Source organism: Metopolophium dirhodum, chromosome 6, assembly GCF_019925205.1.
Source record: "Metopolophium dirhodum isolate CAU chromosome 6, ASM1992520v1, whole genome shotgun sequence".
NCBI lineage: Eukaryota > Metazoa > Arthropoda > Insecta > Hemiptera > Aphididae > Metopolophium > Metopolophium dirhodum.
The window spans coordinates 29,385,388-29,452,500 of NC_083565.1; the positions used below are offsets into that span (position 1 = coordinate 29,385,388).

Consider the following 67,113-nt stretch of genomic DNA (forward strand, 5'->3'; position numbering starts at 1 on the left):
AATAGAGGTTCCAATGCCTTACGTTGGAGGTTATTTATTTCGATTGCCTTATGTGCTAAAGAGTTTAGATTTTTTATTTGGTTTAAGTTTGAAAAATTTTGGGGTAATACAGATGGTAGAATGTCTGCTAACAGAGAGATTACACTGACTTTTGGATTATCTGGGATTACGTCTGCTTGTACATTTCTAATGTTTTTATTTAACGGTACGAGTACAGAATTTTCCGTAAAAATTTCACATGACAATGAGGTGGTCAACCTACCCACGCCCGAGATCTCCACGGTATAGCTTTGCAGAGATTCTAAACAGGTAATCGTACATGTGTGTGGTTGTACATAGTACAACCAAGAATTGGTTTTTGACAATCGATTCCAAATGGGTGTGTCTAATGTTACAAATTTAATTTTACAATTTCCTAATGTATTTTGCGAGTTAGACAACCGTGAAATTTCACACAAACTAGATCCCGTTCGGCGGTGTATTGGTTGATCACCCTTACAAAGAGTGTTTAATTCTAGCCTAATACATAGTTCCCATTGACTTAATTCTAATACAAAAAAATTGTTCATTATTATTACTTAAAGCAAGGTAGTCGATTGTCCACTTTGCTGGCTGGCTTTAAATTTTGCTTGGTCCCCTTGTGATGCTCTGCAGTCCCTGGCGAAATGATTCGTCCTGCCACACTTGAAACAGCCCTTATTTGAGTTATTGCTTCTACTGTGGTTTCCTTGTTTAGATGTACCGAGATTAGATTTCCCTGACTGCGGTTGCTGACTTCTGGAAGTCGTCTGCAGACTGAATAATTGTGTCTCCTTTGCCAAGTTTTCTTCTGTTTCCTCTTCCAACGCAAAGGCTAACGCGTCACTTAACTTCTTCGGACCTCGAGCCTTTAATAGTAGCCGATAGGATTCTGGTAACCCACTTATAAAGGCGTTGAGTACCTGATTGTGTAATAGCCTGTCAATATCCGTTCCATTCGAATATTCTCCTGCCTCCATTGTTGCATCGATCAAGTCATGTAATAATTGTTCCATTTTATCATAGTATTCTTGCACTCCTTCATCAGGGCTCTTCCTACACGTGAGTAATTTCATTTGTAGTTGCGGTAATAGCTTTTTCGTTTCTGATATTTCCACAATATTTTTCCGGAACTCCTTGTATGTCGTTATATCCTTGTACCTTAACGACCGCAATGCTCTTCCTGTTAGCTTTACTATTAATCCTTGCACTAGAAGGTCCACCTGTTCCGGATCGATGATCCTGATCCGGATTTGGGTCCTTCCGTAGAATTAGAGGTTTCGTTGTTCATGATTTCTATCTGTTGCTCTGACGGTTTTTGCCTTTTTGTACTTCCTGAATATTTTTGATGCTCTGAATTTGGTTGAGGTTCTGGGTGTTCCGTGTGCTCCTTGTCTTCTCGATGCTTTGGATGTTCTGGACTTTTGACTTTTTGATGTTCTTGATGCTCTGAACTTTTGATTTTCGGTTGCTCTGGATGCTCTGAACTTTTGATTTTCGGTTGCTCTGGATGTTCTGAACTTTTGATTTTCGGTTGCTCTAGATGCTCTGAACTTTTGATTTTCGGTGCTCTGGATGCTCTGAACTTTTGATTTTCGGTTGCTCTGGATGCTCTGAACTTTTGATTTTCGGTTCTGGTTTGAAGCTCTGACGTTCTGCCCGACGTTTGACTACGCAAGAAGTACCTAGCTTCACCTAAAAGTTCGTCTGTTCTTCCTAAGGTGTCTCTTGCCCCTGCGTAATACACTATTCACCCTTGTGAACTTGGCAGCGCAATATTAGCAGACATCGATCCAATCAATCCAACAAATTTGTTGGTGGATTGTTGGACATTGTTGGACAACTTACGACATTTTTTTGAAATTATTTTCACCGTAATAAAAATTTCTAGTTGCGCTGCCATGTTCACGCCAGCAGAGCAACTGTTTGTTGAAACATATTTTTTGTTTTACACTGATTCGTCTCCATTTGTTGGACACTGTTGGACAACATTCAGAATTTGTTGTACGTTATTTTCAGAGTCGTGGAACTTTGTTAGGTATCTTTTCAGTTAGCACTATATTAAATAATTCTTATCAAAATTTCTACTGTAGAATCATAAAAAAAAGTTGTTCATTTTGTGTATTGACGCAGTGTATATGTTACGTTCATTAACATTTAAAATTTAATGGAATTTATTTTCCTGAGAGTGAGAATTTGAACTTTTCGTGCTTAATAGCTTTATAAGCTTTGTCAATTATTGTGTTTTTTTTTATTCATTTATTTTCTATTAAGAAAAGTATTTAAATAACATTTTGAGTACATAATAAAAAATTAAATAAAAGTGAAATATTTATCAACTTTAAATATATTTTAATAAAAAATTCAATATAAGGAAAATATTTTTCAACTTTCAATATTTTATAATAAAACTATTATTATTTTTATGTAACTATATTTTCAAACAATATTGACATATATTACATTAAATATTTTATTTTTTTGTTAATAAAAAAGAATAAAAAATTAACAAAACTTTTTAATAATATATAAAACAATGTTAATTAAAATAAAAAGATCTTTTCATAATATGAATGATGTCATCCATTTTTTGATTTGAAGGAATGTACATTGCAATGATTATCCATAAGAACTTATATGTTTTTCCTTATGCATGCAGTAGCACAAGTTCATCGAATGGACCTACTGGGAAGCTGAATCGCAGTTAACGAGTTGTGTTTGACCAAATTTCTCGTACAGTCGTACACGAATTGTGTCCCGATGATAAAAGTGGGGTACACGAGTTGTGTCCCGATAACACAAATTGTAATCCAACTGTTTTATGAAGTTTAAAAATATGCTATTTCGTTTATTGAAAAAAAAGTTTTTATAAATTCGAGTCGAGAATTTTTTCCATTTCAATGTTGTATAAAATATACCAACATATATTTTATAAGATATTTATAGGTACTGAATAAAATTCGATTCTGTCGATTATTATTATCACGTGGAGATGTGTGCATGGAGCTACAACGATTGTCATTGTACATGTACATGTGTGTCTTGATCATCTACTATATTAAGATAACGAACTATATATTATATACATATAACATAAATTAAATAAATAATTTATATGGGGTCAATGGATAAAGGTGTTAACTAACATTTTTGAAATTGTTCACAAACGCAACTTTTGTAACTAAATATTTGTAAGCCATGGAACTTTTTTGATATTCAATATATGAAATTACTTAGAAGAGTATAAATATGGGTCTAGGGGTCCTTTGTAACATACTATAACTTGGATATTGTACTTCCACCAAGTAACTAAAAAACGTCATTTAACACCTTTATCCATAAAATAATGGTATAAATATGTAATAGGTACTGTGAATAAATGAGTTATAAAGAAAAAATGTTTTTATGATTTATTTTTAATAAAATACATTATTAGTCAAAAAAAAAATATAATATAACTTTTATGTTTAGAACTTAAAACACCAATGAAAAAAAAAAATAATTAACTTTTAACAAATATTAACCAAATCAATATTTATAATATTACTATGAATAATACTTGTACTTAGAAAAAAAGAATATAATAAAATTAAGCTTATAATAGAAAATATTGTTCATAAAACCACTTGAACTCATCAGGAACAAATTGTACTTGTGTTCTTATGTTGTCTAGTTTTTCTTTAGATATATTCCCAGTATTGTCAGTCAGTCTTTCTAAAGTATAGTTGTTAGCATTGTTTGTTTTATCCTTAAGGATATGCACTTTTTTAAATGGAACAGTTTCATCATGTGACTCTTTATATTGGTAGCTACCAAATTTACTTGTTCGTATCCATTTAATACTGTCACGAAAATATACTTTTTCACCATCAATATTTTTTTTTTTTTTTACTAAGCGTAATTTAGATGGCAGTATCTCAATGTTTTGGAAATGGTGTTTCATGTCTAAAATTACAGCATTTTTTTTGCTTGCTTCTGTAATTATTTGTCGATATTGCTCTGGTGTATATATATTTTGGTGCTTTCTGAGTCTTTTTTCGACTCTGCCAAAATCTCGGTCTGAGTCAAGATACGAATGTCCTACTTCTGGAAATTTATGGTCTATTATTTCATATAAACCTTTCAGAATCATATATTAATATAAACATATTATATTAAAGTTTTTGTTTTGTCCAGAACACGAATCAGACCATATGATGAGATGTTTAATCACCTTTATCCATTGACCCCTTCGATTATGATGTGATAATAAATCATTAAAAATTATTATTAACAGTATTCACGTTGATAGTTAAAACATTAAAATTAAAAATACCTACTCATCGTATTATGATGTACACAAATAATATCTGTTTGAAAGACAACTAAAATATAATATAATACTTATTTATTATTATTTATTACTTATTGCTTATGTGATAGGTGACTTCTGTACTTAAAAATACAATATATACTATATCTATGTGTATGCATATTAACTTAACTGAGTTAAAAAAAAAAAAAACTTCCATTTCACCGTATTATTGTCACTCACGCGAAATTCAACGATTATAACGCAATCGGTTTTTTCTCCGTTGTCTGATCGAGTCGGTCGAGATAAAAACAATATTAATATGTATTTATATCCGCACGCAACTAACTAACTGTGTACGATCAAAATAATGTCTATTTTGATTGATATACCATATTATACGGCACCCATAATTTCGTTATGAAATCTTTTTTCGTTGTTGGTTAAGTATAGTGTTTACTGTTTACTCAATAGTCATATTATTATGACGTATATTTGTGTATACACGGTTGATTAATAATAAGAAATTCATCAATAATATCACATTATTTTTTTTTTTTTTGGTCCTGGGGGGGGTTTGACCCCGAACCCCCCCCCCCCCCGTATGTACGCCACTGACAGTTATAATATTGTGGCATAATAAAATTATTTGCCAGATTGGACGAATTCGGCACTCCAGTATCACTGCCTTACTTCTGGAAATTATCTGAGTCATATAAACAATTTTTGAACAATATTTTACGGTTTACCTATATTTCATTTGAAAAAATTTAACGAAATACTTTTATAAACATAAAAAACAAAAAAACCAATGCGCACAAAATACGACGACAAATTATTACGCCATTTCGATAATAATATATTATAACCGTATTAAAAATGCAAATAGAACACTTAAATTGGCACCGAACTTGATACGTTGATGTTTTGATATTTCTCGTCGTTATTACAATGGTCGTGACAACCGTATACTTGTAAAGGCGCAAAGGCCTGAATACGGGACAGTTCGATTAAAGACCGCGGCGCATTTTGTCCCCCCGAAAAATTATATGGTTGCGCCTACCTTCAAACATATCATAGGTCCTTATCATAGGTTCGACAACTCCGAAGGATTTCTCATAATATAGGCGACCACTACGATTTTGGGGGATCCTATGCATTTTAACGTTGACTGTCCCGTTATGATATCTATAGTGTTTGGTTATATTTTTCGACAGGCTGCAGCTATAATAGGCATGTGAAATACTAAAATATAACTTTGGATTTGTATTAAATATTATTTTGTATAAACTATTCGACAATTTATTCGATTAGGTATATCGACGTTCGTACGTTTTACACAATACATAATATTACTATCTACCATCCTTGCACAATGTAAAGTTTATATTATTATACCTATCCTTGCCGTATCCGCCGGTGTTATTTGATGATTTATTAATTATGTAACAGTTTCCGTCGCGTTTAGTGTTTGAAGGTTTAAACACAGACTATATTATGTGGTTTAAATATTTCTTGGAACATAATATAAATATACCTATAATAGTCGTGTAACGTTTATACTGCATGTCTGTAGTCAATGTTCATTATCATTATATACTCTGTATAAACGACCAACGAGTCTTTTGTTATTAGTATTTGGTATATGTTTTAACGATTTGTAGTCGTTAAATCTGTAAGTTGTACCAATTGATGTATACACTGAACAATATAAAAATAATAAGAAACAATAATTTTTTGTGTTCACGTGTTATTATTATAATAATATATTATTATATGAACAAATAAGTAATATCATAAAAAGATGAAAAATTTAGAAAAAAAGTAATATTATTAAAAGGGGAAAAATTTAGAAAAAAAGTAATATTATAAAGAGGAAAAATTTAGAAAAAAAGTAATATTATAAAAAGAGGAAAAATTTAGAAAAAAAGTAATATTATAAAAAGGGGAAAAATTTAGAAAAAAAGTAATATTTATATTTACAAGAAAAAAAGGGGGGCTCAAAGAATTAAATATATAAAATACCGAAGTAACAATAATTGAAAAATGTAACAATAAAATATAAAAAGTAAAAAAAAAAAAAAACGACGGACAGGAGACACAATAAACGAGGAGGGGAGGGGATACGAGATGGCTATTCGGTGCTGATTTGCAAAGTCTACTGGTCACCTCTACAACGTTCTCGCGACCGGTCCCGCGGGTTGACGGGTATCGCGGGCGCGTTTGCTCGGACGCGTGTGACGACCTCGCCCAGCCGGCGAGGCCAGACCGAGTCGGCCGCGGGAACGATGGACGACGCGGCGACGAGCGGCGGCTAGTGACGATTGACGGTGACGACGACTCGTTGGCGACAGACGGGTTTCGGCACCGCTGCCGCCGTAACGAGTCGCCTTCGCCGTCGTAATCGTCGGTACCGTCGTTGCCAGCGACGGTACTTCTACTAGCCGCCGTGTCGTCGTCATCGTCGTCCATCGTTCCACGCGACCGAAACTGCAGCCGGGCGCTCGCCGAGCCGCCAGAGGGTCTCGCGCGTCAACGACGACCGAGCGCACTACGCCCGCGAACCCGTCGCGCCATGGGTGGTCGGAGAACGTGCGCGGGTGACATACCGCCGGGCACCGTCCGTGCTCTTTCTCGTATCCCCTCACCTCCTTTGCGTCGCCGTCATCCTGTCCGTCGTCCTGTCCTGCCCAAGCACGGGGCTATTGACTGGTTCGTCGCCCGCAACAGCACAGTGAGCAGAAAACCCGTTTCACGCGCTTCCATCCAATAGCAAACCGGCTTCGTCTATGAGGAACGCGTTTCGCCGGCTCAAACTTGTCCGACACGGCGTCTTCTAGCGCTGGGTCGTCCAACCAGGAAGGCTCTTCGGAGTTGACGTCATCGCTTCCTTCAATCGCATCTTTCATCGTCGCGTCCTCGGGGACCATCGCAGAGTTATCTTCATTATTTGATAATTCTGCGATGGACACCGCTTCGCAAGACAATGCACTTCTGGCCAAGATGAAAGTCATTGGCCCCACAAATATAATAAGTATACGATCGTATTCTTCGATCACGTCCTCATAATATAAAAAGTTTCCGTATACCATGTTTTCCAAAATAGCTTCAATATTGTCCATCACAATTGCATTTAATGCATCAGCGTTTTGAATATTGGTGCTGAGGGCCATTTTTTTAAAATTATGTGAAATGTATAATTTTTTTTTTGATTTTTTTTTTGCGTTTTTATACCTACGCAAAGGTTAGAAAAATAATATTACAATAAGGATATATCAATGGTACCATAAATTGATAATTAATATATTTATGTAAAGAGAATTAAAATAAATCGACAGTTAATGGTGGCGAAGTATAAACTGATTCAAAATGTGTAATCGGACGTATGAATAAACATCCAACGAATATCTCCATGACAACAAAATAATATAATATTGTTCAAAATTGAAAATATATTATACGGCTAATTTATTTCCAAAGATATTACATAATAATATGTACATTTAAACATTATTCATGTTAACATGAATACTTCTATTGTAGAGGTAATGTAATAATTGGAATACCTTTATTGCTCGTCACAATAATTTGCTTCTAATCACAAAAAATAATTTTCATCCAAATATTTGAAATTAATATTTGAGGATTTAAAATAATGTCATTAGTTTACTCTAATATGGAATTCAAACTCATAATTAATTTATTGACACTCGATCGAGGGCATCGAGTACTATAGTCAGCTTGCAACATAAGCACGCAAGGCAATTTTCAAAATATTTAGATTCATTCTATTTGCATACCACAAACCGTATTCACTATAAATTCACTAGGTAATAATAACATCTAGTAATATTGTATAAAATAATATTATAATTTATAACATATAAAATTAGTTTATGACAAGAATTAGTTCAACCTGCCGTACTACAGAAAGAAAAATAAATTACTTACAGAAATTCCATATAGCCATATAGGTACCAATATACGTATAATAATAGGTATATTAAAATATGTTTAGGCTGACAGATCGTTTGAAAACAATGATTTATAATTAAATTAAAATTTAACACTTCCATTACAACTGAGTTTAATATTATAAAATGACAACAAAATAACTAAAATCGTTATTATTATTATAATAATTATTCTTGGTTACTTGGTAAGTAATTTCGTCCAAATTAGAACATAAAATAACTATAAAAAAAAAAAATTGTGATTTTATATTTTTGAGATTTGTTGGTTACAGAATAACCTACTTACGTGGAAGCTTGTTTTAAATTTTCAATCCTTAGCTATAAAATTTGAAAATTTTATCAATTTTTAGCAACAAAATAATTTTTAAATTTTAAATTTGACAAAATTTGTCAAAAAAATCGAACTTCAAATGCTGGTAAGAAAAAATTGTGCGTATTTTTAATATGTGTCAACTGTTATTGTAACAATATATCAGGAGCATTATATTAAATTTTCACGCTTTTTGGGCCGGTATTGATATTTATATAAAAAAAAACTAAAATTTGAAATTGTCCGTAAAGAGCTCAAAACAAATCAAAATATTTTCAAAATTGTATCAAGTATAGGAATTGACGAAATAAACATATGATATAAATTTCAAGTATCTACAGTTATTTATTTTTGAATTACAGCAAAATAAGAAAATCACTATATGAAAAATCAAGTAAATATCCAATGTTGTAAAAATTTTAACTTTAAACGCTCAAAGTAGAGAACTTTCGAATTACGCTTCCAGTAGAGATTTGTTTTATAAAATTAGAAAAACTTATGAAGAATCTTACATTAAATTTTCAAATCTTAGTTTTAAAAAGAAAAATTTTTATGAATTTCTAACACTCAAATTAATTTGAACATTTTTACGTATTTTGTCGAAATTTAAATGCTTATAAAAAAAATTGTGACAATGGAATTTTAATTTTTTTCAAATTTCATTGTAACAATAATACACTATGGACCTTGCATTAAATTTTCATGATTTTTTACCAAACAAATTCAATTTCATTGAAATTCAAAAAAACTAAAATATTGGAAGCTGAATATGTCTGTTTACAGTTCAAAACCAATTTAAATATTTTAAAATTGTATCGTGTACCTATAGATAATGATAATATATACATTCAGTGAATATGTCATATATCTACAGTAATTTATTTTAGATGTATACCAAAATCCAAAATCGATTTGCTGAAAACCGATTTTGCGTAAAAATTCCCGTTTTTCCCGGTGCTTTGGAAAACTATTGAGAATTTTAAATTTTGACCTCCTCAATGCAACAACAATATTCACTTTCCCATCGAACAAGATACTGAAGTTGAAAATCGAAGCATTATTTGGACTAATTATCAGGTACACAGACACACAAACAAAAAAAAAAACAAAAACACACATCATTGTAAAATCAATACATTCATCGATCCGCTCAGAATCTAAAATGTTTATTTATGTATAATAAACTATAAATTCCAATGTAGTTGACAGTTTAAAAAATATTTGTTGCATAATTAACAGTTATACTTATACACCATACACCGAATATTATTTTATTATATCATTCTAAATGTTAAAAAAAAATTTAAGTACATATATTATTTATGGTGATTGTATAAAAAAAGTATTGATACCCTGTATAAAAATGTTTGTGCATCGCCCGACGCAGTGGTGTAGCCAAGGGGGGCTAAGGGGGCTGTAGCCCCCCAATTTACTGTGTTGACCTTAGAACAGCGTTTCTCAAACTGCAGGTCGTCGGTCAATTTTTGGTGGGTTACGAACAATTTTTTGAATTATACAGATTCCAAGAAATGTATGTTAATTTAATATTAAATATCTATATTGTGTTTTAAAGTTAGCATTGTTTATTATTATTATTATTATTATTATTATTATTGGCGTTTATTACGTTTAAATACTACAACCTCCATTGCATGTATAACCGCTTTGTGGTAACTATAGTATGTGATACGCTCTTCGATCCCATTTACAAAATAATACAATAAATTATCTATATGCGCTGTACACATTCGGAGAGAAACATCTCGCACGCCCGCCAATCGTGTCGTGACGACGAGTGCTCTCTATATCTTAGATAGTCGACGCGTCGTGTCATCACCTGATCACCGTCGCCCCGACGAATTCCTCCGTCGCCACGACAGACGCCGAGCTGCCGAACTGCGACAGTTCCGATCCGTAGTTGGCCGTCTGCGCCGACGCCGTGGCGCTGCTGCGCGTCCGCGTGCTAGTGTTGACGGGCGGTACCAAAGTTGTTGGGCTGGCACGACGACGAGAAGCTCGGGTACTGGTGCGGCTCGGCCGCCCGAGCCTGCAGGAGCAAGTTGAACACCGAACGCTCCCAGCAGAATATGAAGAACACGAACACGCCGCGGAGTGAGTTGATAGCGTCCGTCGCGTACCGGCAGTAAGCGGGCGCCTCGACCGCCCCCGAGATCACTTCGAAAACGAGTGTCCATCAGGCGGAACAGCTTTAAGTACGGCGACAACCTGCGAACACGACAAGATGATGACGACAAATCAATACAAAGCTGAAAGTGGGCGCGCGTTTAATGCGGGCGGGGCTTGGGGAGCTGCTTGAGTACCATTTCCTGGGTTGGAAAAGTTCTGCACCCCGGTGGGTCAACTGACCCTGACCGACATACGAGTGGAGAATATCTTTCGCTAATGGCTGGTGGCCGGTTTCACTTGATATATAGGTATAAATGTATAAAATATGTTTAAAGTCTATGTATATATGTATAGATAATAGCAGCTAGTGAAATAATACTGTACATAATTTTCGAGAATAAAACTACGTCATTGTAAATAGTGAAAATAATTGATCGTCAATATTTGATAGACCAAATATTAATTATCATATTAGGTAATTATATTTCATATTGATATTATTATACATTAATAGCATTTAATATATTTCAATATCACACTTGAATTTTCGACGAGATATAATAATAGTAATACAATATTATACGATTAATTTACTAGTCAGTCAAACACCAACCGTCCACTATGGAGCAAATGATAAGTGAGAACAACAAAATGCTTTTGGTAATTGATGGTGACAAGTTTTGTTTTCATAAATTATTACAGTTTTTTATACTCATTTTTCGTGTTAAATATAATATTATATAAGATATACCTAACTTATCTACTTTTAATATTTTAATAAAAAAATTACTCAATGTGAATTTATAAAAATTGTTTTATTTAAGTGTTTGCCTTATATGAAATATTATTAAAATTATTTGTGTAGTTATTTTTGCTTTTTATTTATATTAGTTGGACCAAACTTGTATGTAATCCGAAAAAAACTGGGGGACACAATTCAGTATTTGGGACACAACTCGTTTACAGCCAGCTGAATAATTGAGATATTTCAAGTTTATAGTATTTTTTTATTTAATTTTTTTGTTTTTTATTTAAAAAAAATATTTAAATATTTTCCTATAATTACATTTTTTATAATATACTCAGAGTTATTTAAATATTTTACTTCTATTTAATTTTTTATTTTATAATCAGTTCTTTAAAAACTGTTTTTTATCTTATAAAAATTAATTAGCACAAAAAACATGTTCCAACAAACATCATTTGCGCTGCTGGCGTGAACATGGCAGCGCAATTAAAAATTTTTTTTACTGTGAAAATAATTTCCAACAAATGTTGTAAGTTGTCCAACAGTGTCCAACAAATGGAGATGAACAAGACTAGCATAAAAAACATGTCCCAACAAACAGTTGCACTGCTGGCGTGAACTTGGCAGCGCAAAATTGAAAATTGGCCCCTTGGCGAAAATGATGTCCAACAAATTTTGTAAGTTTTTCAACAATGTCCAACAATCCACCAACAAATTTGTTGGATTGATTGGATCGATGTCTGCTAATGTTGCACTGCCAAGTTCACAAGGGGACACTATTCGGCTCATACAAGTCCCCACTTGAGGTATCACTACTAGAGAAAATTGTGCCTAATAAATATTGTTGCATATTGAATTGTAGTCGACTGTTGTTGTTTACTCTCGATAACGCTTCTGTAGATAGCGGCACGATGTTGTTGATACTCTGACCCACTGACACGGTGGCGTTGACCTTGCCCTACTCCTGCGGCGGCGTCGCGTACTGCTCCTCGACGATGACACTGTTCAACACGGCGGCGGCGGCGGCGGCGACGACGACGGCGATGACAACCGACCCCTCCTCGCTCGTGTGTACGGGACGCTGACCCACAGCGTATGAACGATTTGCCTTGGCGGCTACGGTGACGCGTATGAATATTATATATGACGCACAACAACGAAACTGCCAGCAGCGCGTATCGAACGAATTAACACTATTTCTTAGATCGTATTTTATATGATCGGGTTGCCTCGACGGCGGCTGCGGGACGATGATGTCAGCACGCCCGTCCGGTAATGAATTGTATAGATGTATATAGTATACACCGGCGTATATACATATATATTATATCCGACCGGCCGAATGTATAATGTAACACGCCGTTACGACACTGACGACGGCGGTGCGTAATTTTCCGATATACACTATATATTTTTTTTAAAAAAAATATGTATACTATATATATACCTTTAGACACTCGAGTCTCCGATTATTGAACGTGATTGCCTTATCTTCCTGTACTGATTTTCCGTAGTGTTTTTCTGACACCAAGCCGGTTGAAACCAAACGGCGGTGGTCCACGTAGGTTCTTTAGTGATCTCCAAAATTGCACTGTCACAAAATAAATTATGACAATTTTTCCCTTTTAGAGATCCCACCGCTGCCACCAATGAAGTGTGATCCACCGTCGAATGACGTTAAACCGTAGGTATTGGTGTTAAATAAGTAACACGTAGATTACGTATACTAAGATTACCAATTGATTAAATTAGACACTTGTTGTAATAATGTATATAATGGCATAATGCTTTTATAAATTGATATTAATACTAAATATTTCAATTGAACACAAAAGAATTAATGTATATATAATTAATGTAATGAATCTATATAAATACTGACACTGAGAGAGGTTCTGATTAAAACTATATGCGGCTCTGTAATAAACTATAAAAGATGCTCTGACCAGTAACACGGGTGTTACTCACCCTTTCGACCTTACACGACTGCCGTCCGCCGGGCGAGGCCCGCCGCAACGGTCCGTCCAGGCCTATAAGAATGTGCTGACCCAGCACTTTCGGTCACGTAGATCATCATGAGAACCGAATCGGTCACACACTCGTCTTACCCGGAGTCAACACATTTATCCCTATATATGTATTACATACATACATATATAATATATACATAGTACATACATACATACATGCATACATACATACGCGTGCATGCATATACAACAGTATTTATGTATGTAAAAATATAAAATATAAAGATTAATAATATTATATTGTTTTAAATACTTCGCGCAAACTTAAGGTGATACCCGGCGTATAGTATAACATGCAAAAAGGTGCGTATTAAACTTGGCGTGGTGAAACGAAGACGGTCTCGCGTATTTTATACATTGCGCTATTGGGATTAAACTTATAAATGCTTCTACGTCACCTAGTTAACAGATTGCCCGTGGCAATAAATATTTAATTTAAGTCTAAAAAGTAAATGTAAAATAGTAGGTAATAATATGAAAACAAACTTACTCAAGGAATCTCCCATATGTCAAACCTGCGGAACCTTGTTAACCGTCAAACATATAATATCAGACTGTTTAATGTTCAACCAAGAGCGGACCACACATAAGATATCCTACAACCTAGACTCTTCACTCGGACCCAATCAAGAAAAAAACATTGATTTAATAAAGTTTATGAAACAAACCAAATTGTTCAATCTTATATAAAAAAAAAAAAAAAATGTTTATTATTTAGTATTTAATTAATGTAACAATCCTTATTTGTAACTAATGGCCTTTGCTGTCGACGTTATTTTTTGAGATCAATAAAAAAACTTACTTGTAAACATCTACTCTTCCGGTGAAACGTAGCTAGAGTGCCACCATCGCCGAAGAAACAGCTATCTTCATCCATCTTCATCTAATCATCTCACTCCGATGAGCTGAAACTTGAAAATATCGAAATATTTTATAAAAATAACCTGATCATAACGAAATTTGCGAGTTTGTGTTAAAACTTACATTATAATATATACGGTTTAACGAACTGTCCGTTTATATTTATATTTTTTTGTTCACTGAAATCAAAATATACAATATATTATATTATTTATAATACAATATAGTATTTGCTGGAATTTTTAGAATTTTTAACCGTCGCCGACGAATTTCGTCAATTGACGATTGCCTTAGATATTGTAAAATATATTATTTACTATGATAAATCCAAAGAATTTATATATTATAGTATTATACTCAGTATACCTATAGGTATATTTATAAATCGTATGTTCTTTTACACACATCTTTGTGATCTGCAATGCACCTATTCTGGTTTTCTATTTCAATTATAGTTGGCATGCCAAATTTAACTATACAAACTGGTCCGCAAGTTTATAGACATTCTAATACACTCTCTCGCCAGTGCCAATAGACACAGTGTTTGAGAAGTTATATTTTTTTGGTACCTAATTAATTTACAATATGAATAAAATTATTATAAGTTACCTATGTAGGTACTTGTCCAAAACTCGACTACCGGGAAATCATTGGTTTTTATGGTATAATCTTACTAAGTTCACGATTTTCGGTGTTTTACGCACCCGTACAACGCTTAAAGTTTACCGAGTATTACAAATTAATTTTTTTTTTAATCTAGGTAAATCAACGTTTTAAAATTGATGATGCAATAATAATTCTGACACCCACCCAAGGTGGTTTTACATAACAAGTCGAGGGATGTTTTTGATTTCAATAATTGTTCGAGCAAGCGCAGTGTGCGAGTGACCACACCGGGTACATATGAAAATACCAAAAATTTCAATTGGCTATGATAAATATAACTTAAAAATAAGACTGACCGCCAAGTTCAGACTTTCCTGTCGTTTTCAGTTAGAAACTAATGATTTCCGGCAATTAAGTTTTGCAATATCGTTCTTAATTCGTTGTAACTTTTAAACTATTTTCGAGTAAATATAATAATGTATAGCAAAACTTAAAAGATATCTTAAGAAAAACCATAGCTGTCACAGACTAACGGAAATAGATAGTCGTATCAATTATGCGGGTACCTACTTCACCTTCACGCGCACTACATTCGAAAGTATATTTAACGCTTTTTTTTTCGTGGAAATGTGTGGATCGCACTTCGGATTCTATTGACAATTCCTGTTACAGTTGTATCTGGAGAACGAAGTTTTTTGAAACTTAAGCTAATTAAAACATATGTAAGAGCAACTATGGGTGATGAAAGATTGTCATCACTTGCAATCTTATCTATTGAAAATGATATTGCTGAAAATCTCGATTGGACAACATTGGTAAATGAATTTGCAGAGATTAAAGCACAAAAAGTTCCACTTAATATATGAAGATTATTTGAATATAAACATACCTATTAGATAATATATACTTATTAATATTATCATTATAAAAATGACTTTACTTTAAATTTATTTCAGTAATAATAATTAATTAAAACAGTTTGTTTTTAATTCTGACTTCTGAGTAAAAAATACTTAACCTGAACTAAAGAGCGCATTAATTTTTCTTGCCCAGGGCGCATAGTTCCCTATAAGACCCTATAAGACCGGCCCTGTATACATACATTTTGAGTTTACTTGTGTACCTATATTTTATATATTATTTTATGTCTTATATTTTAGAAAATATTATATTCTAGATACATTTGTTGGTAATAAATTTAAGACATAATGAAGTGTATTTATCTTTAATAATTAATTATTTTGTATTCAGATGAATTAATCACCATAACAGTGTTAAAAACCATACAGGAGCATAACATAAATGAATTGATGTCAAAGTTTCCTAATATTCATATTGGTATAAAAGCCTTATTTACTCATAAACTTCAACAGTGGAAAAATAACAATCCACTCAATGCCTATGACAGAAGAACTTTGAACCATAACTTTTAGGTATGATGTTTAAAACATCTTAACTACCATTGTCCAATTGCATTTTCATAATTTTTAAAACATTGAGATATGTAATTACAATTTTTAACAATAAAAAGTCTTGATTTATAAAAAATAAAACAATAAACCAATTTGTAATTATCAATATTATTTTTATTAATTATTATCTTCAATACAACTATTCTACTAGTATAGTTTATATTTATTAGAATTTTAACAACAATGTTGTGTAGTTGTACTCGCATATGTTGGCTCCATCTTACAAACATACGACATAACAAATTGTCGTTCACCGTTTCAATTGTGTGCTGTTAATTTTGACATTAGAAAGAATTAACCTATTATCAAACTTTTAGGTAAGAACATTGTCTGTGTTGTCTCGTTGGTTTTCATAATATTTTAATTTTAATGAGAGTTATGAGTTGTATGTAAAATATTACTTGAAGATGGTCATAGTTCAATTAAAAATTAAAATATAGTAAAAACCAATGAGAGAACACAGATAGGTAATGTTCTTAACTTAAAATATATAAACACAGTTTTTTTATAGATATTTTAAGTTGTAATTGGGAAAATTAGATATTTAAACAAAGAATAATGATTTCAGTTATTTTGTTGTAATTTAAAAATATTATTCGTGGGTACTTGAAACTTTTAAAGTATATTATTATTGTTATATTTTATACACACAATGACCTTTTTAAAAATGAATTCTACCTACTTACTGTATTACTGATGTCTAATAGTAAAATTAATTACTTTAATAAATTGTTTAATCGCAATAATATCATAAAATATACTTGCTGATAAACCGTCTTTTCCTAGTATCGTTTTACGTGTACAATAATTTTATATCATTGAATTCAAATTTAATACATCTACTATTAGAGAGGTACCCACTTGCCCACCTTTTTTAAGTTAAATTTGCTCCTGTTAATTCGATTGTCACTTTATGTTTTGAGTAAATTGATAAAAGAATTTATACTGATTGTGTTACTGAGTTGCCTAATTAAATGCAAGCTAAAAGATCAACTTTTTTACAATCTTACTCAATCATCTTTTATGATATCAATATAATATAACAAATCAATATATTTTAATAATTTAAATGCAGTTATAATTATTGTTTTACTTAATATTTATCTCTATCTTGAATTTTGTTTTATAAAAAAATGTTTTTGTTAGAATACAACCTCTATTACTTATACATAGGTTACTAAATAATATGCAGTATTCCGGATACGTATCTATATCAGAAAGTGATACTTCGTAAATCCTAATTGAACCTTAGATCACCTAGGTATACGTAGTATACGTAATATGCAGTATTCCGGATACGTATCTATCAGAAAGTGATACTTCGTAAATCCTAATTGAACCTTAGATCACCTAGGTATACTTGTATAATATGATCTAAGAATTGATCTCCAGTAGAAATGTTTTCCTTCGTTCATCACTACCCAGTTTTCAAATAATGTTGACAATGCTCTCAAATTCTCAGGTATATTTGGAAAATAATTCTTCTTGGCCAAACGCATGGTCATTTCTGCTTTTGACCATGCATAAAGGAGGGAGGCTGTGTGTATGTTCCTGTGTCATAACAATTTTTAAGTTTTGGTTAATTAATAGTTTAATTTAATTGCTTACAATATTGGACATCACTAACTAAGAAGTATATATTAATGAGTGATGTCCAGTGGCACATTTAAAGGGGATGGGGCTACTGGGGTTTAACTAACTCTTATAGTTTACCACTAGGTACACAGAACTGAAATCTTTTCTTCTTTATTTGATATAAAGATTAAAAATGGTCATCTATAGAAAATGCTTTAAATTAAAATTAGAGAATATGAAAAATAAAGAACCAGTCATTTGATGCTAAAAATACTTAAATCATCAATCACTTAATGTTAAGATCAGTGGCTCTGGGGTTTGATTTTTTTTGGTAGGGGTGGGTGGGGTCGTGGGGGCATAAATTTCGCACAAATTTTGATATTTGATGATAGAAACATATTCAATTTTAACCAGATAGCTTGATTTACGATTCTATATTAAATAAATAAACGTCGTTATATTATATTTATTTTATTCGTAACTATTAGTTATTATTGAATTTACAGATAAAAATGACTGGATAAACTCGATATAGTACATTTTAATAAATAGCTTAAAAGAAAAAAAGAACAATCATTGTGAATATTACGTGCAGTGGAATAAGGAATGCGATTGTTGATCCCTCACCAAGTTGGGTCGTTTGGTACTTTTAGATTAGACTGTCAAAAGGTCATCTTTACTCTTTCTCAAAAAATTATTTTTTATATGTATAATATAGGTATGCTGTGCTATCGTGATTGTCTCTAAGTAATCTTAGACAGCTCTCCCATTAGCACGACGCGATGGACGCGACGAAACCAAAAAAAAAAACCATAAAACCGTCGTACGTGACGAGTTTTGCGTAGAATCGCTCATTCACGCGATCGAAGTCGCATCAACAATAAATTGTGCTTGTATTATTTTTGATAATTCGTCACCAGCGACCAACATCATTCGTGTACCTATTGAAAATGGAATCGGATAGTTCAGATAATAGTGTGGTAGTGGTGTGGTCTTATTTAAAAAGTATAAAAAAAAAAAACGTAAATATTGGGTAGGTACATCCATACTTATCAAATAATATGAATAGAAATGCGCAATATGTTACTTTAAGAGAACTAGTATTACATCCAGAACGTTTTCAGTAATTTTATAGAATGAGTAAAGAAAAATTTTCAGAACTTTGCAACTTGCTTGGACCGTCATCAGCCGAAAAGATACTCATTTTAGAAAATGTGTCGGAGACTTCTAATAACAATAAGGTATGTATTGTAGGTACTCGTATATTCACGCGTCTTATTGTATTATTGTTATGATTGTTATGACTTATGAACTTAGATTTATATGCATGAGGGTTGGCCAAGTTCATGAACGTTAAAATATGTACTAAAAATCGTTACATTACAACAATAATACATTAAAAATAAGGAAAAATACGCTATAAATACATAAACCACAGAATAGGCACACAAGCTCATATTTATGAAATAAATAAAATTGTTAATATTTGTGTTATTAAAATATTAAAATATTACCTAAAAACATTCTGTTTACCATTTCATATTGTAATATCCACCTTTTTGGAATTTAAATAGTTTGAAATAATTGACGTTCATTCAAATCATTGACGAACCTTTGATAATAATAACAGAGCAACTGTATAGTGTATATCGTAATAAATAAATATTGTAGGCATTAAATATTTTGTATAAACCTGTTAGAAGTTCATATGTTATAAATGGGTTATACCATCTAAAAACAGTAAACAAAACAAGTAAAATACAATTTTTAATGCTTCAGGAAAATTAAAGAGTTTTTTATTGTATAGGTAAAACGACGTAGAATTAAAATAATTCTTAAAATAAATAATTAAAACAAAATTTAAGATTCAAAATCACTAAATATAAACTGCAGTTATAAATTCTATAGTTATAATAAATATAAATACCAAAAGACATGTAAAATATGGTGATTATGATTTAAAATTATAGTTAGAAAACTCGTGAAAGTCTAATTTCCAGAAACTTATTGAAATAAAAATAATTATGCATTTATAATATTGTACAGAAGTTTAAAACAATCTCGGTATTAAATCGTAATCTAATACTTTGTTGTAATGCTTTATCTCTATTAGTATAATATACCATATTATGTGTATGGCAACTTAACAATGAATATTCACAAACAATATCTTTAAAATATATATATAAAAGATACATCTTAATTATTCGAAGTGTGTACAATAACCACTAAAAATTGTCGTTATTCATTGTTTTATTTTTGACATTAAAGGTATTATATAATTACGTATAGGCAATATTACGGTACACCACTTATAATAATAATATATGCATAGTGCATACCCAAGACCTGGTGGGTCAGTCATATTATACATCTTATATACTTAAATCGAATTTCTAATTTAAAATTATTTATTTATTTTGTTGGTGATTTCGTGTAGTTATTGAACCAATAGTTCTAAATGTTAAACTCATTTTAAAAAACTTCATTATTTTACTATAATATAGGTATATATGAATTATTTTATACCTATATGTTGCTGACTTAATATTTAAACATTAAACACGATCAATATACCTACTGATTTATTATTTGTGAAGTCGTGGAGAAAATTGAAATCGACTTATTACTTTGTATCCATAATATTATTAATAATTTAAACTAATTAATTTTTAAAATTCTTGGTCGAGTTGGTCGTACGAAGTATGTATAGGTATTTTAATAAATCAATTTTTCATTTTATTATATTTATTTTAGATTGTGAGCGGAGCAATGAATTATTGGTTTTACAACGATGGGATGTGTTATTTTAAATATTTTCTAGTAGAAAAAAATGCTCTGATCATTAACTTTGAACGAGGTTTCTGGTATTAAATTGGATCTAGTTTGTATTTTGGGCGGGTTAAAAGTTCAATTTTCCCAGTAGATAGGTTTACTTATTGAAATAAATTGGAAAAAACCAAACAAAAAAAAGGTGGGTAAGTGGATGTCGCTCTGCTGTATAGTAGGTTACAAGTGGTTCATTGTGTAATATTGTGATATTGTGATCATATTAAACTTGAACTCAATGATATAATATTATAATTGTACTAGTTAGTAGTTGATCCTGTGCACTTCGTTACCCGTTAAATGTACCAACTCTATATGACCCAAACTTTTTTCAATTCGTTATTTAATATTCGATGTATGATGTTTAAAATTACTCTTAAATTTTCCGTTGCCCTGAATACAAATTCTGATTCGCAGCAGTATATTATCAGGTGGGCAATCTATCCGCGGACCCCGTGCTGTTTGTACGTAAGTGTGTGATTAGACTCTAAAGTATCAAAGTTATACCAAGTTTGTCGTATTCTACCAATGGTGAATTAATATAATCAATTAATACAACTGTAATGGATGGTGTTAAATTTGAATTCAATGATATAATATCATTGTATAAGAAAAATGTTTCTGAGCGAAAACGGTCAGTCAGCCTATGATATTACCAAGTATATTTGATGATATTATTGTGAATAAAGTAATTTATATATAACCTATTTACGTGGAGCCTTGTTTTAAATTTTCAATCCTTAGCCATAAAAGTTAAACATTTTTTATATTTTTAACTACAAAATAATTAATAAATTATAAATTTGATAAATGTTGTCAAAATTTGAACTTTAAATGCATATAAAAAAAAATTGTGCCTAAGGATTTTTAATTTTTTATTTTTTTGTGCCTATATATCAAATGTTGTAAAAATATAAATTTCAGACGCTCATAAAAATTTAATTTAAGTTTCTTCTAGACATTTTTTTTTTTGATAAAGGTAGACAAACTTATGAGTAATCTTATATTACATTTTCAAATCTTAGATTTAAGAAGAAAAATTTTTATGAATTCTCAACTCAAAATAATTTGCTAATTTTCGTGATTTTTCAGTATTTTGTCAAAATTTGAACTTTAAATTCTTATAAATAAAAACTGTGACTAAGGATTTTTAATTTTTTTTATCTGCCTTTGAAACAATAACCTGGGAGCCTTCTATTAAATTTTCAAGAAATAAACAAATATCCGGCAACAACGGTTTTAATTTTAACTTGGATGTCTGAGGCCAGAAAATGTGACTTATTAAATATTGCATTCTGTTTGTTTATCATTCTCGAGATTATAGAAAATCTAAACCGATTTACTCTCGTGAAGTTTATGCAATGAAACCGAAACACTCCAAGCGCAGGCGGATTGTTCGACTCGGTTCGATTTGTCCACAAAGCACAACGACACAGCAACTTGTCTGTGAACTGAGGTAAACTCAAAACAAAATACACCGCGTATTGTATAATATTGTTCGTTTTCTCCCGGGCGAAGTCGGCCGTCGGGTTTAGTGTAATATAAAAAATACCAATTTTTTTATCTTGAAGTGTATAACAATATTATTGTCACGAATCGTTATTCGTTTATTGGCTAGGTATATATATTATATATAAAAAAAAAATAAAAATAATATGGCTAAACATTTACGCCGGCGACGGTTGTCAACGTGCTTTTAAGTGTATTTATCAGTAAAATATTATAAACACGTAAAAATAATATATTGTTATAATTATTTTCCGACCATCTGATATCTGTTCTCGTTTTGACTCGAGTCATATTTTTTGAGTGAAGATTATGTATTTGGTAACAATATTATGTCTATGTTTTTGCATCTTTTCGGAGTCGTTGGGTGGGCTCGTGGTCTTGAGTCACGTCCCCCCGAATTCACGGAAGAAGTCCGAACCTGCAGTGTCGCGAATTTCGAGAGGAGCTGAGTATAATATGGCTGCCGGTTCAAAAGTTCGATCGTCACCGCCACCACCGATCTGCGACTGTTCTCATGTATCCGGACACCCTCATCCGCACGTAGTCGGTTCGTCGTACATCGACGTTCCGCAGGTAAACGAATACCGGCCACCGCACGTCGGCTGTCCAAAGGTAACCGGATACCGGCCACCGCACGTCGGCTGCAATCCAAAGGTAATCGGATACCGGCCACCGGCATCGGTGAACTGTCCGACGAATTGTCCACCCCGACGCACTATGTCTCCGTGCACGACTTGCCGGACTACAAGGCCACCGTGCATGAAATTCCAGACGCAGACGCTATGCACCACATGCCGGACTACACCGCCTCCATGCACCACATGCCGGACTACGCCGCCTCCTTGTACTACTTGCCAGACTACACCGTCTCCTTGTACTACTTGCCGGACTACACCGTCTCCTTGTACCACTCGCCGGTCTACACCGCCTTCTTGTACCACTTGCAAGACTACGCCGCCTCCTTGTACCACGCGCACGACTTTACCACCATGTAACACTTGTAGGACTGTACCGCCATGTACCACTTGCAGGAAGTCGCCTCCGTGTACGGGATGCCGGACGACCAAATCTCCGCCGGTTTTGGCTGTACGTGTCGAAATTGAACTAACCACACGTGCCTAACGTGCCTAACGTGTGGTTAGTCCATAATTTCGGCACGTACGACCAATACCGGTGGAGATATTGTCGTCCGGCATTCCGGACATGGAGGCGACTTCCAGCACGTGGTACATGGCGGTAAGGTCTTGCACGTGGTGCGTGTGGTACAAGGATCCGTTCAATTGCCCGTTTAATTATGTAATTTATTATGATAGTTTGTAAGAAAATTGTTATAAATTTAAATATATTTGTTTTCGATAATACAGTACGTCATAGATAAACGAATAGTTTTAATTAAATATATTATAATCTTCGGACTATAATGTAATATAAATGCTGATTAATAATATTCCTTTACGAAAACCGTTAACCGAAAAATATATATTTTAATATAATATGTATGATATGTCATAAAATATGTAGGTACACAATATATTTGATTTTTCCATAGTTTATTATGACATAGTATAAAAATTATATTAACTATAATAATTAATAACATATAATACCTATAATTTTAGGTATAATGTTAAATTCATGGCATTTTTATTTTATGTATCGATACAAAGTTTTTTGAGGTAAGTATTACAGGAAAAACAGAAGTGAAAGAACAAATTATATAACATATTAGTAAATTACGCTATGCAACAGTGTTGCACTGATTTTCTCCGTCTTACAAACATTTACATATAGCAATTCATCAATCTTTAATACGTTCTCAAGACTCAAGAGCGTACCTATAACTTTAAAACGTTCGAGAACTATATAAAACGTTCTTCTGATTAAATGTACAAGGACGAATAACTTAACATTTATTAGATCTATCATTTAAGAACTTAAATTTTTTTAACGTTTTTTTGGAGACATGTTCAAAAAAACATGAACAATATTTTTTTGTCACGCGTGCACCGAAAGTTTATTTTTCGATGACGGTTGAAGCGTTGGAAAACGACGTTTTTCTGTCCAGCGGGCGGTAAAGTGGGAATTCCCCAAAAGTACCGGGCGGTAAAGCGGTAATCCACAAAAGTACAAATATCACAAAAGTGTTGAAATATCGAATCAAAAATGTATGTTGTCATCCGACAAAGCGAAGGAAAACACTTTTTAAAAAAAATATAACGATTAAAATGGAATTTTTTTTTTGAATATGGAGTTTTGTAACTTCCTAAAGTTATGTATAACAGAAAAATAGTTTCAAAAACGTTAAATTTTTTTTTAAATAACGAGTATTTTTCAATTAAATAATCACCACCTATGCAATGTATAATATTATGCCGGGGAATCGAGTGGGCGCTATTAACTATACTGTTAGAGTGTATGTAATAAGCAGGGTTGGGATTTTATAGCATTTGCATATTTCTTATGAGATGCTTAAAAAATAGCAGAGTAAGATAAAAATGTGTTTCATGATACAGAGAACTGAAATTAAAAATTGTATTTTGCATATTTTGCGGTTTTTTAGTTTTTAGTGCTTTTTTTGAACTTTTTGAGACTTTTTTGCATTTTTACTTGTTTTTGAATCAAAATTGGCCATATTTTATGAAATTATATTTTAGTTAACGTGTTTTTAGATTTTTGTCAATCGAATTATTATGATAATTTGGTATTAAGTTTTTGGTTCTAATTTTTGTTATCTGCTGATTTTGTTGGGTTTTTTTTTGTCGATTTCTACTGCGATTATTAATCGCCGATTATCAACGAACGAGCGTTATATAGTCAATTCATTTGGATTCTGATCAGAGTGACTAAATTATTTCAAATCTTAAGTAACTACCTATAATAATGTGAAAGTGCTTAATAAATTTCCTTTTTTTTGCGTATTTTGTTGTTTTTATTGCATATTTTTAGCGCATATTTAGCGATATTTAAGGTAATATAATTATAGCGCATATTTATGCAATTTTAAGTGCTATAAAATCCCAACCCTGGTAATAAGTATACGCGACATCTTGTTGTCTCAAAACCGTAACCGTCAGGGTGTATAGCTGACCATCGTGTAAGGTACTTAAGACATCGTGTTACAAACTTGCAGCTATTACCTATAATATTATATCTAATAATAATATCGGTATTATGTGTCTGCATAAAGATAACCGGTTACTTGGTGTGGTGCAGGTATTGTTGCAAGCTCCAGAGCAATTCAACGACCTGTAGTGCACCGTTGCCGTATATAAACGGTTTGATTAATATACAATCTTGGAACAGTGTGCCTGTGTAGGTGCATTTGGTGTAGTAATAATATAACATACGCCGTCCTTCAGTCGCTACGATATAACTAAATAGGGTATAGACAGAGGGTGGCTAATACGTGGGTGCGGGGTAATAATACTCCCAAGACCCAAAAAACATTAATTTACGTTTTTAAAAAAAAAATAAATATCGTTTGCGTTTGACGAATATTATATTTTTATTATATATAACGTAAGTATAATATAATATTGGAACGAATATCGTTATTTTGAAATTATTTACGAATTGGATTACAAGCAGTGACGCGGGGACGGACCTGGCGGGTAACAGTAACGGTAACGCCTAGACGTTCGCCCCGTTCACTTTGGACCCGGACGAAGCGGTTCGTCAGGACTCAGGAGTATGTTTTGTTGTGGGGCTATCGACCGCGCAGACGAATAGGGCTTATAATCTATATATATAAAAAGACTTGTCCTGGGTGATTCATCATCGCCTAGCCGGAACTGCTGAAGCTATGGATATGAAATTTTCAGTAAATGTATTTATTACTATGTATAGGCGCACTAAGAAAGGATTTTTCGAAATTCGCATTTTAAATAGCTGCTCAAACAGGAACATTGAGGTTCAAGATGGAAATTGGAAATTTTATTTTTATTTATTAATAGTTGCCATTGGTTACACTTTACAGTAGAAATTAGTAATTATTTATTATTGGTTGCCATTGGTTATTCGGGCGGATCAGGTACAATAGCTGGCATCAATTCGAATTATATTATAATATCAAAATTAACTTGATATAACTTCGATAATTTAGAGTTAAATCCTACACTTACGTACAAACAGCACTGGGTCCGCGACCTACCACAGATAAATTGCCTACCTGATATTGCTTACCCTATTGCCTATACTGCTGCGAATCAGAATTTTTATTCCAGGAAACAGAAAAGTTAAGATACATTTCGAACACCATACACCGAATATTAAATAACGAATTGAACAAAGTTTGAGTCATATAGAGTTGGTACATTTAACGGGCAACGAAGTGCACGGGATCAGCTAGTATGGTTATATTACAACCATTTGGGCACCAAACGTATGTAAAATGTAAATTGTATAGTATGTAAAATGTATATTGTATCTTTAAATTAACTTGAGTAAAATTGTGTGTTATGTTATATAATATTTGGTTTTTATTTGATAATATTATTAATAAATATGTCAACACGCTTGTGTAAAATTAATAAATGCGGCTTGTGGAAATTCTAGGTATTTTGTTCAGGTATACTTACAGTTTTTTTAACCAGTGTAAAATCTCACGAGCAACTTTGTATTAAATTATTAAGCTTTTTAGATTAAGAACAAAAAGTGTTATCAACAGGGTTATACCAAATACTATAGATTAATCTATAGTATTTGGTTATACCTACATCGAAAAAACCAAAAACACTTCGATAACATTGAAAGAATGATAATATGTGTAATATTGATCTCTGCGGTTTTGCATTTCTCGAAATTGCTTAATAATTATTAAATTTATATTTGTATTATATATATATTTGTCTCTAGTTTGTTCTTTTTTAGAATATGGTTTGCCATTTAGATTTCTCGTCAATCTTGCTCAATGGCGTTCATTCAACTTGTATTGTTATTAATATTATGTAGGGACTGGAGACATATCAAACACAGGTCGCAAAACGCTGACCTATGTAATGAATTTTACATTTTTTAATATAAAAATATGATTCTATGGTTTAAACCACCTGCCTAATACCTTGATATTTTTTATTTTAGTTTGTTTATATATTACTTACATTACGTTTGTTAATTTCTTAGTCATAGGCGGATATTTGGCCACATCCGTGGGGGGGGGGCTTAACATCTTTGTCTTATCCATTAGCGTAAAACATACATTTATACTAACTATAGTGGCTACTCAGTACTCCTACTTTATTCTAGCAGAGGCACCAAGTATATATAGGTATATTAAAATACACAATTTATTTTGACATTTAGTGTGGTTTGTTACATCCCCCCCCCCCCCCCAATATCCGCCTACGTTCCTAGTGTATAGACTATAGGTATTTTCGGTTGTACCATAATATACATGAGACTGTCGTAGATACCGATTGTATGGGTATAGGTAGTAGGTACCATTGTATAAAAACAAAATATGTATTTGTGTATTAATATAATATTATTATGTAGGACGTAGGTATTATTGTGCAAATGTGCTGTATACCACACGGCTTTGTATACGATTTCGTTATTATGTTCAAGCGTTCAGCAATAATTAGTAAATTTCCTGTCAGCGAGTTAACGTGTGCCGTTGATATTATAATTATTCCAGTCGTTCGATTGGGACTATATAGTCACTTTGTAGTTTATATGCAACAACGAATAAAGTATAAACAAATAAGTACAAATTTCAATAAATAGAGTACCTATTAATGTAGTGTATGAACAAATATTAAATTTGTTTGAATGAAAAAAAATCTACAACATCCAACTAAAATTGAATTAATTAACATTAAGACGAAGCTAATTTATATTAAACTTATTTTTTAAATAATCGTTAGACATCTATATCGATCAATTCACTACTACGTATAATCACTAAAAGCTAAAATACAGAACATATTATATATAATATAATATTATTACATATTTATTTTTACACCAGCTAATAAATTAAATTATGTATGACAGAAACAGTTAAATACTTAGTACTGCTTTATCATATTTCAATATGTTACACTGGAATAGAAAAAAAGTTTTTGTAGTTAGTTTTTAATTTTACCTTGTAACTTTTCTTTATTACTTAACTCACACAATGTTATATCATTTTAATTCAGAAGTGTATAAAGAATATTTCTTTGATTGGTTTGTAACGTAAAAATAAGATGAATATAAAAACGACTCCTGTCGATAGTTATATTAAAATCAGATGTTAAAATAGTAAAATTACGCTAATACCTTCCTCCAGGTGTTCGGAGGGCTCTCGAAATCGCGTATTCGAGAATTATTTCAAAACACCGTACAATGTAATTTTATGTAAAAAGCACATATAATGTAATAATTGCAAAAATATTATATTAAATGCCTTACCTGATTCGCATTGGTTTATGGATAATGTTGTAGGAGTTTTAGGTGACACAAAGTAATACCTACTTCAAACACACAAATTGAATTAAAGAACGCACCGATTATTGCTCGCACAAGGAGTCCAGTTGTCGCTCGTTGAAATCGGTGTTGAGATGTTTGAGAGGTTGTTACTCGGTGGCTGGCGCTCATGCACCGATTTAAGGGACGACACGGATATGCCGACCACAGTGGAGGTGGTTTTAACCATAGTCCTAAAAAGGTTTATGGTTTTATCAAAAATTTTTGTATTTACCCGAACTAGATTTCTCTTTGGCGGCAAAGACCTATTTGTCGGTGACAAAGGTTTTATTGAGGATGACCAATTTCTACGAACGACAGTCTGACCGTTATTTATTATTCTGTAAGATTTTTGTTTATTTATTTTAATGGTGTGTGAGCATATCGTTACAGGTTTAAGGAAATTAAGGTTAAATCCTGGGGCCATACCTATTACTTCCTAAATAAAGATGATACAATTACTGAACAGGTTTGTAAGTTAACTTTTAATATACTATCAATATATAGAATTTATCAGGTAAAATATACAACAATGATGAGTATCAAAAATGACCATGATTATTTTAAAGAGAAGAGAAATGGTGATGAATTAGAACTGTTAGCTAAACGTACAAGTATAGAGAGGTTTGGTGAAAATATAATTATCTCAATCACAATAATATTAATTTATTATGCATTATTTATGCAAACGCAATATCTTAATAGACATTGCATTCACATACTTAAATATAATTCACTAGTTTTTAGATGATATATAGTTCAACTGAATAAATTATAGAGGCAGTCATACAGTCATACAGAGTACCTACTATATTTGATAGTAATTCTGAAAATCGTACATGTGTAATCTACTCAATAACTGATTTTGTGTCAAAACGTGTAAGTTAATTTGTATTAATTCAAAAAAATTAAACTGTGCTTAGGTAAATAATATTTTTATTTTAATCTAATTATCTTTAATCTTAGTCTTAAAAATGTTTATCAAATTATTAAATTCACATATCAACAATGATTAATAATATGCACTTTTGTTTGAATAAAAACACATTTAGATTAAAAAATTGATCACTTACTAGCAATACTATTATGTAAACTCTGCGACTCAAAATCTATAGGTTTGTTGGAACTACTGGATTCCAATAAAAATAAAAAAAAATAATTTAATTAAATGAATAGCGAAAAAAAATTATTAAATTTAAGGTACTGGGTAAAGTAGATACCAAACATTATTTAACATTATTTATTTCAAAATCATCAATAATTTTACACTAAAAAAAATGCTAAACAAAATGATGAAATGTGAAATGAAATGTAATTTAGTAAAATTGTTTTAAATAATTTAAGACAATAGCATAGCTTTGAAGTTTCTGTTATTAACATTTCCCCTTATCTAAAATTCCTGGTTAAAATTTGTAAGTTTTATCACAGAATAACTGGAAGAGACACTCACTGAGAACCAAAGTTTATAGATAGTAATATTAATATAAAATAATATTACTTATAAACCATCTATAAATATCTATACCTATAAACAATATTATCCACACACTTTGGCTGAGAACTTAAATATTATTATATCTAGGTATATGATCTAAATTCTAAGCCATGAATCATAGAATATTGTTCTATGCATTAACTAAGATTATTTTATACCTCCAAAATTAAAATTGATTATCGATATACTGTACCCTTGGAACAATACCGCCATAATTCAAAATTTGGAACTTTTGTGTTTCATATATTATCATCAGAAACATAAACATTTTTACTACGAAATAGAAAACTGCCAAAAACGTCATTACGATTAAATTCAGCTAAATCTGTTTGTTATTACCACTTTAATGAACGTAATACTATTATATGCCTAATATAATGGTGTATTACTTTCTGTTAAATCATAATTTGATCTTGTTCTCGAAATGTTGGATTATCTTAGTATAAGCACAAATAAATTATTTGTGTAAAGGAAATTTAATATTACTATTTCAATAATAAACTATAAGTCCAGCGACAATTTAAGTGTGTTCCGATCATACAATTTGACAGCTTCTACGGGTAATAGACAAAATATTCACTCTCCTGTATCTTAATTTATATATGCACAACCAAGTACAATAAACAAAAACGTTTTTCAACATAGCAATTAATATATATTATATAATAGTACTATTTTACAGGTTTTTCGCCTTTGTATTGTATAATTGGGTATCGTGGTTTATTGGTAAGCTGATCTAGTACTGTGAATACTATGTACCTCTTACTCCTTTCCCATTTGTTTTTCTTTCATAATTTGTTCAAGTTTCTAAGAATAAAAATGTATGATTAGTTAAAAAATATTCTAAAATATATAGTTTAAATAAATACTTTAAGGTGTTCTAAATGATATTCGATTAGAACTTTAGCATTAGAAATGCTTTCTACCGTGCCAAGAAACAAAAAAGGAACTTGATCCTCTTCACAAAGAATAGTAGATTGTGGCTCATTATCACCTTCGATTTTTACTCTGATCTACAATAACAAGCATAAAAATATATCTGTTTAAATTGAAATACTAATAACAATAACCAATCATCTAAGAATTAAATATTACTATTTTTTTTTATGTCAAGCTTATAACAAACAACTTCCTATAATTACTAGTATACCATCTGACAATAAAACTATTGAAATCATCTTACAGTATACTTAATATAATTTACTTTTTCTTTTTTTATTACACATTACAAATACCAATGATAAGAAAAATAATGAATACTAAAAAAAATGTTCAGTAACAACTAATAAGTAATGTTTTGTGAACAATTTCTAACAATGCAAAATGTTACCGATGTTTAAAAGTTAATGAACCAATTAATTTTTGTATAGAAGAGCATTGTATTCAAATAAGAGTAACATTTTTAATGCAATAAATATTGGGTATTACAAATTACTAATATTAAAAATAATATAAGAATAATTAATATAATAACATACTACTCCGCTCTTGTCAACAATATCTTGGATGTTTCTATCATTTTTACCAACTACTTTTTCCATGAAATTTCTTAGAACTTGAAGAAATTCTTCTTTATACTCTAAATTTCCTCGAGCTTCCATCACAGCATCTTTATTCTAAAAACAAGATTATTAGATATTTTTAGTAAGCTACAATAAAACTAACTTACTTCTCCTTAAATTTTAAAAACGCCAGTATTTTTATTTAATTCAATATTTGTAATACCCTCAATCTTGCGAGCTCGTTTGATATTACTGCCACGAGTACCAATAGCCGAGCCAATGAGATTATTACATACATTAAATTCATCAGTATAAGATGATGTAAACTGTAGATTGGAATTTTCCAGTTGCTTGTCTAATTTTTCATTCTTCATAAGCACCATAGCATTTTAATTCAGGTTTCTAAAGTGCATGTCAGCTAACATCAATGCTTTTTTACTGGTCAATGATGAACAAGATATAACACTCAATACTGATTGATCAGGATTATAGAACACTCGAGATGCGTCAATTGCTTTCTGGAAATCTATGTGGATACCATAAATTTTGGAAACTAAAAGATTAAACATGGTTATTATACAAAATATGATTGTAGCAGTTTAATTTTAATTAAAATTGATTGTATATTTATTTTTGTTGTACTCACATTTCTCTAACATCTTACGGTACATCAATATCAAACGTATAAAATGTATTGCCATTAATGTGTGAATTTATGTTACTGCGTCTGATTTTATCAGGAGAGACTATTTCTTCAGCTGTTGAGTTGAAATATTGGACAACAAATTGGGATGGTGGGTTACCACTGATAATTTTTATCACTGCTTTTACCCATCCATAACAAGAATGAGGTCTCTGACCGATTTTACTTCTATTTCTTGATTATCAAAAAACTCTGTACTACATTGCTCATCTGACAACAAGGTGGGTCAAACATTTTCATAGCTGAATTTAGTTTCAGGATACCAACTAAAAATTATAAAAGATATATTATTATTCGGCAAGGTACTATAATAATTTAATGGTTTAAAGTGATCAAGAACAATTCTGGAAAGAAACTTACAATAAGAATTTCCATAAGTTATCTTTATTTGCATAAACAAAAATGTTAATAAAAAACTTTTTAGTTTCTTTATTCTCACTGCCTAATTTTGTGAGCATCTATTATTATGTATTATTTGTTTATCAATCTAAATCTACAATTCAGAAACCATCAACAAGTGTTAGATTAAAAACAGACAAATATGATAAATCTTAAAAACTATAGTACCAAGTATTGGTAAGTATAGTTATTAATTATTTGAGTACTGATGTCTTATAGCACAAAACAATGTTGTCGACTGGCTGTCTTGTATAGTGTATACACTTAATTTAGATTCTGAGAGTAGCAACTTGTTTTCAATGATGTGTGATATTTTTCCGTCATAATCAACATTTGGGAGAGTTAAAATGCTCCAATAGTGAAGTAATGGTTCTTTAAATATGATTTGGTATGATTTGGACTAAAAAATTTTAGTGAATCATAATTTGATCAACCCGGTATCAGAATATTTATTTAAAACTACTAACTATAAGTGAATTAATAATTTTTTTGGTGATTATAAATTTAGGTAAAAAGTTAAATAAAAGCTCAATACTAATTAGGAAATTAAGGGTGTCTATTGTTAAACAATACCAACTGTATTAAATAGTTTTATTATTTAAATATCATATACATAAGCTACCTATAAAAATATTGATTTCTAGAGGGTTAATAGCGAGGTTAATAGGTATTAATTTAAAATAAAAAACTATTTCCTGAATAATAGATTGTAATTACCTACCTACTAAAATCATGCATGAAATAAAGAATAGGTAACCTATTTCAGTCATAAATTTGTAGTTACTATTTAAAAAAAAAAAATTCAACACTAAGTATTTGATATTTGGGACATTGCCCAGGTATAAAGTTTATTAAAATAATGTTGATATAGGTAACTGAATAATTTAATATACATCTTAATTTAATAAGACTTGATCTTTTTCTATTTTTTTTAAGGGTAGTCCTCGGGGTAGTCTTTTTTTTAAATACAAATTATTCATGATAAAAAACCAAAAAAGGTTCTCAATGTATATATCCTACTTACTACTTACTTGTAATTTTGATAAAAAAAAGCTTACAAAAGTATTATCATAAAATATATATATTATATAAGAGATACTCACTCGTTAAGGAAAGAAACTAGAACTTCATTTTCCATTACACCAGTAACAAAACCCTAAAATATATAAATTAAATTAATTCTTTAAGTTAATTATCATTTTCATAAATTAAGAATAATCTTAAATAGGTTCATACAAAATTGTAGGAATCTACAGATCTTAAACTATTTTAATAGTAAATGTTAGGTAAAATAATATAATATTATATCAGCAGTACCTATATACTCCGTTCCAAAAGAGAATATACTAGGCGGTGACGGCCCGCATCTCCCACATAAAAGCATAAGGTAGTTTTAACCTGTGGAAGGGGTAAAAAGTGTGCAGAACTCATCATGAAGCTAGTCATGAAGTGTGTTTAGCAAACATTTTTGGCATATCATAGGTAGTATTTCTATGAAATTTTTACTTGTAATATGAAATTCCAGATGAAATTCTGATCAGCAAGTATAGTTACTACCTATATGGTTATGTGTATTACAAGTAGGTAGGTACATACCTTGGTTATAATTTATAATCCTCTATTTAAGGATATTAAAATTAAACTTTGGTGAAATATATGGATAAACAAAATCTTTTAGCATAATTTTGTTGTACTTTTAAAAAGATCCTTAAAAGAATTTTAGGTACCTACATCAAAATGAATTGAGTCTGCCACAATCATATTAAGTGAGTAACATTTGTGTTGAGATTTAACCTCGGATTTAACAATTTGAAATCAATGGAGGTAAATAGCAAAATTTTAAAAATGATTTCTGTCAGTTCTCATTTAATCATGACCACTTAAATCTTCCGAGATATGTTGTGGTTAGGTACCCAACACATGATGAAACTGAATCGACTGATTTATTTAGTTGCATACAAATTGAGTACCATGAAATTTAAAATATAATATTAATTAAGTCCATGTTAAAATATTAACTGAGTTCTGTAAAATTTATACAGTAACAAAAATGTCTACATGAACGGTTAAAAATGTTTTTCTCTATACTCTAAGTAGAATACACCGAGCGGCAACCGGTTTCCGTCCGTTGGCGCGCATTTCCAATATAACGGTTGGATAGGGAAACGGGGAAAAAAGTGTACATGATTGATGTATTCTGCTTTGAGACAGGGCAGTGCCGTGCTAACTCTCATTGCTGTCCCAGGGCAATAATATTTGGCGCCCCTAATAAACATACATATTTAAACATTTGCAGCCCTTTAAAATGATACAAGTTTGGCCGCCCTAGGGCACTTTCCCCATTATTGCCACCTCCTTAGCACGGCTCTGAGACAGAGTATAATATACTGTTAGTCATTGTGAGGCTGTGAAAATGTACAAAACATTTTAAATAACACTCCGAAACAACCTAAAACAAAGAGGAGAGCTTTCGAAAAGTGGAATGGTGGATGAAAAGACTTGTCAGAACAGGGCCTGCAGACGCCATACTTTCCAAACCCAACTCGAACTCACCTCGTAATGGGTTCCGTTCTCAAAGAGCGCCTCTACCTTCAGAGATCGTCCATTTTTGCGACTTGTGTGCTGACGACTCGTCGTCGCGTGTCTGGATAGTTGGTGGTGCACTGGTGCGTGGTGCGTGACAAATACCTATATACGGCAGAAGCGGTGTCGGTGTCGGAGTGGCGAATGGCGAAGAGGCGTCGTTCTCCGCGGCACAGACAATAGTATAATATATTATACTTGGCGGTGCGCATAAAAAATGGTGTAAATGGTGCGAATGGTGTAAATGACACGGCGATTATATAGTATAAGATAATATTATATACTACGAGCGAGTGACCGCGGGAGACGTCGACGCGGGTTGTACCGTAGACAAAGAAAATACGAGTGCGTGCGGTTCGACGGCGTCGTGGTGCACAATTACCTATTGTAATAAACAATTTAAAATAATATATTATAATAATTTTATTATCTCGATTATTATCTATTATAGTCGCTGCTCTTTGTCCGGTCGGCGAGTGAGTGAGTGCGCGCGCATGTGCGAGTATTAAATTAATATATATTTTAATATTTATCAGAATCTTTTTTCGTATGCATTATGCCAGTGGTTCTCAATCTTTTTTGTACCGCGACCCAAATTTCCCCCGAAAAATCGTTCACGACCATCGTGGTTCAACTTTTCAAAAAGTAGTTATAAAAACAAAATTTGTTTATTACTTTTATTGGGGTGTATTTATTATTTCATAGGTTTATAATCAATATATTTTTACAAAATAATGTACTTTTAATAATTAGGCGTATTAATACCCGTCGTAATAAATAAATAAACGATGAATTATTATTTGTTACCCACGTAATTTTTGGTACTATATTACTATAATAATATAAGTATATTTAATGACATATATTTAATAAGTATATTCAATATTAATTTAACATAAATTTCTTGAAATTCATATAATTCAAAAAATATTTCACAACCCACCAAAAATTGACTGACGACCCATCAGTGGGACGCGACCAACAGTTTGAGAAACGTTGCATTATGCAATGATTGATAAATCACTGAATTAAAATTTTACACGTGTATCACAGTGAAGTAGGTACCTACACCTACTATTAATGACAAAGTACGTACACGCTACACGTCTCCACACCTATTTTACAACAGAATGGTTTTTTATTGCATTTTTACCATATTACCACATTACAAAAAAATGTACATGTTTTTTTTTTAACAAATTCAATATATTTTTATACAATTAATGTAACAAATAAATATAGGTAATACAAATTTTAATACAATACAAAATATGATACAATACAAAATATAATACAATATACACAATGCAATATAAACAATAATATAAACAATACAAACAATATAAACAATATAAACAATATAAACAATACAATATAAAAAAGAGAATTATTACGTCCATAAGGATAACAAACATCAGGTTCTGCCGATTACGATTTTAGAAATTATTTATCCGTATTACTCCAATTGTAAGAGACATTGGACGCCGGATCACAATCCCAGGCAATTACTTTATCCATACTTTTATCACAATAATCAACATTCCGTACTGGTACCTAAATCACGTTTAAAATATTTTCCGATCAGTTTAATAGGTATAATAATTCAATTTTGAATTTCGTGTTTAAAATCAAACTACCTGATAAAATAGGTATATTTAGCTATTTACCGTGGAAAAGAAGAGCATATTAATATTATGTTTAAGTTGTTTAAATGTCATAACATAAAATATATCCGCAAAAAGTTGGAAAATCCTAACTATAGTAAGTTTGAGGACCGGGATATTGATGATGAAAGCTCGTCATCGGCGAGTATCAATACCCGCCGAAAAACTCGTCTTCCGAACATATAGCTCGGCAGAGACGCTATTGAGACATATGAGTGCGTGGAACTATAATAAAATTTTTTTTTTTTTTGTATTTGTTCATTGAAACGACCTCAAGGTCTTCGTCAATGCTTATCACAAGTGGGTAGTAGGGAGATCATGTGATCTATTTATCTATGTATATATAATAAAATAGGTATATTTAGCTATTTACAGTGGAAAAGAAGAGCATATTAATATTATGTTTAAATGTCATAACATAAAATATATCCGCTAATGATGAATACTTGAGACGTGTCATCTGCAAATTACGATTTACCATCATATCGTATACTCAGCGAAATACCTAATTTAATTATTTCAAAAGGATGATATACCTATACTGTGTATAAGAAAATTTAGATCGTTGTCACATATTGATCACAAAATTATGTTGTAAGTACCGATTTTTTTCATTAAAGCAATTTAATGTGTTATCCTATATTATATTTTATATGCGTTTAAAATGTACAAATTACAATATATTATATAATACACATTTATTTATATTTGCGTTATTTAATATTTTATAATTTATGCCGATCGTCAATTTGTTCAAACAAGCGTATTTCGTTTCAGATTATGAAATTAAAAGTATAATATAAATATGGAAGGCCATTTCCCGCCCTTGCCACACAATATACTATTCTACTTCACTAAGACTGTGCACAGCAGTGTTAATAAGACAACTTAAAACTATAAACTATTATGATAAATTAATAGAACGACGATGAGTGTCTAATATATAAGTAAGTACTTACTTTATGTTCCACATATGTTTCAAGACTCTCTGCTAAATTTATACATTTTTGGAAGACTGATTTTTCGGCGTGTTCAACATTAGCGGATGACGATTTTTCGTCATCAGCATCATAGTTCTCTAAGTTAGTACGGTTATGACTTTCTAACTTTCGGGTAGACGATTTTTTCACAAAGTGTGCACGGGTCTTAAACAAGTTCAGATTGATTTTTGTTTAGAGTAATAGAAAACAAAATATATACCTATTACCTAGTCACTAGTCAGTGTGTTTAAAATAATTATCTTCGAATTTAAAAAATATTTTTTCTTACTCCATAATAAAATATAAATTTTCGTATATCATACTATTATAATGTACTATAAAGTGTATACGTATAATCGACGTTTAAAATAAAAATTAATTAATATGTAGTTAAATTTAAATTTGTTAAACAAAATATACATTATCATTTTGTATTTCTAAGCAATACATTTTTTTAAAAAAGCATTGATAACAATTTAAATAAGAAAATTATTTAAAAAATTTAAAACACGTTTAATATATTTAAAAATACACAGTATTCGACCGAATAAAACTTTGTTTCTTTTAATTAGAATAAAAGTTTTCCAACCATGTTTTCAGGTATTAATCATTCGTCATACCATAAAATACTAAATTTATTGTTTAAATATTATTATATTAGTTACTAATTTGAAAAACTGTTATATTTTACTTGCACGAATAGTTTTACTCGTTCACTTATATTATGGTACTTTGGTGTGTTTTAAGTTTTAAAAATCAATTAAAGTAATACAACTCTGGGAAAACAGACTAACGCGTCAGTGGTGTAGCGAAAAAGCCTATTCTAAACGCCGTGTGATCATAATATATCACAACTATTTTTCTACACTTCACTACTAAGACTGTGCACAGCAGTGTGAATAAAATAACTCAAAACTATAAACTTGTAATGATAAATTAATAGAAAGACGATGAGTGTCTAATATATAAGTAGATACATACTTTATGAGTAAGACATAATAGTTCTACACACTCATATGATGATTCAATCGTCTCTGCCGAACATGTACTTGGGAAGACGGGGTTTTCGGTGGGTATACTCGCTGATGCCGAGGTTTCATCATCAATATCTTTGTCCTGAAACTTACTTAAGTTAGGATTTTCTAACTTTTTGTGGGTAGACGATCCGTCCACAAAGTGTGCACGCGCCTTAAACAAGTTATTATTAAAGTTATTGTTTTAACAAATAACAGGCACTGATTTTCATAACTGAATAAAAGTATCTATAGAAATGTTTCTCGTACGTATAGGTACACGAGAAATGCGTATTTTAATTATTTTTAGTGCACATTAATTAGTCCTGAATAGTCCTGTATTAAAGTGATAAATAACTAATTTTATACTTCAATTATTGGACTACCACGCACTAATGAAAAAGATATCGGAACTGCTATTGCCTATTGGGCACTTTTGCAAGGCGTTTTCACTCTTCATGGTTGAATCTCTGCGGACTCTAATATGTTAAATATTAATTTACTATTAATCCAGAAACATGGAAAATCATCTGAAAGCGAAGATTCAACCACGAAGAGTGAAAACGCCTTACAGAAGTGCCTACTAGCAGTTCCGATATCTTTTTACGGTATTTACTACACCGAGACTATTAACTGAAAATATTTTCTCTGTTACCTGATTTTCATTCCGTATCGCGGCGTTGTGATTGTCCAAGTGAGATTTCCTCTCTTGCGTGGATGAATCGTCGTCACTTATAATAATCACCGACGCACAATCATGATCACGCGGAATTTTTATAAGCTATAATGATAAATTTATATTTAGCACGTCAGAGATTGCCCAATTATTAGACTTAAATATTATATGTATAGATAGGTATTTACTTCTTCACAACGAGCCTATGACTTGTATTCCTTGGTATCTGCGTAAAACATTATTAATATTATATTATTATATAAGTATAATAGATATAGGTACAATATATATACTTAATTATTTTATTTATGTATACAATCTAAATTCCTAAGATTTTACCCGCTGTATACGCAGAGGCACCCCTCCCAATAAATTATTCCAGGATCTACTATTATATTAAAAAAAAATAAGTTAAGTACTATTATCGAAATCGTATAATACTACATCGGTATATTTCGTTATTATTCAGGGGAGGTCAATTTGCAGAGTTACCAGTTACTAGATGTTCTACCCAATATGAAATTAATTCCGGATTATAATATATTAGAGAATTTCACATTATCTGAGAAATTAAAAATTTAAATTTCACATTATCTGAGAAATTAAAAATTTAGTTACGGAACAGTGAAAACGTATTTACTAGTATATACTTACTTATGACAATGTTAAATGTTTTTGGCATTTTTCTGATAAAGTTGTCAGCATCATCATCCAAAAATGCCCTTTTTCTTTTATTATTCATTTCAGACATAATTCAAAGATCGGCCGTTGTATTTTATTTATTATTATAAATGCGATGAAATCGATTTAGATAGGATTTATAAACTGATGTAATAACGATTCTGTAATAAATTAAGATTTAACTGAATGGTAACTATTTGAATATTATATTGTACGTAGAGACAAAGTGTCACCCGAGCTATCACCCTGGCTACGAGTTATTTTTCATTTTCAGCCATCAAAAATATAAACAGTTTTGATCGTATTTTTATTATTTTATTATTATTACATAGATAATTGTAATTATTTAATTATTATTTATGATTATTTAACGAATTTCCATCAATAATACGATTTTTTTTTGTTTCCCACGGAATGTTATACTTTTTAGCCGTGTGTTCATCAAAGTTCTACCATCTTTAGAGATATCCAGACAATCATTTTTTAGTTAAGTTGATAATTCATTTAAAATTTTAAACAATTATTAGGTATAAGATAAATTAAACTCTATAAATTCCAAGTTTTTAATTTATCACATAATATACCCATTTTGTTATTTGAAATACCTAGTTGTATCAACAGTGGTGAAGTTTGAGTCTTTTAAATCGAGTAGACGTTGAAAAACAATGGCGCTACGCCTCCCTCTATTTTATTAATTTATTTTATCTATACTGTCAAAAATATTATATTGTGCTTAAAAACTAGAAACAAAATAAAATATATTCAAAACGTATATATAAAATATTTTTCAAACTTATAATACTAAAACTCACATGTGTAATTTATTATTCCATAATTTAAAATGTAATCGATTAAATCGTCTGGCATAAAGACAAATTACGTAGTATAATAATACAACAAATATTGTAAAAAAAAACCAACCAATATCCACGATAGTACGAAACCAAATTTGCGGCGGACGCATCAACGAAATTAAGTGACGGCAACGATTATGGAAAAATAAAAAATAAAACAAAAATATGAACGACAAACGCGTTGCATAGCTCAATGATAACCTGCACTCACTTTCAAATTTTCCAAGCAGCCGTGCCCAGTAGGCCGATACTTTTCAGATTTATTTTAATAGTGTCTTAAGTATTTGGAACTAGACTATAGATATTCAACAATACATTTTCTGAACTTGAGGATAGAAATAAGTTGAAATTATTCAATTATAGATAAACCGAGGCTCAGGAAATGTATCTACAATAGTTCTACTATGTTCTGTTCCATTGGTCTGTGATAACAGTTTGTGGATCTCCAATAAATGTTTTCTATGGTAAAATATTTATACCTATGTAGTTAAAAAAGAAATAAACAAGCTGTATTAAAAAAAAAAGTAATTAATTTAAGAGATTATTTTGTAATTTTGCTTGTTTGATTTTGCAAAAATGTAAGGCCGCTGCTCTTTGTCCGGTCGGCGAGTGAGTGCGCGCGCGTGTGCGACTATAAAATTAATTTAACATATTTTAATATTTATATTATCATATCTATGGACTATGGTATATTGGTATACATTCACACAATTGTAAGTGTGACGCAAATACTATAGATTATTTACCTATATAATCAATATTATTTGCTTTACAGTCTGTATACAGCAATGATCTTCTTAGTTCATGGTAATATGGTATACAGTAATACTCACTGCAGGGGCTAAAACAATGTGCCCCCCAACACACTATTTGTGTCCCCTGAAAATTGAAGTGTGTCCCCTGAATGACAAATGTGTGTCCCAAGTTTTATATTTCAATACAAAGTAGGTATACTTACATAAAATAGTTAAATTATTCTATGTTGTCTTTTGAAATACAATATTGTTTACTGTAAACTACTGAAAAGTTAACTGGTAAGAGCAATGCAATTTATAGCATATTGTCATAATATTATATAATTAGGCAAATTAATTAATTAGCTAAAATATGTTAAAATATTAAAAATATAAAACTGATTATGAATAATATCATAAATTGGATTTTATAGAATTAGCTACCTAGTTATTTTGTCTTGTTTAATAAATATAACTAAAAGGATCTATACAGGATGTCCCGTGAGGATTTACCCATTGCGATATCTCCTGAAAATACCTGAAAAAATGTAGATATCATAATTCTGATTTTTTAGTAAGACTCACAGGGACAAGAACTACAAATATTTCATGTTTTAATTTATTTTAATGTTTTGGTAAAAAAGTTAAAAATATATTTTTTTATTTAATTATTTAACAAAAAAAAATGAAGATAGCCATTTTGTAGAGTTCATTTTTCTGAAAATATTGACGTTTCAACATTTTGATTTTTAATATTTTTTCTAGTTTCTAGAAAAACAGTGAATTATTTAATACCATAGTGGCATAGCGGTATAATCTTGTGGCCCGCGACCCGCGTGATCGTGCAGCCAGCGAACGCTCTCAGTGTAGCTCGTAATAAGCATATTATTTTAGTTCTTCAAAATCTATTGATGAAATTTTAAACAATTATTGCCTATTATATTATTATTTAATAAAAAGTTTTAATACTATTTTATGTTTCAAACAAATTTTGCAGTACTTATTAAATTAAAAATTGTATTGTATGAGTAATATTTTCATGGGCTTATCAGATTTAAGTAATTTAACACAATTTCTTTGAAGATATTCTTGGAAATATGTTTGAACAATTATGTACCTACCTACCTATTATTAGTTGGTAAGTTATAATTAATTTATTACCTATTTAACTATATTTTATTATGATATCATGCTTTATAGACATTTAGTCTGTAATTTGAACAGAAAATCAAAAATAAAACATCAAATAACATTTTCAATTTCTCAAAACTACAAATTACTTAACAAGAAAAATTTGCAAAATAAAATATAATGAAGATTTATTTAATAGCAAAATAACATTTTTGTTAAAATGTGAGTATTATTTATTATTTTATTATTAATTTATACTCAACCCAATTGTATTATTTCTTATTGTTATTGAAGGATAATCTAAGCTAAGCGGTTGTCAACATTCAAGTATTTTTGGTGATAGAATTGTTTTCAAGTTTGTTCTATAATCAATAAGCATATTACTATTGCTTGGTACCTTGCCATTTAATAGTACTAATATTCACTAGTTAAACCTATCATACCCAGAGGGTGCAAATTTATGCGTACATACAACCATCAGAAGACTAATAATAGTATCCAGTTCATCACCAAAACAACATAGGTAAATCAAATGTTTGATTTTATCAAAAAAAAAAAAAAAAATGTAAATGGTAAATTATAGCTCATAAAAAAAATTGTTTGTTCTAATTAGCCAGGTACCTACCTAATATTAATGTTTTAGATTTAGTAATTTAGTAAATTAGGAATTTTATATATTAAGTGTTAATGATTTTTATAAAACTCTAATAATATAGGAATTTAATAAATACCTACCTATTACAATTATCTTAACTGAAAAATAAGGGTACCTATTCTATAATTTTTTTTGTGGCTTGAATATGTGTAGATACAGAACCCTGGGTAGAGGGTAAACACATTGTATTTCCCTGACTATCTCATAGCATATAAGTATGTTCACTTAATTACAAGGTTTAAATAAAAAATAATTCATTTAATAATCAAGTTAATGATTTGAAATTGTTGGAATATTAATGTCACACTTGTCATGTACGTTTTAAGAGTTGGGGTCTTCAAAGGGGCCTTAATGAGTTTCAGAAAAAAACTAAAAACTCTTATAATTGTCCTTTACTCATAATTAAATAAAAAAATGTTCATATTATAGAATTAATAATATAATAGCTATTATTGGGTTTTTTTTTATAGTTGACAAAATTAGTTTTTGAGTATTAGTCAATCTAATTTTTGTTTTGGATTAATTAGGTTTTGATATGATATAATGTTCAGATGTAGAAATGCTATAAACAGAGACAAAAGATTAAAGAAAATTAACATATAAAATTGGAGAACTTTTAAATTATGAGTTAACGCTCATTGTGATCTTTCACTTTGATTTTAGGTTGAAGACCCTTTACATATTTTAGTGTAAGAAGGCATGTCAAACACGCAGCCCATGGCTAATTTTTTGATGGCCCATTGATTGTATTATAAAAAAAAAAATCTGTATTGTATAACAAGTATTGTATGTGACGCATACAATTATTATTGAATTGTATTAGAAAATTAATACAAAGTATAATTGAAATCCCTTTTAAGATTTAAATATTGCCAGACTTAAGTAAATAACATACAAAATCAATGATTCTTCTAAAAATAGACATTATACTTACATGTTAATATATTATTATACATATTATATATTTTAAAATGTTCTACATGACATATGTGACATTATTTTTCTTATGATGATGGTTAAATTGTTTAACACATTTAAGAGTTTATTGTATTATACATGAAAATACTCTGCTAGTTGCAAACCGTTTCGTAATATTATAATAATACTTTTATTTGTTTTGAACATTTAGCCAACAAATTGTTAACTTGTATTAATAGGTGTTGAATTTTATTTTATTTGTCAACTAGCAGCAGTGGCATGGCGAACTTCATTAACTTATGAGGCACAATAATTTATATACCTAAGTAATAAATTATAAATACTTATTTAAGTAATTATGTATTTACGTAAATGGTAACTGAGAAAGATTGACTTAGTCTTAGTACACACTTAATAAATTATTATAATATGTGAAATGCCTCTAGTCTGCTGAACACCCACCGCCCTTTAAACTGAAGCACGTGCCTTAAATAAAGTCCTTCGTCACGCCACTAACTAGCAGCTCTAGTGAAAGAACCTATGTTATAATATGTATAATGTAATACATCTAGGCTAATTATAACAGAATGATATTGAATTAAAATTAGTAAATGGCCAAAAGTAAGTTTCCTATTTAGATTGAGATAATATGTAGGTTCAAATTAAAAAAGAACTCAACATTCTTCTATAATATTGTATTATTTGTAATTAGAATTTTTTTCTCTTAAAAAAAAGAATTATTATTATTATTTATTATTATTATTTTATAATAACAACTGTACAAATATTTCTAAATAATAAATACTTTTTATTGTAAATGTATTATTATTTATCACCTTCTATTTAAATAAAATAACTATTAAAACGTTTATAAATAATAAGTTTTTTTTAATTTTTATACTTACTATTTAAAGAAATGTATTGGGAATTAGGATGTAGACTATGCATCAAATGTAAGAACATTGAAAATTAAGTAAATGTATAAACAATTCTCAATATTATATTCTTTAATATTATTTTAAAGTGAGTGTATGAAATTTTATGGTATGAAATGTAAAAATAATATATCATAATATTCTGTTACTAATTAGTAATTACTATAATAGAAAAAATAAAAACATAATTATTTAAAATTGGATTGTAATTAATAATGTCATGGTTTTTAGATACATATTATATTGTAATTTTTAAAAACTATTGTAATATTATGGTCACTAGTCACCATTAATTGCTAATTAGGAATATTTTTGTGTGATTTGCATAGATAATAAAGAAATAGATAGAACATAACATCGTACTGGTGATGAATACAATTTATTACCTATATGAATAAATTGAGGCCAAAAAAGTATACCTTTATCGATCATCTGATTATCACTATTATGACTATTATAGATATAAATATATACCTAATCATACTATACAAAAATGTAAGCAAACGGCCTCTATTTCTTTTCTACGTTGGACCACGAAAAAAACGTCAAAATGAATACATTACGTCCTATCCCTAGTATGGTATTAAATAATTCGCATTTTTTTTTCAAAACTAGAATAAATATTAAAAATCAGGAGATTAATGAAATGAAAATGTTGAAACGTCAATATTTTCAGAAAAATGAACTCTACAAAATGTCCAGCTTCAATTTTTTTTAAAACAAATAAATAAAAAAATATAATTTTTTAACTTTTTTACCAAAACATTAAAATAAATTAAAATATGAAATGTTTTTAGTTCTTGTCCTTGTGAGTCTTATTAAAAAACCAGAATTGTGATATCTCCATTATTTCAGGAGATATCACAATGGGATAATCCTCACGGGACACCCTGTATAATACAGGGTGATTTTTTTTATCGTGAACCAGTTAATGCTAATACTCGGGAAGTATTAGGAGTTTTAAAATAATTTTTTTTTTAAACTTTCTAGGTTTTACTATTTTACACTGTGTTAAAAAGTTGATAGTTTTAACTTCCTCCCTTATATGATGAAACACTAACAACTTTCGATTTTCAAATAGCAATACCTATTTTCGATAACGAAAATCTATAAACATACTTAAAAAATAATTTTAACATTTATAGAATTTAATTTGAGTAATCTTATAGACACGACAAATAAACTACATCAGACTGATATTACAATGTTTGGTGCATCGAAGAAGTGAGTCCTGTATTGTTAATCTGTCTGTGGGGTTATAGGCCCAGAGCCCGTCGTTCATAGTGCCTACCCGACTTTCCATTTATAATTATTAGGTATCCTGGGATATATTTTTTGTATAATGTATAATTTGCATTTTATTTCAAAACTATCTTGTGTGTGAATAGACCAAATAATTGATATTAATTCAATACTAAATTATCAAAGGCAATAAACACATTAGTTATCAATAATTTTACTAGAGTATGAACAAATTTCCATAGTGCACATTTTTGCAGGATTTGGGTAAGGCCATAACTAATAAAAAAAATTAACACTTAACATGTCCACTACCCTGGATAAATTAATAAAAATTAAACGAACATTGAACATACATTATATTATCTACTCCTAACCTAATTAGAGCTTGGATGTTGTTATATTAATTAAAAATTAAAAGTTTTTAAAGACTAAAGGTTATGGCTAGACTTAAAAACTTTAAACACAAACATATACGCATACAAATATGAGCAAATAGGTATACACTAGAACAGTAGAACAAGACAATTTTGACAGAATTTATTGAAAAATGTAATTAATAATTATTAATGTATTATCAATTTTTCCTTTTTTAAATAATTGTACCCATTGCTCCAATGCTTTTGAACAATAAAAAAAACCATAGACCGATAGGAGATATTAACATCTGTGGTATGGAGCACATGGAAGTCGCACAATATTTACATAACATTGGTAAAATACATCACATTTGTGTAAGCAATTTAAACTACATTTTTATGAAAATTTTTTGCTCTAATAAGTAGAAACCTTATAATATGCAAAATAAAGTTTTATGTTATTATTATTAATTTTATAATATGAGTTTTTAAATTAATTATAACAACATCAAAGTCCAATTCATGTCATCAAACATAATTATCAAGTATTTTAAATATGTCGATTGCATCAGTAAAAAATCATCGCAATATACTCTGAGTGATGAATAAGGTTAGGTTTTAGACGGGGATTGAATAATTTTTAGAAGCATTTTCCGTCTGGATTTAGAGCAATTTTAAAACTTTTAATTTAATATTAATAAATGTATAGATTTGAAATGTGTACATTTTGATAAGTAAGGATCAACATTCACTGATATAAAGACAAATAATTGTTGAACCATTTAATAAATAATATTATATTAAAATTACCAAGGAATCTAGATATTATGCAGAGTAAAACAAATTTAAAAGCAAATTCATTATTTCTGAAAGACCATTTTAAAACTTAATTAAGTATTAATAACTGTACAATTTTGATACCTAAGGATCAATATTAACTAATAAAATTATATATTATTGTTGTAATTGAGTAAATATTATTATATTAAAATAATTAAGCTATTATGTATGGTTAACTAAATTTAAAAGCAAATTCATTATTCGTTAATATCCAATATAGGTAGGTATCTAAAGAAATGTAGAGTTTATGAAAGTCAGCAGTTTTAAATGCCTAATAAAAATATACTTCATACCTAATTTAAACTTAGTGAACATTGTTCGTACAAGAGGTTCAATTCAATAATAAATTATATGTATATTTACTATTTCGCTATATTTATTACATTATTAAATAAGACTAATGTTTAAACAAATTACTTAAAAAATAGGTATTTTAAAGTATTCATATACTCAAATTGGTTAAAAATAGTTGGTTTTGTGCAAATAACCTTGTAAAATAAACTACAGTCTACAAGTTTTTAAAAAGTTATATCAAATTGGTACCAACTAAAAACACTCGCAATTCTTTTATTTTCAACAAGTTATATACTCTCAATACAATATGATTATGACTACCATTTTAGACTTGCAGAATTTTTGTCCATGCCAGAGGTTTAAATGAGTTCAATTGTCCTCTACATTGTATTGGTTTCCAATTTTCTATATTGATTACACTATTAAAGGCGACCAATGTTTAAACAAATCAGTAGAAAATAATTATAAGGCATTCATAAGCCCTCAAAATAGTTGCTTTTGTATGAATAACCTTGTAAAATATTACTGCACTAAAGTTTTAAAGTTAAAAATTTATAAATTCTACAATTTAATGAACACAAACCAACAAAAAACCATATATTATGCAAATATTTATTAAGTAAATTATTGAATTCTATGAAATGATTACTCATTATTAGTCAAAATAATGTTAAATACATTTAGCAAAATAGAAAATCTAGATATAAGTATCTAAAATATTCTGGTTTGTTCCACTTTTCATTACAATATCAATATAGAGAATATGATTTAATAAAAAAAAATGATATCACATTTAAAAATTTAGGAAATTAAGAATACACATAGAACTGTGATGAAAAAGGTAATTTGAAATTTGAAATCCTATTTAGGTACAAATGAACAATGACTTTTAGATAAACTGAAGAATAATTTTATTGAGAATAATGACGACTATGGAATTTAAAAATGTCTAATTCAAAATGGTCCAATATGTCTGGATGTCAAAAATTTTAAAAATGTTTTAATTCTTCATAAATTATTACTCATGAGTCACGAATTGAGTCAGGAATTAAAGTAAATACATTAGCAAATCTAGATATTAAGGTTCTGAAATATGCTGAATTGTTCCACTTTACATTAAAGTAAAAATATATCATCAGACATCACAATGACACAATATGAATAATATGGAGAATATTGTTTAATAAAAAAAATAATGTCACATTTGAAATCTTAGGAACAATGACTTTTAGAGAAATAAAAAATTGCTTTTACATAATAATTTACCATACATAATAATAAACTTTTTTCGTAAACTGTTTGAAGAAAATAGACCATATCTAATAACAGTTATAATTTAAATCAATGGGCTGAATAAAAATTAAATAAACAATGAATACAAATTGAATTATTGATGAAAAAGCTAATTTTAAATTTTAAATCCTAAATAGGTACAATTGTACAAATGAACAACAACTTTTAAAGAAATTGAAGAATATTTGAGAATCACGATAACTATAAAATTTAAAAAATATCTTATTCAAAATGGTTTATCTTGTCATTTATTATTTCAAGAATTTTAAAAATGTTTTAATTCTTTAGAAATTATTACTCATGAGTCATGAGTCATGAGTCAGGAATTAAAGTAAATATATAGTAAATACATTAGATAATCTAGATACTTGTAAATAAATGAAAATTACACATTGAATTGTGATGAAAATGCTAATTTCAAATATGAAATCTTAGATAGGTATAAAATGTACAATAACTTACAATTGAAGAATATGAATCGTCTCCAGTAAAATTAATAAGTAGGTAATAAATAATAATAATATATTAAAATAAGTATGTATAATAACTAATAAGTAGATTTTAGTGGCCATTAAAAATCTCATAAGGTATAATCTACATTTCAAGAATTTAAGAAAAATGTTAATTCTTTAGATTTAAAATTTACATTTCATAAGATTAATAGTTGATAGATTAATTTTGTTTTGACTTATGGTTTTTACTGTTGGGTTTGTTAAATTGCCCAGTAGCAGTAAATTTAACGAATATTTAGGCATTAATAAGTCATTACTATACACAGATTGATTTGTAATTATTTATTTTTAATGAAAAACAAACCTTAAATGCGAGGGGCATTGAAAAATGTATAACTAAAAAAAAAAAAGAAATGTGTGAACAGACCTTTAACTACTTTAGTCTTAGCCCTAAATCCAAAATCCAAGAACAAACTATGTCATATACATATTTAGTATCTGTATATTAAGTAAATAGAGTTGTCGGCAAAGTATGAAATCTAATTCCCATATTATACATAAAAATATTGCTGATTTGATAGAAGTATATTTTTAATTAAATTCAAGTTTGTTAACCAAAATACAACATTAAAACATTATCAAAAAATATAATATGCATTGGAATAAATTGGTTTAAACTTTTAATTAATATTTTAAATAATACACATAATTTAGTATTTACTTAAAACGTACTCTGTGGTTAAACATTCAAAGAATAATAATTAATTAATAATTATTATTATTCAATATTTGATGATGGGAAACTAACATTAATGATTAACCAATAACCCATAGACCTATAAACTAATGGACAGCGCTTAGAGAGAGATCAGGGGTACGATATAGGGTAAAAGAGAAAAGAGAACGTGGGGGAAATATAGTATTAGTTTCATACGTCAATGTTTACCCCCTTTATGTTCTTTCTCTCTTTTCTCTTCTCGTTCTGTCTTCTTTCTTTCTCTTATATGATTCCCGTGCATTGATGGCAGGTTGGAGTGGAATGCGCTGTCCATTAGTTTATAGGTCTATGCAATAACCACATGTTTTCAGAAACAGTTTACCAACATTTAGTATCGTTTATCTACTTAAGGTACGTGATGGTGATAAGACCATATAGCAGGAATCTGTAACCAGTGATATATTATGTAACCATGATAGTAAATTGTAAAATTATTTTTATACTTTATAGCTGATACAGCCGCGCTGCTGCTGGCTAGTCGTTCACTGACACTCGATGTTCTGGTGGGAGTGATATTAGGGGACACTTTTTTTTTTTCTGATAGGATTGTTTATCTATGATATATCTTGTTATTATCGATTATGACCGTTATGGGTATTGTTGAATTGAGATAAAATTTCGCTTTGACTTATGGTTTTTACTATTAGGTTGCCCAGTAGCAGAAAATTGAACAAATATTAAGCGTTAATAAGTCGCAAACAGATTACTCAAATTAAATTCTGTAAACGTTAAAATTATTTTTTTCAGTATGTTTATAGATTTTTGTTATCGAAAATAGGTATTGCCATTTGAAAATCGAAAGTTGATAGTGTTTTATCAAATAAGGGAGGAAGTTAAAATTATCAAAATAGTAAAACCTAGAAAGTTAAAAAAAAAAATTATTTTAAAATTCCTAATACTTCTCGAGATATTAACTGGTTCACAATAAAAAAATCACTCTGTATATACACATGTGTCTATTGATTAAAAATACATAGTTAATACATTTTTACATATTATATTTCACTACAATGATAGACTATTTATATGTTCTAAAAACAATTATACTTCTAAAACTTAGGATATTAATACTTAGTTTAATACAAATATCAATTCCCATAACTAAAGGATTTAATTTTCCAAATGGGGTATTACATTTATATTGTATAAGATTAGTGTTTTTACTATGTTTCGTACTATTGTTATGGGGATATGGAATAAGCAAATGTTAAACCTGATAAAAACTTATAATATAAAAGGAATCATTATTGTTTTTATCAGACACAGTAAATAAATATGTGCTTAAAAATTAAAATAATACTAAATTAATTTATAAGTATGACAAATTCAAAAATTTACTGAACATTTTAATTTAGGAACCTAAAAGTATTTATTATCATAATAAAATATGTAACAATAAAGGAAATGTTAAAAATATATAACTCACAACACATCAAAAAATTCTAAAATCATCGACAGAGGTGGCCAGATTAAAACTGTTCAGAATCTATAACGAAGACGATAGCATCCTTTCTGAATATTGAAATAAGGGGATATTGGTATAAGAAAAAAAAAAATTAAAAGAGTATAGTTATATTACATTATCTCTATCCTCCGACATCCCCATACACTTCAAACACTAACCTGGAAAACCCTTCGTTTTAAACGACAGTGTTGTCTAGCTGGCTGGTGAACTCCATCCAGTCGTCCCTGTACACAACAACTGGAAATTCTGTAGACGAGTTTTCGAGCAACGAGTTGGATATATGCAAGTTTTTGTCCCGTCCATCTTTCCAATTCCCTTGTACACGAGGTTCGTTATCAACTTCCACCTTGGAATATGAAAACAAATTGAACCGGAGGTAAAAACAATTATTATATTAATTAATAATTATAAACATGGCGAAAACTTACCTGGCCTGTCATAACAAATTCTTTGTTGTGCCTCAACAAGACATTCACGAGTTGCTAGTTGCCAGACCCTTCTAAGATAAATTTGTGTTGCTAGTACCATCTTTGGAAAATGCAAACTTATGACAAGTACCATTAAGGCAGATAGCTGTAACATAGGTTCAATCAGTGCCGCAAGTACCGCAGGTGTAGGCGGTGCAACCGAAAGTCACCAAGGTCTTTAGATCGGAAAGCACAAAAATGGCACTTGTATATTTGACTATTTGAAGGGTCTTGTCTAATTTTATTTGGAGCATTACTTCCACCAGCACTAGAGGAATGTTCAGGCTGATCAGCAAGCAACATTCCGTATTTCTTTTCTACGTTGGTTAATATTGCATTTTTAACAAGTTTCAGATAATTTTCCAGCTTGTCCATATGAATGAGAGGCGATGTGCATTTCATGCACATGTAACCTACAGGCGTGACAATAATAACAAATTCTTCTCCCATCAGTTCTCCAATCTTTTCTGGGTATGATACATAACTGTGTGGTGTAAAGTTTGAACATACCCATTTTTGTTGAGTTCCTCACACAATGTCACATTACAAATAAAACAAAGAACTGCCATCATATCTGAAAAAAAAAAAAAACCATTTCTAATTATAAATATAATTTCTGTACCAAGAATTTAATTTGAGTAAGAAAAATACATTTATTCCAAGTATATAGTTTAAAGTATGCTATTAAGAGGATGTCAGCGCAGCTATGTTTCGGTATAAAAACATGTTTTCAAAAAATAGATTTTATATTATAATTAGATTTTCAGTTTTCTTAAAAAATTCCAATACAGAAACCATATAAAATTTGATGTGATATTTTTAAATTTTAAACATTGTTATTATCTAATTTTACTATACAAAAACACAATATTAGTATATTTATATATAATAATCATTAAATGCCTATTGAGACATTCAGTAATATATGAAAGTAATCAGTATTCTATATAATCAGTGGTAAAACGGAATGAAAAATAAACGATTATATTGTGATTTAGAATATAATACTGAATACCTACATAATCTAATATAGGCATTAGATACCTAGCAATATTACTAATATCTTATTACTTTATTACTTATTAGATTTATCAATTACCGAATAATATTAATATTATAAGTACTTATATTTAGTGGCAGCTCGTGTACATGTGCACAAGTGCACATGCACTACGTACCCTATCTCAAGAAAAATGGAAAACATAAATTGTAATAATACAACTAAGTACTTATAGTGTTATAAAGATTATTTTTAAAAATAAAAAAACATAAATTCAGAGTATTATGAAAATAATATAATATTTAGTTTGGGTTATTTCGAAGAACAAACAGCCGGGCAGTTGTTAGCGACGGAACGGTATCTGTGTGTACTATAGTGGTGAGGTAGTGCACACAATCGCTGTGGACATTTGTACAGAGTAAAAATTAAAACAAGTCGAAACACGCAACCCGTGTTATAATTTATTTTTACTCTCATTTCGTTTATTATATTCCGATTATCAGCTGATAATGTTAGTCAATCATTATCGGAAATTCAAAACAACAACAGTGTTTCAGTTTAAAAATATAAACAAAATAAAAGTTAATTAGTGAATAACTAAAATTTGTAAACAATTATTTAATACAATATTATTTGGTTATATTTTTTTTGGATGTGCACTACTTCATTAAAAACCCACGAGCCGCCACTGTGTATATTACCTAATAACTTATTTGGTATAATTGTATAAATTATATTCTATGAAACTATGTGTCCATACGATTATTATGTACTACTACTTTAAAATAACAATAATACAATAAATTATTCTTAGAAGTACCAACTACAACCTATGAAATAAGGAAAGAGAATTATTATGATTATAATATTATTGTCAATATTGTTTCAACAAAAACAATATTATTTTTATTGATATCATTTTTTTGTAAAAATAATTTAATTTAATTTAAACAACGAACTTTTAGATATTTTAATATGAAAATTTAAATTTTATAAAGTATTCAAAATGCTAAAATAATACATCAAAAAAATTGTATTTAGAATACAATATAAATACTTGTATTCGATTACTTTACAAGACTGCATAAGAAATAGGTCCCATCATTTGAGGAAGAGAGGACGACATTATGAATGGCAGGCAAAATCGGTTCAATGTTTAAATAGCCTCACTGCCTACAATTGCCTTGTCACCTATATCTACATTTGTAGCAGTGATTTCTTGGTTAACTTTCAAAGGTTCTGTTTGTCCAGACATCTTTCAGAAATATTTTGTCTCTTGTTTAAGATTTCATCTGGGATATTGCCCTTGTTCAGCTGATGGTTGGTTTGTTTCTGCTGAGGTTTTTGTTGCTGTGAACATCCAACAAAACAAATTTAATAACAACAACAAATAGAAATATAGTATAATAACTTGTTAAATGAGAAACATTATAACTTATGGTAGCTTGAAATAAATGTATTAAAGGTTTCTGTAAATTTTTAAAATTGTACATCTAAGTTAATACAGGATAAAAAAAAAATACTTCAAGGAAAAAATTGAAAATTATATATTTTAAGCGTATTATTATATTTAATAATAATATACAACAATATAATCATTTATCAAACTAATCAATAGTTGTGATTGGAAAATTACTATTGAATTACGTAAAAAGATAGTTGATAATTTGTTTAAAATTTCAAAACCCCAAACCACAACAAACACAATTTAATAGTGCCAACCGCTATAATATGAGAGTCCTTGAAATTTGTGACATAATTAATACAATAATATTTAAATTTAAAATTACTTTATAAAATACTCAGAGAAGTTTCAACAAAATAAAAATTAATTTTTATATCGTGTATTTCTATATTCTGCACAATATATTATTGAACTGCATTTGTAAAAATCTATTAGAAACACAGAATACAAATCTGACCATCTTTATTTTTATTATAAATGTTAGTTGATCTAATATTTTTTTATTCACTAAATTCTATCATTCAAATATTTGTATTTTATTACTTGGGTTACTGTTTTTGTCACAGTTTGTTTTGATTTATCACTATCATTCTTCTTCATATGACAAAGCATGAAATGAGTCACTGAAATATAAATACATATAAAATAAATTGAGGTATTTATGGACATACCTAAAGTGAAAAATGTAATTAGATTGGAATGAACAAAAACGGCATTTGTATATTTAAATATTTGAAGGGTCTTATCTTATTTTATTTGGGGCATTACTTCTACCGCCACTAGTGGATCATTCTGGCTGACCATTAGGTAAAATTCCATATTTATCTTGTACGTTGGTCAATATTGCATTTTTAACAAGTTTCAGATCATTTTGCAGATAGTCCATAAGAATGAGAAGGGATGTGCATTTCATGCACATGTGATCCGTACACGTGACAATTATAACACATTCTTCTCCCATCAGTTCTCCAATCTTTTCTGGGTATGATACATAACTGTGTGATATAATGCTTGAACATATTATACAAGTTCGTTCACCATACGATTTTGTATTACAAATAAAACAAAGTACTGGTATCGTATCTGAAAAATGGTAATGAAATGAAAAAAAATAATATATTATAATATTCTGTTGCTAATTAGTAATAACTAGAATGGAAAAAATAAAAACATAATTATTTAAAATTGGAATGTAATTAATAATGTCATGGTTTTTAGATACATATTATATTGTGATTTATAAAAACTATTGTATATTATGGTCACCAGTCACCACTGATTGTTAAAATTTAGTTTGATTTACACAGAACAAACTATGAGGATCTTGAATTAAATTTTCAAATCTTTGATTTAAAATGAAAATGTTTATGTATTTCCTACTTAAAATAATTTGCACATTTTCTAGATTTTTAAGGATTTTGTCAAAATTCGTAATTTTTTAATGCTTATAAATAAATTGTGACTGTATTTTTAATATTTTTAAATTGTCATTGTACTAATATATTAAGAGAGCCTTGTTTCAAGCTTTTTTACCCAACGAATACAATTTTATTGACATTTGTAGAAAAAAAAAACTAAAAAAATTAGAAACTAAAAATGTCCGTAAGCTGCTCAAAACAAGACGAATTTAGTTTTTAAAAATTAAAACAAGGGTATCCCATATGGATAATTATATCTATACTCTATTGTGATCATAGTGTAATATAGATAAACATTATTTAACACGATAATAGTTATGTTATTTGCAATTGAACAATCAGTACGCATAATATAATAATACGTGCCACATAAATATACCTACAATCTACAAAATTTCTTAATAAATCATAATACAATTAAATTTGTTTTTATTATTATTTTAATTATTTTATCAAATAAAAAACATTTCTAACAACATCTTTTGTTCTATAGAAAATCCATTAACTAATTGAGTTATTAAAAAAACAGTCTTATAAATGTATTAAATTACACAGATGACCTACCTACATTGTAAAATTATAATATTATATTGCTTTATTATTTAATGGGAAAATGTAAACATTTGAGTTGCGTATTTCTTTAAATTTCTTAGAATCGAGTACATTTTTGATATAAGGATTGAAAATTTAAAACAAGGTTCAACGTAAATAGGTTATAATATATGTCATTACTGTTAAAAAGTACTAATTGAAGTAACTAAAAGTTAAATTTGAATTATGTTTTAGAAATACAAAACTCTAAACAATATTTTATGGCGACCTATGGGTTGATTTTTTGTGCACCAACATTGCTAGAGCTTTACCAAAACAATCAGAACTATGCAATTATCTTTTACCTTATCTGGGACTTCTGAGCTCCCAAGGACATTTTTTGACAGCTCAGGATACAAAATTTAAAAGCACAGTAAAATAGTACCTATACTCTGTTCCAAAAGAGAAGACACCAGATTTACATAGCGAAACTGGTTTTGCCCGTGGCCGCCTGGTGTCTTTTCTTTTGGAACAGGGTATACTAAATATTTTATAGACTTGTTCCATTTTAATAAGACCTGAGAGGAACAACAATACATCTCCAATCAAAACAATTTTTCAGAAAGCACTTCAAATATTTTAAAAATTAACAAAAAATATATTTGTATTCAACATCAATTTGTGTGAGTAGAAGCCAGTGAAAAAATTATCAAAATCAAATTCATATGATTTGAAAACCAAAAAATAATACTTGGAGATGTCTTATTGTTGCACTAAAATAAAAAACCAAACATCACCATTTATATGACAACTCTGTATTAAACAATCTGATTTGCTTGTTGTGGCACTAAAGGACTCGGTTTTTTTTTCTTAATGATGTGCAATCTAAAACTAATTTTGACCAAAATATGGAGATGTCTTGTTATTGCTCCAAGGTCTACTCATAATGTAAATCAATATACAGCCTTAAATATTTTATAAAATTAATTTTTTAATACATATCATTCACACGATAAATATAGACTATATTACGTTTAACATTGTGACGAGTGATCACAGATTTTTAAATTGAGTTGAATATTTTGTATATTTTATTTTATTTTATAATAATAAATGGGCAAAAAACCCTTTTGAAAATGTTTACAAATATATAATTACAATGATTACAATAACATTCATAACAGAATATTAAATTAAATTAACAATTATGATAAATAAGGTATATTAAGTCATTAAAATAGATTAATATTAATAAAATTAACAAATGGTAAGATTAAAGATTGATAAAAGAATCCTCATTGGCCATTAACATTAAACCTAAAGCCTAATAGGCTCATTTTTCATGTAATTACTTGAACATATGGGGACAAAATTAAAAATAATATGTTTTGTTTTGTTTAATTCAAGCAGATTATTATCAAACCATGATTTAATTGAGTTATAACATTGTTATAAACATAGTAAAACAAGCTGAGCGTGCGCAATGAATGTCTTGTATTTATAATTAGGGATATTATGTATTTTTTTGTGACATGATTAAGCTTACTTAATGATTCACTAAGATATTTCACATGGCTTAATTATACAAGATTATTGCAATAGTACCCCCGACTATATAGTTTTATCACGTTAAGGAATTAAAATGGCAGCGTAAGGGGACGTATAGGTTATACTGTCTATACTATGATATTATATACTAAGATATGAACTGTACCCTTATGCTGCCACTTTAATTTTGTTAAGGATAGGATATGTGCAATAATCTTGTATATTTGAGCCATGATCTTTCATATACTTTTCAGCTATTTGCAAACAAATTAAAAAGCACTATACCGATAATTAAGTAAAGAATTTTTCTTCTTGGCTTCTTCGGAGGCATCATAAAAACTTCCTTTCTAGGAGTCAAATCCATCTTAAATTTATATGTTTCAATATGCTTTAAGTAGATGGCTTTTTCTTTCCTGTTAAGAAATTTAATTTAACTTCATTAGATAAATGTTTCTAAAGGAGGAACAAAATTTGTTCTATAATCATCTTTACCTGTGTCTAGCACATTAGACCATCAATTCCATCTAAAAACACAAGAACAATTGAATTATACTAAATAATTAATGTTACATATAAATATGAAATAAATGTTTTTTAATCCTCTTTATCTGTATCTTCAGCCGTAGATGTAGAATGCTGAATCATACTTTCAGACGTGTCTAAACACATTACACCATCAATTTCACCTAAAAACACAAAAACATTTGAGTTATACTAAATAATTAATGTTATATATAAAAAAAATCATGCAAATTATTTGGTACAAACAACCTCGTGCATTATTTTTCACACAGGTTTAGTCTAGCGAATTTATAATATATATATGTACCATTTATTGATACTAGACCCAAGTCAAAGGAAACAGATTTTTCTAGTGTTCCTTCATATAAAAATGACAACAAATTACTATCTTAGCAACAATTGATGCTATTTAAACCTCTAAGCGACTAGAAAGTTTCGAACATGAAAATGTAATACCCTAACTAACAAGTAAGTAATATGCCTTATATGGCCTATGAACGAAAGACATCTCACAACTCACATAGTCACGTTTATGATAAAGTATTAAGTAAGTACTAACTCACTGTTTATCTCTGCAAAATTTCTCACCTAATATGTATTAATAAATTATAAATTACAGTGAATACCACTTAATATGATCACATTGGTTTAGGCCATTTTGATTCTATTAACCAGTTGATTCCATAAAGAATCTTTTTTTTCAATATAATATTTGGTTTGAGATTTTCATTTTTGATTCCAATAAACGATTGATTCTATAAAGCGGTGATCACATTAAGCGGAACTCACTGTATTATGTACAATATATTATATTATATTGCCAAGTATACAAATTATTTTGTCCATAGTGCGACATAGTTTTGAAGTTTTTTCTTTGGAAATTTTCAATGTTAACTCACTTTGCTTCATTGGCCAAATGTTGTTAAAATACTATGTATATAGTTCACCTTTTGGGAAATCATGGCATCACCAACAAAATTTGTATCCTGTAATAAATCATACTAGAAATTTATTTATTTAATAGGTATATAAATTAACTACTTAAGATTTATATTACCTTAATTTCAGAATGAAAAGTATTATTTGTCAACAATTGTATATTTGTATTGGCTATAGAATTTGCCAATCAAACTGTCATCGCAGAACCAGTTTTGAATCACAAATAATAATCTCCACTAACATATTTCGACCACTTTCATTTAAAACATTATCCTTTGTAAATGACCCATTAGAATTACTTATTATAATACTGTGTAATTGGAGTGAATTATTATCGCATAAAATATTTTTTGTTTGAAGGGAATTCATATTCATAATAGAATGATAACTGAGCCGCTCATGTTGATGTACTAACATGGGTTATAAATGTATTAGTATTATAAATATGTATACATATAATTATATAAATAATTACTTATGATATAAGTTGTAGAGAAGAGTGTTAACTATTCACTTTCCTTATTAAATTGTATTTGTTATAACCAGTGTTGGGTAAATGAATTTTGAAAAGTAATAAAATGATGTTACTCGTCACATTAAATATACGTATTAATTTTAAGTTGTAGATTATAGGTAGGTAGTTAGGTAACTGAAAAACGAAATAAACGTCTTGGACAAAATATTATAATGATAATGAGGAATGAGGCAAAGAAAAGAGATTAATTTAATTTGATTTGTCATTGATAATATGAGGATTACGAAGAACGGAACGGACATTCGGTCTGTTTACGAAAATCCTAGAGCCGAGGGTGCGTCGTCGTTATCATGATAAAATAATGGTTATTTTATCATGGTCGTTATGACGTCGTTGAGCTTCTTGCGCATAGATCGCGATGTAGAGAAGAGAAAATTGTGCCACTTTTTTTGCGGAGTGTTGTCACCTTCGGCTCTTCACTACATCGTGGCATAGATATAAAATATTAAAACGGTTGCGTCATCGACCGCGGTCGTGGTGTACTGGTGACCGGTGTGTACCATAGTTATAACAGAATCTCTATGGACCACGGTGTACTGCCGTACTGGACGGGACGTGTGTACTGTGCTTGTAACCTGCGAATTAACCATAAAATTCGAAAACAAAACAAACGCGTAAGCCCATAGATAATATTATAAGAAAATAAAAAATAAAAATAGAGAAATTAAAGAAATAAAAGAGAAATATAATTCTTATATTATCTATACGTAAACCACGAACATAATATAATAGTAAACGATAGCCGATAGGATACGAATATATACGATCACGGAATATAATATTATGAAACATGACAAATTAAATTTAAAACAAAATTAAATTTGTCATCAATCATCATATTATATTCTGTGATACGATACTATACGATGTCATCCAAAAGACTGTAAACAGTTTCATTATCTTTATCATGACTGTGCCCGATGTTCGGAAATAGGGAATTTTCTATGGTGTTTTATATTATATGGGATCGAAATATTATTCGGCTTGTGATAGTTATTATGGTAGATAACAAATATAATATATAATCTTGTTACACACTACAAAGTACCCAAGGTTTATAGATAATAAATATATATTAAATATATATTAAATCTATAAACCTTGCAAAGTACCTACAACACTGTAAAACTGCAGTAGGTATAAGTATTTTGGTACATTTTCCAATAAAACTTTTTTTTGCTATCATTTATTACTTATTAAAGTAGATAACGGTAGATATATAATAATATGTACACAGGGCCGGATTGGTATGTATCGGCCCATCGAGATTTTCACTTCTAAGCGGCCCATTTACATAACATTCAGAAGCTCAAAATTACGACTATAATTATTACGAGCTTAGGTAGGTGCTTAGGTGGCCCAATCGTATTTTAAACATAAATTTATTTTCACTCACACTCACGCGACCGGCCCACCGACCAAAACCAATCAATCCGGCCCTGTATGTACGAGCATTTTATTTGTGCATTCTCGCGGGAAGAAAATATGGAAAACTTAAAAACAACGATTGGTTAAGTAATAAGTAATAACTAATAAGTATAATAACCAATCAACAGTGAAACAAATACAAGTACAAATACAGTTTAATAAGGTGAGTGAAATATTTGTACCTATATTATGCCTTATGTTTTTAAGTAAGGTTTCTTAATATTCTATCTATTAGAATGGCACAGCAACTTTTGACGTCTGTTTTTCTAACTAGCAAATCAAAAATGAATTTTTGTAATTCCGTCCATTAATTTAGCCATATGGTTGCTTCGGTTTACCTTCAATTGAGCGGAACTATGTTCAACAAACATTGTTTTAATACCTGGCTAATAGATATCCTTCATTATTTTTCACGTTATACATAAAACATTTCATTAGTGATATAATTATTTTACTAACAAATTTAATTAAGAACTGTTTACCTACCATTTATTAATTGAATAGGAATATCATTTTTAAATTGAATAGTCTTCCCCGTCACTTGTATCCTAAATAATTATTTATATACCTACATACACTAATTATAATATTCAAACATTTATAACCGATTTTAGTGCATCAACATGAAGTGAAGACGTGAAGTGAATTCATCTCAAAACTACCTTTATTACAATGAAAAGTTGATGAATTGGCTTATAGAATAGAATTTAGAATCAGTATTCAGTATACACATCTTACGTAGGTAAAATTTAAAAATAAATGTAAACATGTTAATCTAAATGTTTCACTTTAATATTTTTAGGTACACAAATTAACACTAAGTATACACTGAATAAGGAACCTCTAATATTGAACAAGTTACCTATTATTCAAAACATTCCTGGTCAAACGATGATATTTCAAAAAACAGTATTTCAATAATCCTAATGTGAGTAATGAGATTACTTTACAAAGAGTAATGTTTTAATCAAAAGTTGTAGAAATATGTTAGTGGAGATATTATTTGTGTATAATCAAAAATGGCTTTGCAATGGCAGTTTTATAGTATTCTATACCCAATGCAATTGATAGAACATTTCTTCCTGAAATCAAGGTGATATAAGTCTAAAGTTCTTTATTAGTTCCCTAATAATATACCTATTAAATAAATAAATTTATATTGTGATTTATTATAGGATATACATTTTGTTAAGGGATGTCAGCGCACTATTTGTTTTCTCTCTCTGGCCCACGCGCAACATGTACAAAACGCATTAACGCAGAATCATTTTTTCTATGTTTTTAAGTAATCTTAGAGTAAAATCACCTATTATAAAAAAGATAGAGAATAATATTTTTGAGGGAATGACTTATCGATTTTATATTTTATTGTTATTTGACTTTGTATTCGACTTTCAAAATAAACATAATATGTTGTAAATTTAAATTATGTTTAAATTGTTTTGGTACAATATTTCGACAAATTGATATGTCATTCCATAAAAAATATTATTTCATCTTTTTTGTAATAGGTAATTTTACTCTAAGATTACTTAAAAACATAGAAAAAATGATTTTTCGTAAATGCATTTTGTCTATGTTGCGCGTGGGCCAGAGAGAGAAAACAAATACTGCGCTGACATCCTCTCAAAGATATCATGAATTCCCAAAAAGGTAAATTGCATTCAAAGTATTTTAACACCATTTGAACGATGAAGCAAAGTGGATTATTATCAAAAATTCTCAAAGAAATATCTTCAAAACTTACATGTCACAATATGGATAAAAACTAGATTTACTTGGTAATATATAATTTTAACCCCAACTCCCTCGATCATCCCCGGTTTTAGACACGTATTTGGTATTCAGACCAGGGTTGTTATGTTTAAAACACGTTAAAGACATCTACAAAAAAACATATTGATCATAATATAATTTTTCTTTTTTTAACAGACCAGAGGTATTGAAATTATATCAGAAGGCATAAGGATATTAGCAGATAAAGGTTATTCATACATTCATATTTCGCTGTTAGACACGTTGCTCCAAAGTTATGAACATAATTTCCAACACCTGTAGGATTTGTTGTTCAACAACTACAGTTGTATTGAGTAGCATGTGAATGACTCTTATGAAACTTCCTCAACAGCTCTAAGGATAACGAACACGTTATTAAAACAAATGTATGAATTTATATTGAAAAACGAGTACTCACTGAATGATTAATTTTTAAATAAAAAAGACACTACAAAATGTAATGAATGATTTTTATAAACAAAAGTTCAGTAAATGGAAAATATCGAAAATACAAACAAAAAAAGATATTATTAATGTGCTCAACGGCAGACAATTAAACTGTTTGATAGAACTGGCACTACTCTGTTGTCTATCTTATATTATTAACATTAAAAGTCCTCTTAACTACTAAACTATTATTTACACTATCTTAACTAATTAATTACATTTCTTTAGGTGCAAGAAACTACAACAAAAAAAGTTTATGTCAAAAGGTCAAAATTAATTTTACAACAAATGGCGGTTATGCAATTTCACCTATTGAGGAAACTATAGAATAAAAACTGATTACGGCTAAATTATTATTATTTTTAGCCCTTGAGTTAAAAAATAATATTGATGTTGTAATGATCTATCAAATACTTGATGAGGCAATTAACCTCAAACCACAAGATTATGAAGATCCAAAGTAATAAATTATAATATTAAAAATATTAAAAATAATCATATAAAATATGTTTTTTTTTTTCAGATTACAAGATAATAGGATAGGCAATTTAGTCCGGGGTTAAGTGCGTTAGTACATAAAAATTATTAAATTATTACATATGAATAGTTTTATAGTACAATATAGAGAGAAGCGTGACAAAGTAATGACTAATAATTACATAAATAGGTCGTTTTACGGTGCAGAGTTGTTGAATAAAATGATTTCTTATTTTAATCTTTGTATAAGACAAATTGACAATTATCGGAATCATATCCAACCATTTGATGTCAACCTGATAGTGTAAGTATAAAATAGTTATACAAAATAATTACATACAGGAAACAGTAGTTAACTATTTACAAATGTTCTGATTACAGGTATACAAACACCATTATCAGACATACAATAAGTATAATATTGGAAAAAAATTAATTGGCAATTCAAGTAGACTTGATGTCAAACATTAATAAAGAAAAAGTGATATATGGCTGCTTGGAAAACAAATATAGTGGTATGGATACAATGAATCAAAATTAAATGTAAGAATAAAACTAATTCTAGAACGACTCTCACAATACTAAAATATGTACATAATATAATAATATACTTAAATTTACATTTTTACGGCTAACATCTATATACAATTTTTACGTGAAAAGTGTTAAATAAAATTGTAGAAGACAATTTTTTACAAAAAATAGATATAATACATGGCATAAAGTGTACACTCAAACCAACAATTTAATTAACCACAAAATTTACAGAACAGAAAAAATTATATCAACAGAAATTAAAATAGATGAAACAGTGTGCTAACTAAAAAAATATTTACCATGGATGAGGCGATACAACTATATTAGGCATTCAATTTCAAACAAATACTCCATACCTCCAGGACAAAATTTTAGACACACTACAAAATTACAAAATTTTCCTGGATAATTTAAAAAATCTTTTTGACAACAATACACTCGAAGCTTTGGCAAATATTAGTACAAACTTCCAGCCAACCTCAAAGACTGAAGTTAAAAGTTTTTACAGCAGGTAATATTATATTTACAATCCTATTTTATGCATATTACTTATGCCTATTTAATTTTTAATTTAATGCAGTGCAGCAACTCAGTTACTCCTTACAAAAGTGATGTACAGACATGGAATAGTCTTGTGGTGAAGTTTTCTTGTCAAGAAGCATGCAGTTTGCATCTGAATCTGGCAACAGAAAATGTCAATATATGAAAATTAATTCAAATTTATAAAATTCAATATTTAATTTCTGTCAATTTTTTTATTATTATAATAAATATATAACAAAATATTATATAATATGGCAATTTATCAATTAATTAATTAATAACATAAATTAACTGTAAAAAAAAATTCTTCAGAAACTTTTAAAAGCCATATTGTAGGTTATTACAGGGCAGTAGTACATGGCAGTATAGTTCAAACTAAATAATCAATAGCATAAAATAATGACCACCTACAGTCGTATGGTTTTGGGTGATCCTGAAAAAAAAACACGTATGTCTAGTTAAGAATTGAGAATCTGACGCAAATAATTTTAAAATGGTCTTAATATCTTAAGTCAAGTTTAGTAATAATTTTAAATGCATGCCCTTGAAGCGTAAGTCATATTATAAAATAAAAATCTAACTATCTAACTATAAGTCACTTAAAAACCAAGAAGAATTGATTTTAAATTTCTATATAAAATTTAACATATAAGTAGGTACATAAATAATGATACCTAACTACTTGGTTATATTTTTATTAGTGGATTGCGGATTATATGTGTGTGTGTATATATATATAATTTGTACTTACTTGCGAGTAAATATAATATCTGCATACAAATTATATTTTTAGATTTTGAGCAGAGCGAGGATGCTATAGAGGTTTTACAAAGGTGTTTGTTTATTTATTTATTTATTTTTTATCCTGTACAAAATTTTTACCAGAAAGAGTGCTTCAATTCAAAATATTATAGTATCCTATCTTTCAGAAAATTGGATCAAGATGGTACTTTAGAAATGCCATTTTCTAGATAGTTATTTAATGCCACGGGAAATACCACCAACAAATTTCGAAAAACCACTAAAAACGGGATTTTAAT

At 29.3% G+C, this 67,113-nt stretch overlaps 2 long non-coding RNA genes and 1 pseudogene across 2 annotated transcripts; 1 reads left to right on the forward strand and 2 right to left on the reverse strand.

Moving 5' to 3' along the window:
• Positions 1 to 30,972: 30,972 nt before the first annotated feature.
• On the reverse strand, positions 30,973 to 35,878 carry LOC132947157 (fragile X messenger ribonucleoprotein 1 homolog; annotated as a pseudogene).
• A 911-nt stretch (positions 35,879 to 36,789) lies between these two features.
• On the reverse strand, positions 36,790 to 60,705 carry LOC132946972 (uncharacterized). The gene is made up of 14 exons (XR_009664812.1): positions 60,449 to 60,705; positions 60,291 to 60,377; positions 59,362 to 59,555; positions 59,155 to 59,282; positions 55,916 to 56,455; positions 54,979 to 55,257; positions 52,869 to 53,481; positions 52,599 to 52,786; positions 40,467 to 40,654; positions 40,001 to 40,038; positions 39,792 to 39,917; positions 39,105 to 39,239; positions 38,103 to 38,288; positions 36,790 to 37,033 (listed from the first exon to the last, which is right to left on the reverse strand). It is a non-coding gene; the product is annotated as an uncharacterized LOC132946972 (long non-coding RNA).
• Positions 60,706 to 62,190: 1,485 nt separating this feature from the next.
• Positions 62,191 to 66,214, forward strand: LOC132947382 (uncharacterized). Its single transcript, XR_009664909.1, has 9 exons — positions 62,191 to 62,456; positions 62,908 to 63,031; positions 63,096 to 63,221; positions 64,226 to 64,455; positions 64,745 to 64,976; positions 65,040 to 65,297; positions 65,375 to 65,536; positions 65,762 to 66,041; positions 66,111 to 66,214. It is a non-coding gene; the product is annotated as an uncharacterized LOC132947382 (long non-coding RNA).
• The last annotated feature ends 899 nt before the right edge of the window (positions 66,215 to 67,113 follow it).